General features: G+C 35.9%; 1 protein-coding gene and 1 pseudogene across 2 annotated transcripts; both read left to right on the top strand.

Moving 5' to 3' along the window:
• The first annotated feature begins 13,145 nt into the window (after positions 1-13,145).
• On the top strand, positions 13,146-14,241 carry LOC134758257 (histone-lysine N-methyltransferase SETMAR-like; annotated as a pseudogene).
• A 23,403-nt stretch (positions 14,242-37,644) lies between these two features.
• Positions 37,645-61,884, top strand: CXXC4 (CXXC finger protein 4). Of its 2 annotated transcripts, XM_055384670.2 has the most exons (4): positions 37,645-37,977; positions 38,098-38,173; positions 40,617-41,935; positions 60,282-61,884. In XM_055384670.2, the coding sequence occupies exons 3-4, from the start codon at positions 40,874-40,876 to the stop codon at positions 60,324-60,326; spliced, it is 1,107 nt and encodes a 368-aa protein (XP_055240645.1). In that variant the 5' UTR covers positions 37,645-37,977; positions 38,098-38,173; positions 40,617-40,873; the 3' UTR covers positions 60,327-61,884. The 2 variants fall into 2 exon arrangements, with proteins under 2 accessions (XP_055240645.1, XP_004040271.2); XM_004040223.5 differs by lacking the exon at positions 38,098-38,173.
• Positions 61,885-72,089: the final 10,205 nt, after the last annotated feature.

Raw genomic sequence — 72,089 nt, 5'->3', positions numbered from 1 at the left:
GTAGCGTCTTAGTGATGGGAAGAAAAGCACTGGTGAAAAAAGAGGTGAAGCTGCACTGTTGCACTGATGCATGATGAGGTAAGAACTATTAATGGAAGCTCTAAAGCAATAGAATTATAGGAAATAAATGTAATGAATAAGAGTGTAAGAAACTCTGAACTAGTTCAAAAGTGTGTGTGTGTGTAGAGAGGGAGAGAGAGAAAAAAAAAACTACTGATTTGGAAATTTAAGCACCAATTTGTTTTACAAATGCAAATTCACCACTTAGTTTTATAATGTGCAAATGACCTTAAGTATCCAAAATATAAGTTACCCTGCCAAGATTCTTCCACATGAAATTTTTTTCAAAAGGCACCTTTAAACATTTGTTTCCACATCATCCATTTAAGTTTTTCACCAATGTGCTAAATTATGCAGTACTCCAATTAAAGTCAACTTGGAAAAATCTGAGTGCTTTGTTAAATTAGTACCAGCAGTATTCTTCCAGATAGTTTTCCCTGTGTTCATTTTCCAGAAAGGATTTACAATTTTTTTCTCAGTTCAGACTCAGATTAATCTAAGAAACATAGTTTTATCAAAGTAATTTGCTTTGGACTCAGAAGTTATTCTTCCCTGCTATAATTTTTGTTTATTTTTGAGTAATAAATGTTTAAAATTTAATAAATTTAGAATAATAATTACCTATAACTTATGAGTAATAAAATAAAAGCATGCAGGATGCTAAAACAATTAGGTCTGGTGCTGAAGTTATCTTGTCCCAGTATTTCCTAGAGCATGAAAGATAAATGTGCATATGCATGGTCCTCAACAAAGTAACAGGATGAAACATCACTCACTTCCAAAACAGATAGGATAAATAGAGTGGCAGCTTTAAAGTCCAGAATGCTCAAAAACTCATTGCCAACACCTTATGACCCCACGTTCAGTACAGCATATAAAGACCCTGAGCTTCAGGCCATGCTGAGCAGTAGAAGAGATTTGCTGGAAAAACAGCTTTCTGAAATATGTCTGCAAAGTTAAGCACAAAATCCCTGCTCCACTAGAGAGCACTAATGACCAAACTCTTCTTGCTGAAACTTTGGCAGAGACAATTTCACTTTTTATAAATCTCCTCAATACATTTTCACCACTTCAATTAACTTCCCTAAAGATCTAATAATATATATGGTGATGAATACAGAATCTTTAATAGAGAATGGCTTCAGTGTTTTGTGTCATGATAGTATTTAACAACAACAAAAAAAATAGAGGTAGATTGCAAACTCATTAGTATGACCTGTCTTTTTATTTTAAACTTCAACATAGCACAAAATATTTCAAAGTTACAAACAATGTCAGTACCAAGAGGGAAAGTGATAAATATGACTGTGTGGAATGTGACATCATTTCACTGCTCAAATTCTGGCACAATGTCATCTAGAATTATGCTATGTTCTGTCCTTTACCAAATGGCAATTGTGTGTTCCCTGAGGCTTGTAGTCAATCCTAAAGGGCTGTCCTAGTTTTTAGATGCGAAAGGAATCCAGAAAGCAACACCCAGATTGTTATGTCATTATTATCATAGAACCATGAAACCATTGGGTGGAGGTGATGCTGGTGAGCATTAAATATATAACATTTCAGCAACACAAAACTAAAATACAATAGAAATTAAAAAGTTTATTTTCTAACTAAAATGAAATATTTTTGAAGAATATGTCTTAATTTTGCCATGGAAGCCTTGAGAAATAGTGTTCTTTTGATAAATCTTATATATAAATTTATTTGGTTGCCAGCTTCTTCTGAGTCAAAATCCACAGATAGCAGTTAGGAACTAAAAGTCCTTGTAGATTAAATGAGTATTGGATAAAAAACTTCTCAGACTTGGTTGTAAATATACTGACTCAGGATCTCTTTGTTGTGGTCTCTTTCCCCCTCCTCCATATCTCACACATATTTCATAGTTGGCTCCACACTTCCTTCTCAAATCTGTTCTCTCTCCCATATTTCCATTTTCATTGAGATACATCAATCCATTCAATCCATTCAGCTAGAAAACTGTGTGTCATCACTCTCCTCCCAGCCAACTGGCCAAGTCCTAGTGATTCTGTTTCTTAAACCTCCTTCGATCATTTCCTCTCATTTCCGGGCTCTCTATGACAGCTTTAGGTAGGCCCTCATTTATCTCATTTGGATTTATAAATTATTAGTTATCTCTCTGCTTCTAGTCTCTTCCTTTCAAATGCACCCTCCCCATTAGCACAAGTACTTTTGCTTTCTCACCCCTACTTCAATACTTATATGCCTCTTTATTGCCAGCAAGAGTACTTCGTATACTTTTTAATGTTACAAAACAGTGTAATAAGTGCTGTAGTTGACATATGCGAGATATGTCTGTGTTTCAAAGGAGGGCAAGATCAACACTAATCAATTTTAATGCAAAACCTCCTCCATCTGCCCCACTGCTTATAGGAGGGATCACACTCTCAGACAGGAGATCTTTTACAAAGTGGTATATGTTTAATGAAATTGAGACTAGAACACAAGCTTTGGAGAGAGTAATACATTCAAATTTCTAACCCACCAGGTACGAGATGTGTATCTGGGCAAGTCACTATATCTTTCCAAGTCCAGTTTTTTACCTCTAAAATGGGGATAATTATGCCTACAACACAGAGTTTACGTGATGGTTCATTGAGACAATTGATTTTATGTCTCTAACACAGTGGTTAGTGCATAGTAGGTATTCATAAATATTTGTACTTGTTCCTGTAAAGATACGTAGGAAAACAAGAACATACCTTACTGCGAAAAGTCCCTTCAAGCAGGGAAAAACACAGAAAATAGCTTGTCCAAGTATAACCGTATGGCGTATTTGAGGAACTCTAAGTGATTAAGCAGTTTGAAGGGGAGAACAAACAGGATATAAAAATTGAGGGAAAAAAGCAATGGTTTGTTCATAGAGGATCTTATGTTTTACCTTATATCCCTTCCTCTATACTAATTTATTTAAGCCTTTTCAACTTTCTGGTCACTTCCATTCCCTCTGTAACTAAGTTTATGAACTTAGGAGACCATATTCACTGTTTCTATTTTTCTCAACCAACTTCGGTCTAGTTTCGAGTCCCATCACTCCATTGATGTTATCATCGACATCACTAACAACTTCTTAATAGCCACATCAGGTGGACCCTTGACAGCCCACAATCCTCTTGAACTGTTTGGAGGATTTTGGTATATTACTCGACTTTTGGAAAATCACTTCTTTCTTGAATTCAGTTATTTCTTTCACTTTTATGGTTTTATTTTTATCTATCTGGCCCTTTCCTTACCATCTCTTTCAGGAGATCCTAATTCTTTATCATCTCTTAAATCCGTGATTCTGTCCTTGGATCTTTTCTTTCTTTATTTTTATTGTCTCTTTTAGAACTCATCTTCAAAAGTAGCTTTAGGTTTCTACAGAGTCCTTATAATTCTCAAATCTAATATGTGCTATAAGCCCACACCACTCTACTTATAGTTTTAACCTCCCTACTAGACTGATTTCTATAAGGAGCAAAAACCTTGTCTTTCTTGTTCAATCCTTTGAACTGCCTAACTGTGGTAGACTGCATTTCTGTTTTCAATTCTTTGCTCCTTGCTGCATCCATTTACCATGTGGTTTTATATTCCCTCCTTTATAGGCAATATGCTTTCCTAACACATTGATGTTGGCCTTGGCCATATGACTTGCTTTGGCCAATGCAATGTGGGCAGAATGACAGGAATACAGCACCAAACCCAGTCATAAGAGGTTCTATGTGCTCTACCCTTCCCTCTGGTGTTCTTACCCTCCCTCTGTCATAGAGTTTCTACTGGGAAACTGATGCCCATTCATCATTCCATCACTGGAATGATGGAACCAATTTATTCCAGAGATTCTGTAGGTGTGCATAATGAAGCAGAACAGTCCCAGCCAACCTATAATCTTGTGACTGGGATAATAATTAATATTTCAAGCTGCTGAATTTCTTGTTTATTTTTGATGCAGTATCTTTGTAATATAGCTAAGATATTAGTTAATACCGATGTGCAGTACATTTTGATAAACATTTGTTGATGAATGAAAATGGAGCCTTTAGGTTAAATGTAATCTTAGTCAAAACATAATTATAAACCAAACAAAAATGTAGCAGCTCTTGTGAAATGGGCATGGTGAGAATTGGCGGCCATGGAGTGGGTACTGCTTGGATCTCCTTCTAGAAAACCTGTTGGAGAAGCATGGTTGACTGCGGATCCACCATATTTGTACCGAGGCCATCTTTCTACCAGTCTAGTTACAGCCAGTGAGTAAGCACAGCATGCATACTAGTGCTGTCCCATTCCTGAAAATGCAGTCTCTCTCTTTGGCAACTTTGGCTAAGAGACACTTCATGGGTGAGGTAAGACTTTCTTGCAGTTTTGCAGTTTGGCTCTTCCTATTCTTCTTTCCTCTCTCTTTTCACAAACCAGCATTGTGGTCTAAATATCTCCACCTGCCTGCTCCTGCTGCCTTCCCTTCATCCTTCATAGCTCCCCAAGAACATCTCTTATGTCTAAACTTGTCTTGAAATTTGGTTCTCAGAGGACCAGAACTGACAAGGACCAAGTGCTTAGTCTATTTTGAGCTGCTTTAAAGTGATGTTCCCCCTGAAAGACACCTAATTGCTCATGGGAGCACAGGTTGAAAACCACTGGACTTGTGAGTAATATCCAAACTCCTCATCGCAGCACATGTGATTTTTATACAATGCTCTTTACTTTATTTTCTGCTTCTTCTCCCTAGAAATGGTAGTCTCCACCAACTTGAAGTGTTACATATATCCATATGATCACTCTTAACAAGCAATGTGATGCTTATCACATAGAAATACTATCCGTCAATGAGATACCATCTCATGCCAGTCAGAATGGCAATTATTAAAAAGTCAAAAAACAAACAAACAAACAAACAAACAAAAACAGATGCTGGCGAGGTTGTGGAGTTAAAGGAACACTTACACTATTGGTCGGAGTGTAAATTAGTTCAACCTTTGTGAAAGACAGTGTGGCAATTCCTCAATGACCTAGAGGCAGAAATGCTATTTGACTTCGCAATCCCATTACTGAGTATATACCCAAAGGAATAGAAATCATTCTGTTATGAAGATACATGCACGTGTATGTTCATTGAAGCACCAGCCATGATAGCAAAGACATGGAATCAACCTAAATGCCCATCAATGATAAACTAGATAAAGAAAATGTGGTACATAAACACCATGGAATACTACGCAGGCATAAAAAGCAAGATCATGTCCGTTGCAGGGACACGGATGGAGTTGGAAGCCATTATACTTAGGAAACTAACACAGGCACAGAAAAACCAAACATGGCATATTCTCACTTAGAAGTGGGAGCTGAATGATGAGAACACATGGACACATGGGGGGAAGAACAAACACTAGGGTTTGTCAGAGACAGGATAGGGGGAGAGCATCAGGAACAATAGCAAATGGATGCTGGGCTTAATACCTAGGTGATGGGATGATCTGTGTGGCAAACTACCATGGCACATGTACCCCTGAACTTAAAATAAAAGTTGAAGAAAAGAGAAAAGGAAATACTATCCCTAACAAAGTGTAAGATATATTCTAAAAATATATCTTAATAAATTTGAAAATAAAGAAGGGATTCTACAAAAAAAAAATATTGATTTAATCCAAACTTTTTTCTCTACTTGCAGATCAAGCCACCAGCAAATGCACCAGCAACCTGACCATTCAAGGCAGTTACCCCACATCTTGCAAAAATAGTATAATATGATTGCTGGCTACACTAACTAATGTATTGTCTTTACAATGATAATCAATAGTTTTAAAAGATGTAATTTCCTGGTAGAACTCTATTTGTTTTGTTTTCTACAAATTTGGTGGTAATGACACAAAAGTAATTTGAATATTACTTTAGAAATTATATATATATATATATATACACACATATACATAGAGAGTTTTATCTTTTAGGAAAATTATAATTCTGCTCTTACAGCTTACAGTTAACTTTTCATTTTTCTTTACATACACAATAACAATGACATCCCAAAATATGGCATACAAAATTGTCATTTTTTCTAGATTTCTGTACTATCATAGATTTAACTGGATCCAGTTGAATCTATATAATAGTATAGAAATCTGTACTATTGAACTGGAAAAATTTAGTAATCCTCTTCTCAATACCCTAGTCCATAAATTTATAGAATCCTCCATTTTTTAAGGTTTTACTTTTTTTCTATTAAAATGACACATGGCCAGGTGTAGTGGGTCATGCCTGTAATCCCAGTGCTTTAGGAGGTGAAGGCAGCAGAATAGCTTGAAGCCAGGAGTTCAAGATCAGCCTAGGCAACATAGTGAGACTCTGTCTCTAAAAATGTAAAATAAGACAACTAGCCAGGCATGGTAGCACACACCTGTAGTTGTAGCTACTCAGGAGGCTGAGGTGGGAGGATCGCTTGAACCCAAGAGTTCAAGGCTGTTGTGAGCTATGATTGGGCACTGTACTCCAGCCTAGGGGACAGACAGAGACCCTATATCAAATAAATAAATAAATAAATAAATAAATAAATAAACTAATAAACTTTTTAAAAAATAAGAGATCATAGAAACGAAACAAAATCCTAGGGAAAAAAAAGCAATATAAACACATATTTTTTATACTCTGAAGTATACAAAATTACTCTGAATCCCACATTGCCCAAGGAAATAAAATCATCATGAACACTTTGGTATATTTTATTTAAAATACAGATAGATAGCTGCATATAAATACAGACCCACAAATACATATTCCAGCATATGTAACTTTAATATAATGGGATATACATATGCGTGTGTGTATAATATACATATACAAAAATGTGTTTAATTTCTAGGTTTTATCTCAAGCATCTTAGGGGAGAGGGGGAATTAGGAACTAAATGTATTGGTGGGGAATTAAATAAAAAATTCTGTGTTGAATATGTGGAGTTTGTGTCTACAAGATTCCCAAGTAAAAATACTGAGGAAGCAGTTTGTATGTACATGGAGCTCAGGCGAGAAGTCAGTTATATGATGTTGTAATGCTACATTTAAGGTTTTATGTCAGACTTTCAAATGGTAGCACATTGGCTTCTTCCTGTGCTATCTGAAGTGATTTCAACTCACTAATTTATTCAACAAATATGTATTGCATTATCTGGTAGCTAATATAAAGTGATACACAATACAGTAAATATGTAGCCAATCAGAAGCTTATAATCTAGTAGGAGAGATGACAAACAAGTAAACAAAGAACACTGTAAACAAATATTCCAGATAGTAATGAAGAAAAAATGTTGAAAAACAACTGCTTGATTTGAGAGTCGGGGCATTTTAAATGGGTAGTCTGAGAAGATTCTTTCTGAGGAAATAACTTAGATCCAAAGTCTAAAGAATGAACCACATGTTTGATGCTATGATGGGGGGCCTGTCAGGCAGAGAGGAGCTTAAGAGTAAAGGTCTTGAGAAAGCAACGAAGATGATATTTAGGAAACACAAAGTGTAATTAGCAGGAAAAAGTACTGTGACATAAGGCTAGTATGATAGAAAAGGATGGGTCATATGGAGCCTTGCAGGCCTTAGTGTGGTGGTCAGATCTTATTAGATGTACAACTAGAGGACTTAGGAGAGTTTTAAATGTTATACTTTCTGGCTGTTGGGTTGAGAGTAGAAAAGAGTGGTTCAAGTGACAGTAGAGAGACAAAGTAGAAGACTATAGCTATGCACCTTATGAGACATGATGGTGCTTCTATTTTTTAAATATTTTGAATAAAAAAGCATGTGACTCACTTTGGATTTCCTATGGGGGTTATGGATGCAAAGATGTCAAAGATGACTAATTCCTAGGTTTTGTCTTGAACAGTCTGATGGCTGATGATATTATTTACTGAGATGGGAAAACTATGGAAGAAACAGGCAGTGAGGGACACCAAAATAAGAAGTTTGGATGGAATCTTTTATTTTTGAGGTTCTATGGAATATAAAAGTAAAGATATGAATTGACAGGTAGATAGATGAATTCAGAGACCTTGGAGTTGTCAGCACTTTGATAAAATTCAAAGCCATGAATGAGACTATGTAAGATCATCTAGAGAAGCAGACCAAAAAGAGAAGAGAAGTCTAGGGCAAAACTCTGAGAAACTGTGATATTTAGATCAAGTTAAAAAAGGAGGAGCCAGCACAGGAGACTGAAATTAATCAGACAGTGAGCAGCCTGGAAACTAGATGAATGGGGTATCCCTGATCTAAAAGAAAGAAATTTTTCAGGAGTCATCACTGAGAGGAATGCTGCTGAGAGAGCTAGTAAAATGAGACAGAGAAGTGATTATTAGAATAGTGAACTACATGTGGTCAGTGGAGTTGAAAATAGCAATTTCTGTGGAGATGTGGGTTCAGACACTGACTTGCTGCAAGTGGAAGAATAAACAAGCGAGGAGCAAGGAATACAGCCAGAGCAGATCATTTGTGCATGACATCTGGTGGTTAATAAAGGCAAGAAAATTTGGGCAATAGACTTTCTTTGCTTTTTGGATATGTGATACTATAAGTGAGTTTTATTTATTTATTTTTTTTAGGATATTGGAATAATTCTGGAGAGAAAGATCTTGATTACACAGGAATGAGAAGGGGTATCTTGTAGATGCCCTTGAAAAGATAAGGGTATGTGGGATTCAGAAAACAAGTACAGGGTTTGTCTGGCTCTTGCAACAGCTACAGTTTAACTCTTGTAATAGGAGGATAGAAAATACAGGAACAAATGCAAGTAGATGTATAGATTTTCTGCTGTTTGGGAAGAATTTTTGCCTGATTATTTCTATTTCTCAATAGAGAATGAAGAGACATAATTAAGAATTGGACTGCGTGCAGAAGAAAGGGTGGTCAGTTGTGATGAGAAGAAATTAAAGTTACAAAAGAAAGGTTTCAAGATATGGGGAAGTAGAGTATGGGAAAGAAAAATGGTAGGCTTTTCAGGCAGTCTAGTGCATTTATTCATAAGTTTATTCGTGATTTAAAATTTGACCTTAGTAAATCACTTTTTTGTCTTATTTACCTGTTTTTTTTTTTTAACGGTGTGAGTGTTTCTTTTGAATTTGTGTGAATTTTTTATATATGAAGATATTACACTCTGGAATGTTTCTTATAATTTTTTTTTTCCGTTTGGGAGGTTGCTCTTGTACTTTTGCTCATAATTTTTGGCATAGAAAATATTTCATGCTATTTATGTAGCATAGAGAATGTTTTATTTTATGTAGGTTATTAAAACTGCAAGTGTTTTCTATTGTTTTATTTTCCAGGCTTCCATTGCAACTTCTACAGAAAGTTCAGGAAAATAACGACTTTCAGCATTATAGAATTTCAAGTTAGAAGTGATCATTTTCAACTGATGAATCTCATTGAGGAAGACGAGGCATCAAGAGGTAGAAGATTAACTCAGCAGGTGGTACAGCTTAGGTTAGAGAGCAGGTCTGCCCAACTCCTGAGCAAACTAGTTTGTGACATTAATGTTCCCAATCTCATCTCTTTTAATAGTATCTAATATTCCAAAGCTAGGGAACCTCGGATTTTACCTATGCATCATAGAGTACTAGTTACCATACGGAGATGATATAAATGGAAAGATATCTTGCTCTACAGGTAGTCTAGAGGATTAGAGTCTCTGGGCCAGTACCTCTCCCCTGGTACTGCTGGACTACAATTTCTATGACATCTGTACTTTGTTACTTTCTGTGTCTCTGCAAAAGTGTCTTCTGGATTCTTTTTAAGTGGAATCTCAAACTGGACCAAAGATATTAGATGTTTGTTTAGGCATGGGATAGAATATGGAGAAATAGGAACACTTTTACACTGTTGGTGGGACTGTAAACTAGTTCAACCATTGTGGAAGTCGGTGTGGCAATTCCTCAGGGATCTAGAACTAGAAATACCATTTGACCCAGCCATCCCATTACTGGGTATATACCCAAAGGATTATAAATCATGCTGCTATAAAGACACATGCACATGTATGTTTATTGCGGCACAATTCACAATAGCAAAGACTTGGAACCAACCCAAATGTCCAACAATGATAGACTGGATTAAGAAAATGTGGTGCATATACACCATGGAATACTATGCAGCCATAAAAAATGATGAGTTCATGTCCTTTGCAGGGACATGGATGAAGCTGGAAACCATCATTCTCAGCAAACTATCTCAAGGACAAAAAAACCAAACACCGCATGTTCTCACTCATAGGTGGGAATTGGACAATGAGAACACATGGACACAGGAAGGGGAACATCACACACTGAGGACTGTTGTGGGGTGGGGGTCTGGGGGAGGGATAGCATTAGGAGATATACCTAATGTAAATGAGGAGTTAACGGGTGCAGCACACCAACATGGCACATGTATACATATGTAACAAACCTGTACGTTGTGCACATGTACCCTAAAACTTAAAGTACAATAATAATAGTAAAAAAAAAAAGAATTCAAACATTACTAAAAATCTAAAGCATAAAAATAAGAGTGGGGTTACATGCTTTAAATCTAATTTTAGTATTTTGAGCTGTATTAAAGAAATTCTGTGCAGTTTGTACTTTTGAATGGAATCTCCTCTATATGATAGGGTTTTCCTTCAGTTGCTAGTGCAAAGAGGGAAAAGGGGGAGGGGAGAATTTTTGAGAATTTTTTGCATGTAAAAACTAGCATATAGAGGTTAGAATATGATCCTAGAAGCAAAAGAAGCACTTTTATTTATTTAACACAATTTTCAAAATAAGTATTGCCCTTCAAAATCTTCCTTGATGAAAACTATTCAAATACTAAGTACATTTTCTAATTAACTTGTTACTGATCATCTTGTTTCAAATATCTTGAAACTAAATCTTTAAGAGAACTGTTGAATCAAAGATTGTAAAGAAAAATTTTTGTACCCTTAATAAAATATGCACATCAAAAGGAAGATAAGGTCATTCTGCTTGCCTAGATTGTTATATTCTACACAATGCTAATCAGAAAAATTATGTTGCAGCTGTTAGTCCAGTCAGGTATAACTTTCTCCACATGATGATATAAATGTCTAAACCTCTGTCCCACTATCACAGAGCACATTAGCACTTTTACAAATAATTAGAAACATTTTCAACTGAATAAAGGGAAGTTTTTAGCAACTTGGGAAATTTTCACTAGTCTTTCTATTTACACTGTGGTAATGATAATTCATCTCTTAGCCATCAGTATCTTGAGGATGTTCAATAACATTCCTGTGAATTCTCCTCAGAGAAGTTTTTTTTAAATAAACAGCATAGTATAACTGTCTTAGTCCTTGCTGATTTGAATAACAAGTTGTATGTGGCTATCTGTGTGTTTGTATGCACAGATATATCTGTGTAATACTTAAAAACCTTTTGGCCTAGGTGGGGCTTGGTTCTCTGAGTCTGGCTAGTTTGTTTTCTCGGTTGCACGTATTGTGTTGAAAACAAGCATGCTCAGCTGATGAGGCAGTAGAAATGGCAGATTCTTTCTGCCAGGCATTTTTATTTTTTTTTGATTTCTCATTGCAAGGGACCATTTTGACTTTCTAGCCTTGATACTGAATAGATCATTTTGAAAACTGTAGACGTCATTTACATAGAATCAGAGGTGGTGGGTGCAGGAGTAACTGCTGCATTATAGACTGAGTTATACTAGGTAACATGTAAAGTAGTGTGGTTATGATTAGCCTGGCAGTATAATTATATCCAGGTCACTGTGTTTCTTGGAGTATTAATGACATTTTATGTAAAGCAGTTCTTTATTGGCTGGATTTCCGGGAGTACCCACAAGACACTTATAGTTTTGGTCATTGCCAACAATATGCAAGTAGTGCCACTCAGACATTCTGGTAATCGAAAATGTCCCTTCGTATTTCTAAATACTCCAAAGAGGAATAGGTAAAACCCCAGGTTGTGGACTACTAAATAAAAGATTTCATAAAGGTCACACTAATAAAATTTTCCAAGTGAACCCTTGTTTTACTCTTAGATCTTGTTTTACACTTAGATCTTCTAAAGCCCATCCTGAAATGCTACTTTTTAAATACTACCTAAAATCTGGTACGGCTCTGCTCTGTAAGATTTCACAAAGGGCAACATCAAAATGAGGTTTGGTTTTTTTCTCAGTGCTAGTCCCATCTTGGGTTCACTCTCTCCTGCCACAAACTTTGGGTAAAAATTTAGAGAGATTTCTCTGAAAGATAATACATTGCCCCTTTTGTGTTTTCTTTTGGAGGCTCTTCCACTCTATTTGCTGCTTTCCAACTCATGGTTTAAGGATCTAATCTCCAACAGGTGAGAGATTCTGGGATGAGTTGAATCACTGTTCACCTAGAGAAGAGATGAAAGATCATAAACAATGTTTGTGTATGTACCTGGGTTAGTAGAGTTGCTAGACAGAGTGGAAGAAATATTCCAAAAAGAAAGCTAGGAGATCAAGGGGGTTAAAAAAAAGAACAGTAAAATGTTGCCAAATTAAGAATACATCGTGAAATCAAGGGGAAAATAAAAATTTGAACCACTGGAACTGTATAACATGTTGCATATTCCCTATAAGGTAAATCAGAATCATCTGAAAACAAAAAGCAGCTTCTGGTTGTTTCCACAGAAAGAAAGAAGACTTGTAGTTACCAGGAGTTGAGGAAACCAGCTTCAGGCCCAGGGAATGGAGATGAGAAATGATACCACTTGACTCCACATGACATTTCTGCAACAGTTATAATTTAGATCTGACCTAGCTCCTTAAAACTGTAATATTTTTGTTTGTTTTGCTTTTGTTTTTGTTTCTTTCTGTTTTGAAGCTGAAAGTCTGGCTTAATTTATCAGGTTCACAAGGTTTTTCTATCTACTTTTGCTTTTTCATGCAGGTGAAGTATTGTATACTCTGTCGACTTGGGAAATTTTATAAGGAGGTAAATGCATCTAATTAGGTATCACAAAGCCCACATAAGATAAGATAAAAGATAAGACAAGGTTGGTGCAAAAGTAATTGCGGTTTTTGCATTGTTGAAATTTGCCTTTTGATATTAGAATAAGTTCTTAAATAAGTGTGGTTGTGTTATACATCATTTTAATGTACATTTCTCACTTTATGTCTTTTTGCTAATGACGTATTACTTGCTGTTTATTTTATGTTTATTTTAGACTATGGAAATGATGTCAGACAAAAAGCAAATTCGAGTGATTTTCTTATTCAATTTAAAAATGGGTCATAAAGCAGCAGAGACAACTCGCAATATCAACAACGCATTTGGCCGAGGAACTGCTAACAAACGTACAGTGGTAGCTCAAGAAGTTTTGCAGAGGAGATGAGAGCCTTGAAGATGAGGAGCATAGTGACCAGCCATCGGAAGTTAACAACTGCCAACTGAGAGCAATTATTGAAGCTGATCCTCTTACAACCACACAAGAAGTTGCCAAAGAACTTGACGTCGACCATTCCAGGGTTGCTTGGCATTTGAAGCAAATTGGAAAGGTGAAAAAGCTCAATAAGTGGGTGCTTCATGAGCTGAGTGAAAATTTAAAAAAATCATCATTTTGAAGTGTTGTCTTCCCTTATTCTATGCAACAACGATGGACCATGTCTTGATAGGATTGTGACATGTGACGAAAAGTGGGTTTTATATGACAACCAGTGATGACCAGCTCTGTGGCTGGACCGGGAAGAAGCTCCAAAGCACTTCCCAAATCCAAACTTGCACCAAAAAAAAGGTCATGGTCACTGTTTGGTAGTCTGCTGATGGTCTGATCCGCTACAGCTTTCTGAATCCCGGTGAAACCATTATATCTGAGGACTATGCTCAGCAAATCTATGAGATGCACCAAAAACTGCCACACCTGCAACTGGCATTGGTCAATAGAAAGGGCCCAATTCTTCTCCATGACAACGCCCAACCACACGTCGCACAACCAATGCTTCAAAAGTTCAATGCATTGGGCTACCAAGTTTTGGCTCATCCTTCATATTCACCTGACCTCTCATCAACCGACTACCACTTCTTCAAGCATCTCCACAACTTTTTGCAGGTAAAACGCTTCCACAACCAGCAGGATGCAGAAAATTCTTTCCAAGAGTTTGTCAAATCCTGAAGCATGGATCTTTATGCTATAGGAATAAGCAAACTTATTTATCATTGGCAAAAATGTGTGATCATAATGGTTTTTATTTTGATGAATAAGGATGTGTTTGAGCCTAGTCATAAGAATTTAAATTTCACGGTCCAAAAATGCAATTACTTTTGCACCAACCTAAGTACCTAAAGTATGCTTTACTTTCATAAAGCAGAACAAATGTGGATTTCTTTAAGAAGAAAAAAAACTATTAGAAAAAAATGTGAGTATAGCATTGATACATATACACACATACATGCACACACACACCCGTGTATGAAAATCCAAGAATATGAAAAAAAATTATAATGACTTATAGACGACCTTCTCTATGCAAAGCACTTTCCCTGGCAATGAACCTACAAAATCTTTAGTTCTCACTAAAACCCGGCAAGGCATTCACATTTTACAAATGAGAAAACTGAAATTGAGTGAGTGTTAGTAAGTTGAATATTGCACATGTAATTTTTTGTATAGCCAGGATTCCAACCTAGTGTTTGTGATTTAAAAATTTACAGTTTTTAATATTTTTTTCATTGCATGTAAATTAGATTAAGAGAGGATTAAATGCAGCCTCGTTACCTTTGTGTGAGCGATTTATCCCAGCTAAAGGATACTGATAGTACCTTTTTCATATATTTCACAAAATTAGGAAAAGAGGAATGAGCAAAAATTGTGGAAGACTTTAATTCTATAGATATTAGCCATGGATTTTAAAAATTATTGACTTGTGTTGATAATATTGGAACTCTCAGAAAGTGCATAAAGTAATAAGTGGAGTAATGTGAACTTCATTTAAAAAAAAAGAACTGACTAGTGAAAAAAAAGTAACAGGAACTTTGGAAGTAAGTAATCATGTAATTTTGAGTTTAAATTGATCTGTGACAGGGACATTTATTTCAGAACTTTTTGTATGTTTAAAAATAAAATTTGGAAACTACTAGAATGTTCCCTAGTATGGAAAGTTGAACAAATTGTGGTGCATGAAAATGCTGGAAAATTACATAGTCATTCAAAAGAAAGCCTTAGTTCTATGTCAATCGTCTGGGTCAGAGTCTGATTATAGTGAGAGAGAAAAGAAAAAAGCAGAGATGAATACGTAGTATGATCCCTTACACAGGTTAGATTTTCCAGGAAGCAGAATCTGAGATGAAGTTTAAGATATTTATCTGTAAGTGTCTTGCAATTAACATGTACAAACAGGCGAGAAAAAAAGCAAAATTGGGCAGAGGGTGAAATTGAGTTGTGAAGCAAGCCTGATGAGAATCTTGGCTGACCCAATGGGGAGGTCTAGAGCTAAAATTGCCATCAGAGTGTCCCTGTATCAGGTCCAAATGGCCAGTAAGTCATACTCTTAACTAGATTAGTCATTTGATGTGGGCTGCTCAGGAAATAGTGTGACCATGGGTGAGGCAGTTCTCTGAAGCTAGTAATCACTGAAGGAACGAACTGAGGCATCTACTCATAGCACCCCCACCCCCAAGCTTTTAGTTCTTCATTGAGGAACAATCTGGGTGGTGCCTCTGTCCCTCACAATACCTAAAACAAAGTATACCAAAACCCAAAAGGTATAAACATATTTGTAAATGATTACATATGCATGGATAAAAGTAGAATATAATCTTGGTCATGGGGAAAGCAGTTGGGCTGGAGGTAGTATAAGTAACCAAACAAAACAAAAGGGAAATTTATTAATAACAAAAGTCCATAATATTTTATACAGGTAAACTTTAAAATGCATCAATATAATACTTAGAAGTATTAAGCAATGGTCATCCAATAGTATTTAACTCTAAGTTGTGACTACCTTTCCATTATGTGTCTCTATGTTCTTTGAGTAAAAATAAACATGTATTGTTTAGATAATTTGAAAAATTACAAAACTATTAATTTTTTTTTTGAAACAGAGCCTCACTCTGTCATTCAGGCACTTGATCTCTGCTCAATGCAACCTCCACCTTCTGGGTTCAAGCGATTCTCCAGCCTCAGACTCACGAGTACCTGGGATTACAGGCGTCCGCCACCACGCTGAGCTAATTTTTCTATTTTCAGTAGAGATGGGGTTTCACCATGTTGCCCAGACTGGTCTCAAACTCCTGAGCTCAGGCAATCTACACCTCTTGGCCTCCCAAAGTGCTAGGATTACAGGCGTGAGCCACCACACCCAGCCAAAACTAAAAATTAATAGCAAATGACATGATCACTTGATTAAAACAAAGCCTTAAGTTTTCAAAGAGCAGATTTCCAAAGGTTTAAATCATGTAGGAAGATGCTCTAAAAGACAAATGGTTTTCAGAGGCATGAGTTGTGACACCAGTCATAATATCCAAAAGTTAATGTTAATAAATTAAGCTTTTTTATGAAATATACATTTAGTCAAATGTTTCTTGAGCGTGTTTAATGTGGTGGAATCTGTTGTAGGTGTTGGGTTACATCCAGATGGAAAGCAAACAAAAATTCTCACCCTCATGGATCTCACATTCTACAGGAAGGAAAGAGAAGATAAACAATAAGAACACTCATTATTTGGCTCTCTGTTTGTCTGTTATTGGTGTATAAGAATGCTTGTGATTTTTGCACATTGATTTTGTATCCTGAGACTTTGTCAAAGTCGCTTATCAGCTTAAGGAGATTTTGGGCTGCAACGATGGGGTTTTCTAGATATACAATCATGTCATCTGCAAACAGGGACAATTTGACTTCCTCCCATTCACAATTGCTTCAAAGAGAATAAAATACCTAGGAATCCAACTTACAATGGATGTGAAGGACCTCTTCAAGGAGAACTACAAACCACTGCTTAACGAAATAAAAGAGGACACAAACAAATGGAAGAACATTCCATGCTCATGGGTAGGAAGAATCAATATCGTGAAAATGGCCATACTGCCCAAGGTAATTTATAGATTCAATGCCATCCCCATCAAGCTACCAATGACTTTCTTCACAGACTTTCTTCACAGAAAAAACTACTTTAAAGTTCATATGGAACCAAAAAAGAGCTCGCATTGCTGAGTCAATCCTAAGCCAAAAGAACAAAGCTGGAGGCATCACGCTACCTGACTTCAAACTATACTACAAGGCTACAGTAACCAAAACAGCATGGTACTGGTACCAAAACAGAGATATAGATCAATGGAACAGAACAGAGCCCTCAGAAATAACGCCACATATCTACAACTATCTGATCTTTGACAAACCTGAGAAAAACAAGCATTGGGGAAAGGATTCCCTATTTAATAAATGGTGCTGGGAAAATTGGCTAGCCATATGTAGAAAGCTGAAACTGGATCCCTTCCTTACACCTTATACAAAAATCAGTTCAAGATGGATTAAAGACTTAAATGTTAGACCTAAAACCATAAAAACCCTAGAAGAAAACCTAGGCATTACCATTCAGGACATAGGCATGGGCAAGGACTTCATGTCTAAAACACCAAAAGCAATGGCAACAAAAGCCAAAATTGACAAATGGGATCTAATTAAACTAAAGAGCTTCTGCACAGCAAAGGGAACTACCATCAGAGTGAACAGGCAACCTACAGAATGGGAGAAAATTTTTGCAGTCTACTCATCTGACAAAGGGCTAATATCAGAATCTACAAAGAACTCAAACAAATTTACAAGAAAAAAACAAGAACCCCAGTAAAAAGTGGGTGAAGGATATGAACAGACACTTCTCAAAAGAAGACATTTATGCAGCCAACAAACACATGAAAAAATGCTCATCATCACTGGCCATCAGAGAAATGCAAATCAAAACCACGATGAGATATCATCTCACACCAGTTAGAATGGCACCATTAAAAAGTCAGGAAACAACAGGTGCTGGAGAGGATGTCGAAAAATAGGAACACTTTTACACTGTTGGTGGGACTGTAAACTAGTTCAGCCATTGTGGAAGTCAGTGTGGCGATTCCTCAGGGATCTAGAACTAGAAATACCATTTGACCCAGCCATCCCATTACTGGGTATATACCCAAAGGATTACGAAACATGCTGCTATAAAGACACATGCACACATATGTTTATTGCGGCACTATTCACAATAGCAAAGACTTGGAACCAAGCCAAATGTCCAACAATAATAGACTGGATTAAGAAAATGTGGCACATATACACCATGGAATACTATGCAGCCATAAAAAATGATGAGTTCATGTCCTTTGTAGAGACATGGATGAAGCTGGAAACCATCATTCTCAGCAAACTATCGCAAAGACAGAAAACCAAACACCACGTATTCTCACTCATAGGTGGGAATTGAACAATGAGAACACTTGGACACAGGTAGGGAAATATCACACACTGCGGCCTGTTGTGGGGTGGGGGGAGTGGGGAGGGATAGCATTAGGAGATATACCTAATGTAAATGATGAGTTAATGGATACAGCATACCAACATGGCACATGTATACATATGTAACAAACCTGCACGTTGTGCACATGTACCCTAGAACTTAAAGTATAATAAAAAAATTAAAAAAAAAAGAGCAATTAATGTGTTAAATACTACGGTAAGTTAAAAGTTGGTGAAGCCCAGTTCCTGAGAAAACAGGCTGTCAGACTCGGTGATTTGCATTCAGGAGTATTTTGGAGGATGCTCTTGGGAAGAACAACTAAGAGAACAGAAGGAAATAGGTACAAGTAGCCCAAAATGATAGCTTAATGACTAAGTTTAATGACTAAGAGATGCTCATTGTGCCCCCTGTTGCAAGTTTTCTCCCTCTGAGAATAGGACAATTAGACAGATAGAATCTGCATTTGGATACTTTCAGACTAATTCTTGATTCAGGACAGGAGAGTTAAGGTAGTGCTGTATGAAAACTGAAAAGTATACTCTTGTCCATTCAGAGTGAATACAAATGGTTTCTTGCCCTCCTGTCTGAAGAGGTGGAAGAGAATACCCTGGCTAGATCACTTATTACATACCATGGACTGGAAGCATTAACTGGTTCCAGCAGGAATAGCTTATCTAGCAAAGCAACTGCACCTGGGGTTTCCTTTTAATTGAGTTACAGTAAGCCGTAAACCCAGGATCCATCTGAGTTTTCTAGAGACCTGTTTGGAAAATTAAATGGAAATATAATGCAAGTCACTAATCTTGAATCTATTATGTCTTTAACAGTGGCAATAATTTGCTTACTCTCCCCTGGTTTCAATAGCAATTCATCCATGACCACTGTGAGGGGCAAGTTCCAGTGACTTTGACTTTTTGTCTTTCCCACCATGATAGCTCTTAGCCTGTGGCCAAAGAACACATGTGGGGTATTTTCAAAATCTAATTATGTCTATTTCAATTGTTCATTCAGAGACCAAGTGAGTCTGCAAACCCAGTGGTCCCAGTGAATCCACCGTGAGCCACACCTGGGGCTTGACTCCATTTAATAAGTACCATCCTCTCCCAAGCAGGAGAGTGTTGCTGCTTTCGGCCTCCCAGGTATCTATGTCAGCTTGGACCTTGTGTCTAGCAAGTCTTGAAGTATGTTTTTCTTTCTCTCTTACTTCACTGTACAATTACCCAAGTAAATGGCAAGGTCTGATTGGGAGGGACTGGGAGAATCATTACTGTGTACTTTCTGTGGTGTGGCAGGTTTCTTCCTTCTGAGGCAAAAGTCTAGCCTACAAGCAGCAATTTCGAGGTCTGCAAAACTGGCTCAGACTTGGAATCTGGAAAAGGGATTGAAACATTTTATTTGGATGACTTCCCTCAGCCTCCTCATCTTCCATCCTTTATTTTGGCTGTATACATTGTGCCTTTGTTGGCTGCACATATGTCTTACTGTACCTAGACATGCTGTATTCTGTTAACCACCTCTATAGCTCTCCACAGGTTCTCTCTCCTGGCTGCCACTCTGATGTTGCTGCTCATTATAATAATTGCCCCAACTGGTGTCTGACAGTTCAGCACTGCCACCTGGTCTCTATTAATTAGGGATCCTATGAGTCCCATTGCTATCAGTGAGCCCAGTTATTAACAGCATCTCTTACCCTCATCCCTGGCTGATAGAAGACAGCCACCACTGAGCTTCTCAGTAATGCCCATGCCCTTCTCACCAGCATATGCCTTTTTCCTTTGGTAAATGAAATTTCCTCTCATGGATCATAGTGGTCTGGTAGGTTTTCTGACCTAGTTAGTGTATCCACTCTAGCATGCCCACTTCTGTGAGCCCTTTGATCCCTCTACAACTGTAAGATAAAGTAGTTCTGGCACTTCAACCTCACAGAGTGTAGTCCATTACTTTCTCTAAGCTTCTAGGAGTCATCCTAGTACCTTGTTTGCTCCACATCCCAGAGACCTTGCGTAGGTTTTAAATCGTGTAACCTGGAGAGTGTTCTCACATCAATAAACTCTCTTTTATCCAGCATCCTCAGAATCCAGTCCCATGTACACTCTCCTGGATGCTGCCATTATACACTGGCTAGTTTTTGCTTCAGGTTACAATCCCTTTGCTACTTCAGCATGTCCCCTGATGGGTTAGGTTGTGACTTAACCCAGTTATTGGTTTACTGTTTGGGGCATGGGGGATGGAGAGTGGTGGTATATCCTAAAGAGAGCACAACTGGTCTCGCAAGGAAGACATCTCAAGCAAAGGTAGGCCAGCCCATTAATTAGCAAAGAGGAGTGTATCACTGTGACAGTCTAAAAGAGTTGAAGAGAATCTGGAGATTCAAAGTTTGGAAGTGCTTCAATCCAGATATCCACATCCCAGTTTTCAAAGTTCTACTCTTTTCAAATCAGGGACCTAATCTTGGCATAGCAGATCCTGAAGTTGAGGATTCCACTTTTTAAAGAGTGTGCTGCTCTTTAATTAAATGTTGAATCTCTAGCTTTTGCTCTCCACTGGCCACAGCAGGCTCTTTTTTATATTAGCTGTTAATAACATTCACACTTTTCTTGCCATTCTCCATGTATCATTGGCCTGAAGAAATAGCCATCTAATTCCAAATTTCTTAAAATTACTATTATCCCTGAAAAATTCAAACTCCTGGGATAGCTTACCTGCCAGTGAGTTCCCCTTAATGCCTATCTGTTTCCAGTTCCACATCACTGAAAATTTTAATAATTTCACTGCAACCAAATATCTGGACCTAACAATGTTCCATCTACCCCCATTGAAGGAGTTTTTATTGGCAGCTGGCCAAATAAAATCATGAACCTACAAACATCCCATTTTAGACTCTGCTTTCTAGGATTAGCTCTAGTACAAACGTCATAGGTCAATCTTCATAGAACTCTGATAACAAAAAAGGTGTGTACACAAGGAATACTGGATGGAGATCTCAGAAACAATTGTGAGGTATGACAGGAGAAGAACTGGTCAGAAGGAGAAGCTGAACAGTGATGCAGTTGCAACAGAAGATTCAGCTGATCCTACAGGAAGTTCTAGAGTTTGGCTGGCCCATTGCAGTTATTCCAACGTTAAGCATGAGGGACAGACCATCAAGCCTCTTGCAAAGGCTAATCATTGTATGTGGGCTGCCCCTTAGGAGGGACATAACCTTCAGTGAGGCTGCTCTCTTAGGGCAATTGTTGGAGGGGAACTCAGTTTAGCTTTATAAGTCACCACCAGCAATAGGGGAATGAGTGACTCTACGAGAATAAAGGAAAAATCTAGGCAGTGCAGCACATTTTAACTGAAATGTTGATAAAATCTATAGGGAAAAATAATTATGTGCGGAGGATCACAATGCCTGAACTAGGGTGAGAAGAGGAGAAGTGGTGGGTTGGACTTTCAATAAAGAGTGGTAAAATGTAGGTCTCATTGAAAAAATAACATCTGAGAAAAGACTTGAAGTTAGCCATGTTGAAACCTGAAGGAAATATGCTCCTGGAAAAGGGAATAACCAATGTAAATCTCAAGAAAGGAACCTGTTATGTGTGTTGGAAAATTTGAAGATGGAAAAACCCTAAAACCGCAAGTTGCAGAATTATGGTCACCATATAATAGTATTGCTACATATATGTAAAGAATATGTACAGAATTATGTACCCAACCAGAGAGAGAGTGTGTGAGTATAAATAGGCTTTCAAATCTACCTGTAGCTTTTGTTTCACTTACTTTTGAAAATTCTGAAGAAATGGAAAAAAATATTGATGTTTTAAAATCTATGTAAAGATTATGTGGTATTAATTATATTACTCCCTATTATTTTTAATATACATGTTATATTTCATAACAAAAAGGAGAAAAATCAATACGGGTGCTAGAAACAGACATGAACATTATACATTATTAGATGAATGAAATAAGATATCCTGGCTGACCAAGAATTATTTATATGTAGACTGTGCTAAGCCTAGTGATAATTTGTGTAATTAAACTTCGTCTTTTTTATCATCAATTTTGGCCCTACTCTACCCTGTTCTTCTGAGCTACCAGCCACATCCTGGCTTATATATATTTTCAAATACATTCTTTGTAAAATTTTCTTAAAAGATAATAACAGATTATTATGGAACATAATTCATTTTATATTTATAAAACTTCAAAATGTTAAAAAATATATGTTGTGAAAATTAAATAAGTTATATTTTAAATGCCCAAATTACCACCAAAGAAACTTAAGAATTTGAACCCAAAGCCTATAGCTAACATGAATAAAGGGAATTTTGATTCATCTCCTTGAAGTTCAGAACCAGAAAAGCACACCAAATGTCAACAGAGTTTAAAACACTAGAGAGTCTCAGCTACACTTGAGGGAGTTATTTAATCTTATTTTCCTTATCTGGAAAATGGGGGTTGTTAAGGTATGCATCAAGTAAGGCCATTGTGAACATGAAGAGATGGGTACAGATGAAATCTTTGCCCAAGAGCTCACTAAGCATTTGCTGTTACTGTTAGCAGCAGATTAACATATACTAATTCTATCGTCTTCATGAAGTTTGACCACACTCACAATGCCTATCATCTACTCTGCATGAATCCAAGAACACATTTCTTAGCATTCTGCTCCTGAGTGGCTAAAAATCCACTGCAAAGGTGTACATTCATTTCTTTCAGATTGAACTATCAATATTGCTTTCAACCAGCTTACCCTTTCTCTTGCCTACTTAATTGAATTCAAGCCAACACATACTCATTGAGCATTTAATACATTACATATATTATATTAACTCCTAGACTTCCCTCCTTGCTTTCCAAAGCTAATGCTTCAGATATTTACCACTGATTTTATGCCTTGAATCTGCCCTCACTTTTACCAGATACTCCTCACCTCTTGCTTCAATGAAACAATACAAGTAATCAGAATTGAAGTCTGTTTTTCATCCCTCCACCTCAGAATTTGCCTTTTTATTCCCTCATTTTCTCTCTGCTGCTTTAGCTTCCCTTTTTGTTCCCTTTTTGGAGAGAGAGGAGAGAGAAAGATTTATTATGGGAAATTGTCTCTTGAGATTCTGGAGGCTGAGAAGTCCCATGATCTGCCATCTGCAAGCTGGAGGCCCAGGAAAGCTGATGGTATTGTTCCAGTCCAGGCCCCAAAGTCTGAGAACTAGGAAAGCCAATGATGTAAGTCCCAGTCCAAGTCCAGAAAACCAGGAACCAGGAGCACAGATGTCTGAGGGCAGGAGAAAGTGTATGTCCCAGGTCCCAGTTCAAGAAGAAAGAGACGGAATTCTCCTTCTGCCGCTTTTTTGTTCAATTCAGCAGTGGATTGGATGATGCCTTCTTGCACTGGTGAGAGCGATCTTTACTCAGCTTACTGATTCAAATGCGAATCTCTTCCAGAAACACTCTCAAAGACACACCCAGATATAATGTTTTACCAGCTATCTGTTAGCTCAGTCATTCCGACACATAAAATTAACCATCACAGAGATAAAGAGTAATAAGAATGACCCCAAGATTTTTGATCTGAGCAACTAGAATGATGGAGTTGCCATTAACTGAGAGTACGTTTTAGGGTAGTTAAGGGAGAGAGGTGTTCAATTTTAGATAATTTAACTGGAATTTTAAAGTAATTAGATATAAAAGTATTGACTGGAGATTTACATTTTGGAGTGTCTAGGGCACAGATGAAATTTAAAGCCATGAGACTGGATGAGATCAGAAAGATAGTGAGTGTAAACAGACAAGAAAAAGTAGTCTAAAGTCTAAACTCTGGGTCACTTCAGTGTTAGGAGGATAGCAAGGTAGAAGATAAATCAGGGGACTGGTTTTCTGAAAGCCCTGGAAAGAGAACATCAAATGTTGCTAATGGGTAAAATAAGAGGAAGACTGAAGTTCATCTTTGAATTTAACAAGATACAGTCACTGGAAATCTTGAAAAGAGATGGACTAATGCCAATTCAACAGATAAGGGAAAAAGGCAAATTATGACATTGGTATATACCATTCTTTTAAGAAATGTAACTGTCTAAGGAGTGAATGGGGTGATTGATAGAGGGAAAAATGTGGTTTAAATGGTTAAAAAATGTATTCTAATGGTAATACTACAGTTGAGAGGAATAGTTTGATGATGACAAGGAGGGGAGAATTGCTGGAGTGAGACTCTATGTGTGATCCAGTGAGAATGGGAGAGGGTGTCTTTAAATAGAAACATGCAGAATGTATTCCAGTGGGAGGAAAGGAAGAATGTCTGTATACAGATACTAGAAGGTAAGTAGATATGATAGCAGGAGCTCATGGAAACTGCTATTCTAGTAGTTTCTATGAACACAGTGAAGTAGAAACTTGCATAAAGAACAGGGAGATGGTGTTAGAGGTTTGAAAAGAGAAGATATAAAACAGAAAGAAAAAGGAAGAGTAAATGTAATATAATTGCTCTGCAACATTAAAGGCCCACTTGAGTAACTACCATGAAGCTAACATGAGACTTAGATTTGTAAATATTTTTCCAGCCATATGTGGCTATTCAGGTAAGGGAATGGAGCAGGCATTCCTTTACTGTGTTTACTTTGGTTAAACACAGCTTACAAATCCCAAAGTAAGGGTTTAGCCAAGAGATAGCTAAATGAATTGAAGTTTAGGAAAGGGAGTGTTCAAAATGATTGATCATGGAAAATTTAGAGTGTTTGAAAGGGAATGTTTATAATGATTGACCAAGCTGAGTATGTAGGGAAACAGAGGCATGGGAAGATGAGGGTAACAGTGGCAGGATCAGTGGATTGTAGGTTCAGTGGAAGGGACAATTGAAGGATATTTGAGAGCCAAGGATTTGAGGAAGTGATCTAGAAATATAGGAAGTGATGAGTAGACAGTGGGTCTAGAGTGTGACCACAGAGTTTAATGACAGAAGGGAGGCGGGAGAAAAAAAGAATCAAAGGGAGGTCAAGGAGGAAAGAGGACTTGAAGAATTATACGGCTAAATACGGAAAACACTCTGAATCAAGGAAAGAGTTGTGGTGGTGTGAGCCAAGAGTTACAGCTAAAGTTTTCATAGACTGAGGAGAGCCCTTCAATCCTTTAGATGACTTAAACAAGGAACAGAAGTAGGGAGCGTAGTCTTATGGCATTACTGTTACAGCAGTGGAGAATGGGGCTTGAATAGCATGGAACAGTCTGGAAATGACAATGAAGAGCAAGAAGGAACCTTCCCCATGATCACCATTTGAGAGCACTACAGAGCATGCAAGTGCTTCCCAAAGAACCACATTTCAACAAGAGCAAGATGAAGGGAATTTTCAGAGAAGTTATTGAGAACACGGGGGCTTTGCTGATGGCAGACACTCATTCTCAAGAATCAACGGTGTCAGGAGATGGCTACTAAAAGGTGGATATACAGAGCTATATATAGAAACTGGAATGTGAAAATCAACAATGCTCTAGGAAGCCAGGGTTTATGGCTGTGACTGACACAATAGTGAAAAAGTGTATAAAGAGATGAGTCCTAATGGTCTTTGGCCAGTATTGGAGGAGGTAAGTGTTGGGGAGTATGCAAAGGTTAGAATTTATGGGATTCTCTTCTCCCATAAATCATCCTGATGACAGTGTGAAGACCAGGAAAGGGATGATCTTGACTGCACAGTTATCCATGTAACCATTAGTTCTTTGAAACTGTTTACTGACAAGTTTTTCTTATTGCCATATTTATTGGTTTCAATCTGGGGCAAGCTCAAATATGTAGCAAAACCCTCTAGTTTTTCTGTTTTTTGACATAAAATAAATAATAATTTCCCATAAAATAAATCATGAAATAACCATAGTTTCGGCACACAAATGAGCAGAAGCCAATCCCCTTGGCGTTGTACTCCAAGCAACAGTAGAAATAGGAGTTTCCCATCTCTTCCCAAACCAACTAGTGGTTAAAAACTGCTCTGAGCACAACTCTAGAATTGCCCCTAGAAGCTTCTTTCAAGCCTTTGTAGATCTTTCAGCATCAATGGTTCACTCAATTTAGGAATATCCTTTCTTTGGGATTTTTTTTTTTTTTTTTGGTTAACATCTCCCTTCCAGATGACTTTTTGTGAATCACCCTTCTTGTCCTCTGAAGTTCATCTTTCCTTCAAATAAACTCTAGGTTTTCCTCAAATTGTCTACATGTCTCCCTCCTATTCCATCCTGTTGCTGGGATCTTTATCTAAAACACTGCTAAGGGACAAAATGTTTCACCTCCTCTAAACCATCTTCCCCAGTGTAAGTCAGAAGGATACTTGAAAACAAAAATAAACAAAAAAACACAAGTGAGCATAGACATCCTGACATAAACAACATTTATTGGCCTCTTTTTACCCCTAAGCAAGTCTTTTTCCTCAGCATAACCTTAAAGGCTATATGCAATTTAACAGTATTCTTTCTGGGTCTCATTTCCCATCACTTGTCTCTTCTTGATGTCTCATTACTGCAGCCGCAATAAACAACGTACCATTTCTGGGCTCTGCTATGCACTTGTGTTCCCCCAGCTTTTGCTTACACCCTGTCCTTTATGCCAAATATTCTTTCTCCTCTGTTTGTTAGTCATTCCACTTCAAATACTTCTTTTGTGAGGTTTTCCTCAGGAGCATCCCAGACGTCCAAATTATCCAGTCCTTCCTTGTTGCTTTTAATGCACTACATTGATACTTACAATATAGAAATTTTCAGGATCTGGTTTTTATTACACTCTACTTACTTAAATTCTTCTTTTTATAGAAGACGTGAGATAAGTGTAATATTAGAACTGTGTGTGTTTCCTGTCTGAGTACCCTCTATTAAATTATTAGTTTTTCAAAGAAGTTTCTCATTCCTTCAGTACTTGACATTATGTCATGCATATAACGTGTTCAAAAAATACTTACTCAATTAAAATATGATAAAGAATAATCCAGGCTGGAAAGAAAGAGTAAATGCCTATTAGTTGAATTAAGATGACAGTAGAATATAAGTTCTATAAGGATAGGGATTTTAACATGTTTTGTCTTTTAAGAATGCTATAAAAATATATTGAATAAAAAAGATTAATTTAGGAGATTTCATACTTAATATTTAACACAATCTGGAGCAACATACAGGTATTACATGAATATTGGGGTTTGCTATATCCCAATTAAAATGCACTTTTGAATAAAATGCTGGCTATTTTTCTCACAGTCAATGTTTAAAAAAATCTGAACAGACATAAAGGAGAAAAATGTTTTCCCAAGTATAATACTAGAAAAAATAGCCATTCTTTCTTTTACAGAACTTTAAATTTTAAAGAATGCCTATGTTTCTTAATTCTATTCAATTTTTAAAATCAATCACTCTCGTGCTGAATATTTTTAAATGAATATGACACTTTGCATAGATCCCATAAATAAACAAAACGTGCACAGCTTTGTTTATGTTAGGAACCTTCTGCTAAGTGTTGCTTCTATTTATTTACTTTTAAATTATGCCAGATTTTTGCAAATTTGAGTCAGTTTGGGGATCAACTTGAAATTTTAAGGACTGGCTATTTACTTTGCTTCTGATTACTTGCAAATATGTTAAGGTAATAGTTGTAACGGCCAGTAGAATGTATAAGATGAAAATATACAAGATGTACTTAATTATGGAAATAGATGTACCTTGCCATTTTTTAAATTGTTTCTCTTAATTTCTTTTAACTTCCTCATTCTCTTTGCTTTCTCCTCACATCCTATAGCCCTATACCTTGTAGATCAAGCTCAGATACTCCCTGATTTATCTAACATAGTATAAAAGGTCCGTAATGATGAACATGAGATAAGTTTCAATAAAGATAGGTCAGTAAATCAAAACTTTGCCAGGAAAGCCATGTTGCTAAAAATAAATCCTGCTTATAGGCATTCATGGCTGAAATTATAATTCATTAATTAACTCATAATAAAGAGCCGGCATCCATAAACTGACTTTCTCTTATTATATGTAATCTGGCGTGCTTCATGAGATTTAGGGCTGGTTAGTTTTTCTAAGACAATAAAAATCAAGTGATAATAGACTTATATAAGACAATGGACACTGATACTGGACTCACCAACAACCATCCAATCCCCTATCTTCTTCTTCCTTCTTAAACAAATCATGGCTATGTTCAGGTATTTCCTATCCTTCACACCGTCGTGTGTTTCAGAATGATTAGACCTCTAGTTCCAGGGCTGGTAGATACTTATTAAGAATAAGACAATTTCATTCTCTTTGAAAATAGTTGGTTTATGTGTCATCAGGTAACTCAATTTTGGGTAATTGGATCTTAGCGGAAGTCAGTGATGGTGCTTCTAGGAAAGTTCCTCACTCTAAAGACAAAAACCCATAAAAAAAAGAAAGTCCTTTTCTTTTCCCAAATGCTTTTTTATGCATAGATTATGATGTTGGAGCAGTAACTGTGAGGGTACTGCTTGAAGGAAAAAATAAGATAATAGGAATGATGAGCAAAGAGATGGAAGAAGCCTATATTATGTGTGACATCTATAAGCCACACAGGTTGTTCCTTGCCTGGAGTCTGCCCTACAAGAGACCTCATCATTTAAGCCAGTTTGAGTAATTTTCTCTTACATGTACTCAGAATTCTCAAAACCTTCTTTCTATCTACTCTTTATTAAAGAATAAAGTTATTTTGTTTTCTATAACGAATGAATATACCTGTCTGGATTTCCTCTGCAAGGAGATTAGCATGCAGTAAAATATCTAGAGGCTAGCTTTTGTTGGACATTCTTCAAATTTTGGACTCTTGATACTTGCTAAAGAAAGGTATGTAAATCAATCAGTGTTCCCATTAGGTAACAGAGTTGTTTCTTTTTCACTAATATAAAGTAGCCAAGAATTACAGGAATAGGATATGTTTTAAAATAGAAACATTTTAAAGGAAGTGCCATCGTATCATCATGCATTTTAAAAGAGCCAAGTTACAAATAGGTAAAAACAACTGCTCTTTCAAGCAGTGCTACCATTATAAAATGTTAGCAGATAACAGAAAGAACTGGGGTCTGAACAGTGTCTCCCTCTTTTTAAAGAGTAGTTGTTCCCAAAGAAAGAAATACAATGTTATTACGACGATCCAATTCACATTACTAGTCATTTTGTTGATATTCAATGAAACATAACTCCTGACTCAGTGGTAATGAGTTCATACAATTGAAAATTTCATATTATTTACATCCTATTTGAAAATTAGTTCATATTAGAATATGTTTTAGGTGAAATCGGTTCACAAAAAAGGGATAAGGATAAAACTGAATACGATTTTAATATTAATCTAAATATAATCTTGTGGGATATAATTTCAAAGATGAGATGCTAACTTTTTAATATGAATAAAGGTGGCTGCAATGTTCATTGCTTTACTTAATTGGCCTATAATGGGGATACTGATAAGGCCATTTCTAGCCCCTAGAATGCCTTTTTGCAAATTAGACCCACCAGAACATGGCTTGGCAAGCAAAGCAATGGGCTGGATTCCAGCTCCTACTTGCCCATTTGGCTAGGCATTGTTGTGCAGTGAACAGCTAGCACAAGCGTACTTAGATGCCTTGAGTTACAAATTCCAATGCTTAGGTGGGCAAGTGTCAGACAGCAGGGAATGCTAAAAGTGCCAGCAAACTAGAGACTCCATCACTAATAATAGCTATAGCTACTATTTCCAGGATGGAATGTAGACACAATACTTTCAGAACTCCAACTTATGAAAAAAACTGGAAGTCTAATTGAGTTTGTTTAACACCATGGTTCCAAACAAAAGGTATTTGAGAACCAAACTCAAATTGTTAACTGGCAGTTTATAACTGGACTTAAAGGAAGTATGTAGCCACAGCTACTTGCTCAGATACTACTGTTAATCCCAATCCAGTTAGATTCAGAAATGTTGAGCTCCTGGAGGTGATCGTGCAATCTAACAAAAGTGGGACAGAGGCTACGTTTTACATCCAAAGTAAGTCTCAAGTAGCAAAGACCATAGATGTAGATATGGAGTGAACAGAAAAAAAAAAAGCAATAAATGTTAAATTAACTCTGAAGGAAAAAGGAAAGGATTGTGTAAAATTAAGTACTATGTGGGGAGAACATAGTTGTGATTTGCAGGTAGTTTGCTTTTTATAGTACTGCTCTACTAAATAGCTACAACACTTTGCTAACACTAATTAAACCTCACAAACCCTGTGAGATAGGTAATTACTATAATTAAACTGATATTCCAGATCGGTAAAATGAGAGGTAGAATGCCCAAGGTCATAATGATTGTATGACCCAGGTTGGCAGAAAAACTAGGTGTTCTTACACCATGTTACTCCCCTAGAAGGGGCTCTCTCTCTCTTTTTGCTTTCTTTCTGTTTCGATTAGAAGATATAATGATAGGATAAATAAACTTCATCATTGAGAAGTTAAACTGCAAGTTGGTCAGGGAAGCTCAAAGACAATCTAGAAAAATGCCTAAATGAATGATCTGTATTCCATAAATAACATATACAATGTGCAAATTCCATTTCAATTAATTGCATTTATTTAAAAAATTTCCATTCAAATTGCTGGTTTAGCTAAATGCATCAGTAAATCAAGAAATCAATGCACGTAAAGCATTCCCCATACTACACAACAGCATATAAAAGACTGTCATTAGTTTGGAAAGAGAACACAACAGACAGACAGAAGGAACTCTTCTTGTTGCTATAACTACGGCATAACAAAGGTCAGCACTGGGAAGGAAAAAAACCTTTCTGGACTGAACGTTAACAACTCAGGGATATTATCTTGAATTCTTCCTCTCAACAAAGAAAAATAGAATTCCTTTTTTAAAAAGGGAGTTAATTGAAGATAAACTAAATGGAAACACACTTTAAAAAAAACAAGCATGAAGAGTGGCTTTGATTTCAAATAAAATATTGAGACTAATATTAAGAAACCTGAACTTTTGCAAATGGAGATATCTAGGTTACACTGGAAGTCTAAAATCTCCAGGGAAAAAAAATATAATTTTTGTGTTCACAACCATTTTGTAAAAATTTCTTTATTCTACTTAAAAATGGCAAATTCAAAAATGGTGATATTATATAATAGGAAATGGTTTAAGACAGATTTAATTTTGGAGTTTCACAGAGCTTAACAATATGACTTTTATAAACCTAATTTTATGTCTTTACAAGGTACATTCTTGAAGTAACTCTATTATTAAAAATTGAAGATTTTTTTTTTCTAACTGGCTAAGTCCTGTCTAGCAATTTGAAGATTCAGAGGCCTCTTAATAAAATGTCCAGTGTCTGCATGTAAGCTTGGTTTAAATAAAAGGTCCACTTCTTCCTGTTGAGCGAAGTATTAATAGAACATTGGTTTCCTAAGTTACTGAGTTTGGAGTTTTGATAGAGAATTGGAAGAATTGAGATAGGGGACTATGTTACTTGATTTCCAGTGTCCTATAAATTCTGTCTAAGAAGACTTGTGTGCAGAAGAGAATGGCCGACAGCAGAAGGAAGTGACACCGCCACATTCTGGACTGCTGTCAGGGGAACACGGACTACTGGCACACTGAGCACTGTGGACAAAGTGTTTCCTGGTTAGCTCTTAACTACAAATTTCACCACAGGATTTCCTCACTTTATATTACTTTACCATTACTTATCTATCTGAAGAGATTTATCTTTCCAGAAGGCACACAGGTAGTTGCATGATTAAGGAGAATTTTCCTGGGACAAAGGCCAGCATGGAATGCTTTGATTCTGCCAGGCAAAGGAAAAGGGAGACCCCAAAGAACAGCTTGGGGCCCATGTTACAAATCTGAGTTTAGATTTGTCAGTGCCTGGAAGCTATTTACCATCACTTGGTGTTTCGTAGCAAAAGTGACCCATTGTTTCCTTCATGAGTAAATACTTTGACAAAATCTGGAATGTTATTTTTTGTATTTTCTAATAATCCAATGAACAAAGGATACCAAATATTTTTGGGAAAGTACAAGGAAAACAATAGCTAATAAAAATCAAGCTATGTCAGTGAGCCTATGGAAGAAAAAACATTCTTCTGGAGTTTTCCCTTTCTAGCCTACCAGAGAAAGTTTGGATTTCTGTGTTTGGGTATAGCACTTTCCATGGAGTGTTAGAGCTGTAGTTTTCTAGAAATGAGAATTTATATGATGAGAACAAATATCATGAGTAAATTAAAATGGGGCTAGACCAAATTTGGTCTTGCAAAGAACAATTCTAAAAATTAATGCCCAAAATAATACTTGGTACATATTTGTCTAGTGTCCAAACTGTATATGAAAATATGTGAATGTGATAAGCTTGATTAGCTTAGTTGATTTGAATATGGTGTTAATGAGGCCAACGTAATGGGTTTAACCCTGTGAACCCATTATTTTCATTATCCTCAATTGTCACAGTTTTTGTCCTTAACAGTGGTCAGCCATTCCATAAGTGCCTCCTGTTAGTCATTAGAAAGACAAGGTAAAAGAGTAAAGATAGCTGGAAAAACAGCTCAAAGCATGTGACCTACTGTGTTGGCAGGTTAAAAGTACCAGCTTTGAATATGAAGGTCAGCATTGTGATAACAACGTATCAATATTTAATTAGAAGTGAAAGAAAACAACAGGTATGCAGAATATTGATTTTAAGAAGTAGCTTCATCAAATCCCAATTGTTAAGTCACCAAGACAACTTCTGAAAACATTCTGAAAATGTTAAATTAAGGGATTTAAAAATATTATTTCATTATGCTATAATAATTTTTTATATGCAAAGATTTCTTTTATGGAAATAATAGTACTTCATTTTGGCTCACAGTTCATTATTAAAGATTTTCTCCCCCTCTGGTCATAAGGCAAATGGAGTTTTCTGAGCTAAGTGGATCTGCTGGAGTAGTGGGTTCTTGGAAGGAATACTAGTAGAGTAGATTCAAAAGATGGAACCAATTGGAGAAGGGCTTCATAAAATTAATTTTATAAATTTTGCACTTTCATCCTATAGGCAATGGGGAATTTACTTCCATACATTTTGTGTATACTACATTATTTCAATATGCATGACTCAGAATGTTTGGAACCTGCCATGTGGTAGGCATAGTAGGTATGAGGTGGGACACAAAGCTGAATAAGACACAATTCCCAATGTCAACCAACTCAAATTCTGGGAAAGGAGCCAGGTAAATAAAAATCCTAGGTAGATTTTTGGCCAGTCAAAAGAGTTAAAGAAATTATTCCCTATTTGTTTTAAGGGAATATTCCTTCTATAAAGGGTGTGGTTATTTACTATATCCACAGTGAATTACTGTGGCAAAAGAGGTGGTCCTCAGAGCCCATGAACATAAGTTGAGATGTGAGTCCTTGGATATTAGGTAAGAAAGCTCCACACACCTTTTCTGACCTCCATGTTGTATATTTTCTTATGACTAATAGGAAACATCTCATTTGTGGGAGGTTAAAAATTACCTCTTGGTTTGAAAACACCAGCAGACAAGCTGCAGGTCCCCAGGATTTATCTCGGTTAGTTTATTTTTTATTTATGCTATTTTCTCTGATTGTATTACTTCTGCTTTCTTTATTCTTCAGTAAATTCTTGTTCAAATCTTCTAACCTTGTCTTGGCTATCCTACAAGTATTTAAGAAAGCTTAGTTCTTTCACAGTTGCCAAACTTTCCCTAAAGTCATTAAGACTGTTTTCAGTGGTAATCAGCAAAATAACTTCCAGGGAGCAGAGGAATTTCAAGGTTAGATTCAGGGCTGTGTGGTCTACTTAATCACTTCATCAGATTATTCTCCTTCTGTGTTACTCTGCGTGGAAGATAGCTAGCTGTCCCTCAGAATTGTTTCTCTACCCCATAGTAATAAAGCTGCATCTTGGAGTTGGCTTCCCAGTAATCTTTGCAGCTAGGTGTGGCATGTAACAAGTTTTTGACAATTGCATGTGAGCTACAGTGCTATGTTCCACTTCAAGACCAAGACCTTTAACAAGCCATCATAGCTCCTTCATGCCCTTCTGCCAGCTTGATGTAGTTGAGCAGTCCTTTGGAGATAAAATGTCCCAAGATAAAAGGAATCTTAATCTATGGATCACTCATAGAGAAGAATGGTCTCTGATCTGAAATTCCCACCCTGGACTGTGACATGAGAAAACACATACTTCTGTGGATTTTGCATTGGTAAATTTTGAGGTCTATTTATTTCAACAGAATATGCTACCTTTTTGGAGATTCTGGATAACAATGATGATCATGATTACATTGGAAAGTAGCAGTACTTTAAAGATATTTGAGAGGAGTACATACAATTTGTGCTGAGTGGGGATACTTTTTTTGGGTGATGCTCAAGTTGGGATTAAAAAAAAAATTCCCATCAGGATATCTATGAAACCTTTGAACTCTCTCCTAGCTAAGATTTTAAAAAATCATAAAGCAGGGTAAAGGCACAAACCACTTCCAGGTAATTGGAAGCTGTAATGGGCATTTTGCAGAGAAAACAATCTCACTTTTTGGTATATCATATAAAACTGTGGACTTAAAGAGAGTTAACAGAGAACTGAGTGTTCTCAGGTATTATTATCAAAACCCTGATATATCATTTTAAAGAAGACCAACATAGACTAATGTGAGACATGGTGCATATATGTATCTACCCTAGTATAAAAAATTAATGGATATGAGATAGATGAGAAAAAAGATTTCCCTTGATCATATTTGGCTAAGTATGCGATCAATTCCCTAGTGGAAAGGCAACAGAATGCTATATCAGAGCCATGAGGTATATTGTTTATAATTTCTTTTATAAATTTAATTGATCCCATATCAACTAGGGGCCTACAATCATAATTAAATCTGAGGTTCCAGTATCCAGAGAAGGTTTATTGATTGATTAATTATTGATAGTGAGACTAGGGTAGAGGTTATAAACATAAGGCTTTGGAATAGACCAGATTGGGTACAAATTTCAAACTTTTTACATACTAACTTTGTGACCTAATCTAGGTTACCTAATTTCTCTGGGCCTCAATTTCCTTGTTTGTAAAATGGAAATAATAGCCACTTCACAGGATTATTGCAAGGACAAAATAGAATATCTGCAAATTACTTAGTGCAGGATCTGACACTAATGGGTCATTAATAGGGGCTATTATTATTAATTATTAAGACCAAGAATTCTGTAGTTTTCCTTGGAATTTAGAACATATTTTCTCTCATGTGTTTAAGATTTCATTTTGAAAGTAAGCTTGAAGAGTCCCAAAAAGGAAAGCATGAGAAAAGGAATTTCCAAAAAGGAAAATTTCCAGAAAAGAAAATTTGGCAAAAGAAAGCATGATGTCTTTATTTGATTAGAAACATTGCTTATTTATAAACTTCAAAATTTCTAACATTGGACTGATATTTTAAATATTGTGAAAAGATGTTTAAGAATCTATCATTTTTCTAGCATGTTTTCACTCATTAAAAAGTGACTACATTTTCCTGATAAATTTCCTATGAAGCTGAGCTAAAACAAAATAATCAAATGGAAAATTTCCTTTTTTGCTTTTATAATGCATTAGCACAAGAATAAAAATATCGTATTAACTTGAATAATTATTAACCCTCCAGTTATTTTGTCTATAGATGTCAAATAACCGGTAATAATCAAACAGCTTATGCTTTAAAAAAATTACAAAACATGTATATTAATCAATGAGTCACAAAATACACCTGTTTCCTATTGCAATAGTAGCCCACTCTTGAAATAACACCTTCATTTAGGCATACACACACCACAGTTTTAAACTTGTTACCAACAATTTATCCTCCATAGTTGGTAATGTCTTGATATGGTCAAAGTCTATCTTTTGAAAATTCAAATACAAAATGGTTTAAAATGTCTTTTCAGCATTTTTTTCTTATTAAAAAAGCAAAACATTATATTTTCCTCACTTATCTGAAAAATTAACATTGCATTACTCTAGAATAAACACTTAATTTTAATACAAAACTTGTACTCTGCTTGATAACACCAATTTAAATTATCTTAAGTTTTTTCTTTCCTACTCTATAACTTACCTTAGCCACTGTTTTTCTCTTAGAAAAAAAATTATTCAAAAGTATTCATAATTCTGTATCTTATAACTATTTCCACTAGAGTATACTTTAATAGTAGGATAGCATGTGTCCACAAATATTTTATTTGAGGCAGCAGTGAAGAGGTTAATTTACAGCTGCATTTATGAACGAGTTTTATTTATATTTGACGTGCCGTACAATATTTATGTTTCAATTCATAAACTATGTTTTCCCAAGTGGCAAGAAGTGAAATGTTAATTACATACTATTCTAAAATAGACTGAAAGACAAAAGTTTTTGTTTAAGTAAAGTTTGAAATTAAAAAATAGGGCAGTGAGTTAAAAATCTGATTTATTCTTTGGAACTAGCAGATGGAATAGTAAAAGAGGATTTTGGGAGGAGAGAGAGAAGAGTACAGAAGAGAGCAGAGATTGAGATGGAATTTGGAATTGGCCAAGCATCGTATCACCGATTTTTTACATTCTGGCATAATAGTATTTCGAGGGTCTGAAGAACCACACCGGTCCGTTTTCCCTTACTTTAAAGATCTAAATGGTATTTTTTTTTTTTAAAGTCTTCCTGGGTACACCAGGAAATTTATTTAAAACCATGCCATTGGGTACGAACTAAGAGCATTCTTCAAACAAACATGACCTTTTCTCTGTTTCTTGTATTGCTCTTCTCAACCCAGCCAGAAATCCCAGACAAGTTTATTTACACACACACCCGCACACGCACGCACACACACACCCCACACGCAGAGTGGCGGAAACGCCCTCTTTCCAACCCTTGCAAACAATTATCTCCGAGAGCAAAAGAAAATAATCAACAGCCCTGTGTGCTGGGCTGAGCCGGAGAGCCGGGCGCGAGGAGGGAGGGCGATCCGCAGGCGAGCAGGGAAAACGTGGCTCCTCTGCCGAGGAGAGGATTTGTGAAAAGGAGCGCTGGCCCGCGTGCGCCTCTTGTTCCCCGTGTAATTTGCAGCCAATCATCAGTAGGTGTCCACGTCCCTGCGTCCTCCTCACCTCGGCGCCAATCACCCCCACCCCCGCGCCCCCGCCCCCAGCCTCCACACCTCCTCCCTCGCCTTTCTCTGTGGCTCCCCTCCCCCAGCAACCGCACACTCGCACACACACAAACAGAGAGAGAAGGGGGGAGGGTGAGAGAGAGGGGAAGAGAGAGAGAGAGAGAGAGAGAGAGGGGAGAGAGAGAGAGGAGAGACTCCCCGGCTCCCTCCCTCCCTCGCACACAGCGACTGGAGACGGACGGAGAGCAACGCGCTGGGAGAGGAGAGACCACCGACAACAGACCCGCGCTCTCACACATACACTCACACTCGACTCTTTCCTCTCCCCCCACCTCCTCCTCCTTCCACCCCCACCACTAACACCATCTCCTCCTCCTTCTCTCTGCAACAAGAAAAAAAAGCCATTTACAGGTATTTTTTTTTGATCCGCATATTTATTTATCCCCCCCTCCCCAACAGTTTGTTTACAAGTATTAAAGTTGTAATTGGGAGCTGCCAAGACACATCTGGATTTGTGTTTCTTTGTGTTAGGGGGTGATGTGCAACTAATTAAAGGCAGACTGGCAGCGTCTGCAAATTCTAAGGCTCCCCAAATAAAAAGAGACTGGTAAGTGATTGTTCTTTCTCTTTCTCTGGCTTTTTTTTCTCTTAAATGTTTGCTGTCCGTTGGGATTGTGAAAGTAGATTATTAATGCTGGACTCCAGCAAGAAAAAGCGTCGCTGTATTAATTTATTAATTAGTCTGCACCCGCCCCTCCTCCTGAATGTTAAATATGACCTTTGATCTCTATGTCTCTGGTAGACCAGACATACAGTATTAGGCATGTAAAGTCACATTGTTTAAAGGCAAAACAGGATCATGAAGTATGGATCTCTAATTTAGCTTTGGCATAGAACTATAGTTATTTGTGTGTGTTTTAGTTTGTTTTTAAATAAAATCCAAACAATAGCTGTGGCTTAGATACCTTTTTCATGCTCCAGAGATGCATTGATTAAACAATAATGACCTGGATACTGGGCATAATCATTTTCTACAGTTTCTGGTGGTATTAAACCTTGAGGTAGGAAGAGGGATGGTGATGGCAATCAGGAAAGCTTGTGTTTGGAAACACCACTCTAAGACTCTAAAAAAGGGACATTAAATTATTTATTTATTTGGAACAAGGTCAAAAGACTAAAACGTTGAAAATTTTCCCTCCACTCAATGTGATGATATCTAATGCATGGTTGACATAACTAGTTTTTACTGAGTAGCAGTTATTATGGTCTTGCAGTTACAATGTGATTCGCAGAAACTGAAGCTATATGCATATTCTTGCTGTGTCTTCCCCCACCCCTTCCAAGCATCAAGAATATTTAGCCAAGAGCATTTTGGGGGCACCTTTTGTATTGCCCTCAGACCTGAGAAGGGAGCAGTTTTCCCTAATGCGAAACCACAGAGGTGGTTCCTGAGTGATTAGGGACTTGCTGTGATTGAAAGATGCCTGCAAGCTTCTAATCCAGCCTGGGGTGAGGTTCCTTATCTTGATTTACTTTGCCTAATAGGGATTTGTTTACATAAACCCCTCTTTTTAGAGCACCTCATCAGTAGGTCTTGAAGTTTTTGCACTTGGAGTTTGGGCATAACTGGTTCATTAACCTAATTATAAGCATAATTACTATAATTGATAACCATTTTGAACTCTGAATATTTGAGACGGAGACTATTGGGCCCCCATGTAGAATTCCCTGAACTCTGCATTCTAGACCAATCTATGGGCTTCAAAAGATGTCACAAAAAGATATTCTGGCCAAAAAATCTGGAAACAAAGAAACTGGTTTTTTAAGTGAATATACACTTTATGCCTTTGCTTTACTTCTTAAAAGGCTGTGATGTACTTCTCCCTCTGTAATAAACAACTAAAATACCTCTTCCTAAAGCATAATAATGGCCTGTAAGCAAGGAGATGAATGCAAATACCCAGTTAACATTAAACTTTCCTCTTAAAAAGAGCAAAATTAAAAAATAATTTTAATTGTTATTTTTCTCTGGCAAAGAACACATTAAAGCCCCCCCCCCTTTTACTCAATGTAAAAATCAGTGATTGTGAGAGATCCTTTTCAAATAGTCCCATGCTTTCCTCTTGTCTTCGGAAGAGACAGCAATCTCCATTAGGAATGATTAGGAATATTCTTAACAGAGGCTGCAGGCACTTGGTTTAAAACCTGAGACATTGCTGATATAAATAAATATGTATATATGTAATTATCTGGCTTATCTTTATTTTCTACCTTAAAAAAAAAATCAAGTAGAACACCACCCTCTTACCCCCACCAAGACCCACCACCAAATGGCTTGTACAATTGAGACCTGTCCTTGGTCCATTGAATTAAGACCCTAACAGAGCCAGCTGTGCTGGGATTCAAACTAATGACCGCAGACACAGAAGGACACTGTGGCAGCTGGTAGTTCTTTTTTCCCTGCCTCTTTAGTTCAGATTGTATGTGGGCAGTCTCTTAGCTCTCAGTTGTATTGTGTTTGCTTACAGTTTATACTCGGATGTATTGTAGACTTTCTCAGTACTTCATTTGCTAATTTCCTGTTCATTTTCCTCATAGGGCCATTGCTGTTTTCTACTTTACAGCATTTGCATGCCCAGGCAGCACTTGTTCACACATTTCATAATGTTTAAATGCCCTCTGCTTATAGGTAGTATCGCCCTCCCACCCATGATTTGCATGTCTTTAGCACTCCAATTGCCCTTTTCCTTAGGCGTTTGTCACCCCCGTCTTCCCTCTTTCCCTGGGTATCCTGGCTATTAATACATTTTCTCAGGAGGTTTATAAGAATAGGGGGGAGGAGCTGTGGTTTGCTGTGGGGAGGGAGGGAGCGGGGGTTGGGAGAGTTGGGGGGGATGGGCTGGGGGGGTCACGTCTTGATGATTCTTATGCAAACGACCTGATGGAAGAATGTGGGAGCTTTCGGTGTCTGCGGTGGGTTAGTGAGGGAGGTTGTTTATTTTTAATCTTTTTCCTCGTGCAGCTCGTTGGAATGACTTTCTTTATTTTAGTTGTAACAGTTGGAGGATAATGCAAAGGAAGACGCTGCCTGGGAATTCACCGTCTGTGGAAATGAGCCCCAGAGAGGAATAAAGCAGCCCTCACCTTGCTCTCCCCACCCGAACCCACTTTCCCCACCCGCCTCGGCCCCCACCCCAACACCACCATCACTCCCTTCCCTCCCCCCCACCTTTCCCCCTTTTCCACCCAGGTGTCGGACCAGGCGGTCCCCACTTCCACCCTGCACCCCTTCTTCCCCCCCTGCACCATGAACACCAATGTCTGCGTGGAGCCCGGGCCGAGCCCGGAGGCCCCGGGCTTGCCCAAGGAAAGCCACTTGCCCGAGGGGGCTCTGAACAGCCTTGTGGATTACAACTCGGAAATGGAGCGCTACCGCTCCTTTGCCACCTCCTTCTACAAGACCAACGGGGGCGCCTTCCCACAGGCGGCCAAGATCGCGCGCATCACCACCCCCATCTTCCCCAGCAGCGCCGCCGCCGCCGCGGCCGCCGCGCGCATCGGCATGTCCCCCTGGAACTGCGACAACGCGGCCACCGCCGCCGCCGCCACCGCCATGCTCTGGGGCAGCGGCGGGGGCGGGGGCGGCGGCGGGGGTGGTGGCGGCGGCGGCGGCGGCGGCGGCGGGGGCGGGGGCGGGGGTGGTGGGGGCGGCAGGAAATCCTCCTCCGCCGCCGCCTCCTCCTCCGCCTCCTCCTCCTCGGCGATCCTCCCCGCCGGCGGTGGCGGCGGCGGCGGCGGCGGCGGCAGCAGGACCAGCATGCACCACCGAAACGACTCCCAGAGGCTGGGGAAAGCTGGCTGCCCGCCAGAGCCGTCGTTGCAAATGGCAAATACTAATTTCCTCTCCACCTTATCCCCTGAACACTGCAGACCTTTGGCGGGGGAATGCATGAACAAGCTCAAATGCGGCGCTGCTGAAGCAGAGATAATGAATCTCCCCGAGCGCGTGGGGACTTTTTCCGCTATCCCGGCTTTAGGGGGCATCTCATTACCTCCAGGGGTCATCGTCATGACAGCCCTTCACTCCCCCGCAGCAGCCTCAGCAGCCGTCACAGACAGTGCGTTTCAAATTGCCAATCTGGCAGACTGCCCGCAGAATCATTCCTCCTCCTCCTCGTCCTCCTCAGGGGGAGCTGGCGGAGCCAACCCAGCCAAGAAGAAGAGGAAAAGGTGTGGGGTCTGCGTGCCCTGCAAGAGGCTCATCAACTGTGGCGTCTGCAGCAGTTGCAGGAACCGCAAAACGGGACACCAGATCTGCAAATTTAGAAAATGTGAAGAGCTAAAGAAAAAACCTGGCACTTCACTAGAGGTCAGAGGAGATGATTTCTTGTTTCCCAGTCTCCCCCCTTCCCTCCTCACTCCCTCTCCCCTTCAGGGATTCTTGTCTGGCTTCAAGATGCAGTACCCCTTCTCAGAAGCTTCATTCAGGTGGTAAGAGTTGTAGGTGGTTTGCGAAAGGCTTGGCCTCTCCACCACCCGCCCCAGCTGCACTTCACGTGACACCGCCCTTCTGATAGAGTGCCCTCTTTTTTTATCCGTGGGGGAAAAATAATGTAATTGAAGAATCAGAAGTTTCACATTCAATATGCTCAATGTTTTCCCTTGGTGGTTTAAAATGCCCCCTCCTCCTCATTAAAAAGGGTGGGGCATCTTGCCCAAAGGACTGGACACATCACATCCTATACAAGTTTACTGGCTAAGTTAGTGGCCCATTTATAACAGTGAGGACACAGTTTGTGGCACACAAGCCTGTTCTCATTAAAAAACCGGTAACAAACCACACAACAGTATTCAATGAAGTTGAAACACCTGGATTCAGAAGGGGATTTCCTACCCTCTTCTAGAATCGTTTTTCTACTCATCAAGGCAGAATGTTTGTTTTCTGTTTTATTTTCTGCATATCTGATATTTTTGGAGAAAGCTGAAACTGTGTAGGAAGCGGATTTCCACCTGCAAATTTTGAGGAGATGTGACTTAGAATAAAGGGATACAATTAGTTAATTTCAGGGCAGATAAGAGTGATTTTGTTTAAAAATTATTTTATATGGCTTTAGAATGAATAATTTCTAAAACTCAGTTACAAAAAAAGTATTTCCCTTGGGCTCTGCATTGGACAAAGTAACCAATCTGTGGTTACAAAGTTGGTGTGTACACCAAGCACAGTTTTGGTTGATACCTTATATGGTCAATAATAGTTTCTTTTACCTATAGGTCTTTAAAACAGATATTGTACAGATGCTCCCTAAAGTAATTGTTAAATTAGGTTATGAATTATGCTAAATACAGAGATTGATACCTTTGATGAAAATTTTGTATTGTGTCCTGATCAAAACAAAAATGGGGAAAAATGAAAAATCACAGGTAAATGACTTTGGTGGTAATATTAAACAAAGAAATCTGGACAAGTAGTTATAGTTAGTCTCTTGATAAAATTTACAGGGTAGATAATTAGATGTTCATATATACATGAGACTGTAGGTGGTGGGTTTAGCATTCTGTGCTTTAACATTTTAATATTCTGTGGAGTGAATTGCAGGATGAGAGTGGCTCTCAGAAGTTATCTTAGGGTTATCTGTACATTCTTTTAAAAATTGTGAGTACTGCTTAGAGGAGTTTGCTTTATGAACTGGGAAGCAGTCTTTAAAAGAATAAAGAGAAGGGTTAAAGATCTTTGGTACAGGTTTGAACACAAAGAAGATACAGTTTTTTTTTAACCTTTAATTGTGTAAATCAAATGAGATAGCCCTCTAGGATTCTAAAAATATCAGAATTATGTTGATGTCATTATTGGGTATGATCAGTTTCATCAAAATATTGCATTTATTCTTCTTTATAAGATAAATCAGCTCTTTCTGGAAAGTTTAACTTTACTCCTGGATGGTTTATTACATTTTCTTTGGCAACTTTCTTTGTGCAAATATAATAGCAACTATAATGCAGGTCCATGTATTTTCTTAGGTGGCAAAAAATAGCTTTTGAATCTTCTTTGCCGGATTAATTTATTGTAACTTCTAAGGACTATGGGAAATTAAAATTCAGTTCATACTGAAATTCTCTATTCCCAGTTGATAAGGACGACATGGCTTTTATTTTTCCTCTTGAAATGTAGTATCTAGAATTATAAATTTGGTTCTGCTGTTAGGCCTCATCTTTAGCTAGACTCGTGGCACTACTTGCATCCCAATTTAAGATATGTAGTAACTGAATAATTCTGATTTATTTAGTAAATAATTACCCTGGAGGGGTTTGATATGAGTACCAATAGGTTTTCTGCACAAGTTTGTATGCTGGTGTAATTTTTTAATTTGATGCTTTTCCTACAAGCTTGTTGTGATATTTAAATTCCTCAGGCATTTTGATGACAAAATCCCATAAAACTACATTTTCTTCTTTTTAAAAATTCTCATGCACAAAAATTCTGTTACTCTTCACGAGGTGGGGTATGGGTAGAATAAGAAGCTGATTTTTTCCTTTGAACTCTCAAGGTGATCTTCTAACTTCAGACCCCTTCTATCAGAGCATGGGCTGTGTTTCAAGGCTAAGATTATTCGCGGAATGCTATTTGGCTAAAAGAAATAAAAAGTTTTTTTTCAAAATTGTAGAAGATCCTATCTAGATCATTAAAAAAGACAGTGCCATCATGACTGCCTTAGACCTATGTGCAAATACACAGTTATGGTTGTAGGAAACCAGCTGAGCACATGTCAGAGTGACAGGGCTTACATGACTGAACCAAAGCTGGAAGAGGAATTGCAGGAAGGTGAAAAGTCCCCCTGCTGACCTGGTTTCTCTCTTAAATTTGGTCCATCCTCATCTGGGAAAATGTTTTAGAGATTGGATGGGTTCCTGGCTGAGGGCAGTGATCTGGGGACTCATTGTGGATATCACCTGTGGGTTCCAGATGTAAACTCCATAGCTAATATTTGTTGGCTTTGAATTATGGGTGCCAATTAACATCTGGATCATAATAATAACATATATTCTTCTTTATCACTTCAAGCCTCATGTGCCACTCTTCCCTTTGACTTGTTCTCATCCCAAAGACTGGAGACATAGTCAGATTTTTTTTCAGGGTGAGAAAACTGAAATTTAGACAGACTCACATGGATATGTTGGGACTCTCATCCAGATTTTTTTCAAAGCCTCCTCCCTAGTGTTCCTTTTAAAACTGCCTTCTATTTTTCTGCTTAGTCTCACCTTAAGAGCATCTTATGATGCCCTAGAAATGTGTTTATAAAATCACCTCTTGATCATATTTGATATGACAATGCACACAAAACATTTAGTTTTTCTGTTATACTGCGCACTGTGTATTTGCATAACCACTGTTCATTAAGTCAATTACTCTGTTAAAAAAATAGCCACTAATTGTTCAAAGCAGTCATTACAAATGCTCTCTGCCCCTTGTGTGACAAAAACTGTTTTAAAAATTTCTATCCTAAATGAAAAATATTAAGTTCCTCGATGTTTTAATTAACGTGATCATATAGGAGATCCTTATGATAAGTTACATGATAACACTTTGTCTCTTGCAAAGATAATCCTTCAGTTTTTATATTCACAACAGTAACATTTCTGATACTGACTTCTAACTTTTAAAAATATCCCAATCTGATATGGCTCAAGGGATAAAATTGTCCCATGGGCAACCCCAGCCTCTTAGTCTCTGAACATTGTTCAGGTGACATGATTGATCTCTGTGGGACAGCATTAGAGACCACACAGATCTGGTTTCTCTCCCATTAGTTGATTTATGGAGTTACATTAGTAAGCAGTGCCTCAGGAGGTTTCCCTTCCCCCGCTCTTGGCTCTCTTTGCAGTAAGTTTCATACTGCCACCACCGAGACTTTCCTTGAGCTGGAGAAGAAACTAGAGAGGGCAGGTTATAGTGAAGACATTGAGAGACTGGAAAGTCAGGAAGAAGGGTGGTTCCATTTTTTTTCTTTACTTTCTTTTATCTCTTAAAAATCTATCTGCTGAATGTACAGGCCAACAGTAATTTTTCCACAAGTTAGGTTGAGTTTCTAAGGGGGTTGGCAGAAAAAAATTCAAATACTGTCTCAAACTTGATAGCTTACTTCAGAAGAGTGTAATAGGGGAGGAGGGACATATTGTTTACGCTGTTAAGTTCTAAGAGCCCCAACCATAAATGGCAATTGTAAAACTCTGGACAAAGCACCATCTGTAATGAGTACAGGAAGGTGGCACCTGCCTCCTGGGGAAATTAACTTGTAGACCAGATGTAAAAAAAAATAGGTGTGTCACTCAAACTAAGAGCTTTTAGTTAATAAAATAAGTCAATAATTGAACATATACATTTCTGAGGTTTGGTGACAAAAAAATCTATGGATAAAATGCAAATGTTTTGTGTCTTAAATGGAAACATCCACCAGTTTTTTTATGTCATAATTTTTAAGAAATGAGTTTTCAATTTTTCATCTCAAGAATAAGAAACTTACCAACAGAAAAATATTTTTATTTTGACCAAAAAATGCAAATATATAAGTGAGTATGAAAGGGAAAGAGGAAATTTTTCAATAAAATTTAAACAAAATGATAGTATATTAACATTAGAATGTAACATATAAATAATGTAGGAAAAAACACCTCAATTTTATAAATAATAAGGAAAAAGCTTGGAACATTTTACCTTAGACTAAAGCCACAAATGAATTTGTGGCCAAGGCATCAAACTGCAAAACAAGTTCAATGAGATTATTTTTCCATCACTGGATTTAATACCAGGGAGTTACAGTTGTTTTTTATATACTTCAAAATATCATGTTGTACCCACAGTAAATACATGTAATTTTAACTGTCAGTTTAAAAACTTACAAAGCGTACATACATTTTTAATACTTCCTAAATGAAAACAGTACCCTTGCCCATCTAACCATCATGTAAATTCTAAGCCATGTTTTAGATGGCAATTAGGAATAATAAAATAAAGTAATTAAAATTCATTTGTAAATTATGCTATAAGAATGTTTGAAATTCAACCATCATCAAACAAAATATAAGTAAGCAAACACAAGGCATATAAGAGCAAATTAAAAAAATAAACTTTAGGTTTCTGAAAAGTGTATCTAGTGATGAAAGAAATAAAAGTTGTGTGGCTTTTTAAGTTCTTAAATAATTGATTACTGAAGTATTTCTCTATATTTAGTCTCAGTCATCTACTTTTCTGAATTAATAGTTAAGCTTTGCATAGTCAGACTTATAGATTGATAAGTACAGAACAATTTAATAAAATAGCCTGTAAGATTGAAAATTGAAAGGCATGCAAAAAGAACAGGCATTTGATCCATATTTGCTCCAGTTGGAACATTGTTTAACAGGTTCCAGGCTGAAGATCCATGGTGGGGTGGAAACATTGTTGGAATATTCTGAATACAAAATGTCTTTCTGGATACAAAGTTAAACATTATACTATTTGAGTATCTCTCAGGCATAGGTTGAAAGTGTGCTTTTAAGAAAGTCTTCTAAAGTTGTTGGTGCTCTTAGAATTTACTGCTCGACCTCAACTGGTCAGATTGTCTGAATATGCAGAAAACATTTCACTTTAATTTACTCTGAAAAAGCTTGACATAATGTCCTACTATTCAATATGAGTGGATATGCTTTAATTTCTTAAATTTATTTTACTCCCATTATGCAAAATACCAAAAATAAACTCTTGCATTTGTCATATAGAAATATCTAGTTAAAGTCATAAGTTAAATTCAAGATTTATTTAAAAGCCCATGTAAATATACAAATTGGAGAAAGGACTAATTCTTTTATAGTTTCTCTCATATTCCCAGATTAGTTTGTAAAAAAGCAAAAATGAACTGAATATAAAATCTAAATTTTATTAGTAATGTGACTTTTAGTCACTGATCAAAATGTCAGATGATCTTAGCTGGGGAAGTAGGGCATTCTAGGAAGCATCATCTTTTATAAAAACTTGTTTTCAAGAAAGTATGTATTTTTTGTAATCCATGTAAATTTTGAGAATTTTGTGCATGTGTAATTTTGTTCCTTCATTTGTGCATCAGTGTTTCTGACCATTTTTAACATACTTTTAAATCTAGCATTTTGCTGCTATTATTAGGATTTTCAAAATATTGGGGGAGGGGCATAAGGGTGATTTTATCCTTGAGTCATATCTTGTTCCATCACATGCAAACACCTGTCCTGAAATTGAATTATTCTGCAGGGTAATCGAAAAGCCTCCCTCCATTCAGCATCATATGTTTTCTGTTGTTTATTGAGTTCTGTTGTACCATACTTCAGATGCGACAGCCATTTAATAATGTTGAAGACTTAGCTCTGCAGGGGCTAAAAGGATCCCGGCAGGCTTGTTAACTTCTACTCTAAAACATTATGAGAAATATTTTTTCCTCTGTGAAACTTCTGGGCTTTCTCTTAATTTATTTTAAGAGCGTAAGAATCCATAGCTAGGTATGAAATCAAGCCTGCTGAATTTTTTGGTTTCCTCTTTCTTAATCTTTAACCCATTTATTTCCCACTACGTTTTTTGCTAAAGAGATTGTGGCAAAGCAAGCAATTACTTTTTCAAAGACCTCATATTCAAGATGTATTTCTTTGGTTTATATAAAATGATATAAATTATATTCAGGAAATATACTACTAAGTTCCTAGATTTTAATTTCTTTTTATTTAAAATTATATGTGGTCCATGTGGCCACATAGGTAAGAAATTGTGAAAAGAGCCACTAGTATCAAGTAACTTAATAGTTGAACAATGTTAGGTACATCAGCATAACTTCTCTGAACTTTATTTCCTCATCAATAAGATGAAAGTAATATCAACCTACCTTATAACGTTTTAACATTATATGTAGTTTAATGTTGTTGGCAAACTGAAAGATGCTATATAATTTCTCAGTCCAATTTTAAAACCTCAATGAAAATGGAGAATAAGGCAACCGTATTTATAGATAAGAAACCAATAGGTTACTTATAGTTTTCAGACATTAAAGCCCTGATGTCTATTAGTGGTATGTGGTTTTTGAATATTTGTTTTAATTACCCAGTTGGCAAAGATATGACTTGAGTTTACTTGGAAAGAGATAAATCTAATTAAACATGTTTCCTTGTTCCTATACTTGCACTGTCAAATGTCTTAGGAAACTGAGCATATTACCCAGTGAAGTCAGTCAATATGGTGAGCCAATTTCAATTATTTAGTGCTCTTTCTCATTCCTTAACCACAGACATATCACCACTATTAATTTTTATATATTTTGATAGATGTGTGTGTGTGTTTATGTTTCACGTTACTAACCCAATACTTTTATTTGACTTTTTTTTCCAAGACACAGAGATATTCTAAATGTGAATTTGTGAGGTCAAGAGAATAATTGTAAGAAAGAAATGAATTCCAGTTGGAAAACATATGTAACAAATATTGGAAAGTGAACATATTTAACAAATTTGGAAAATTCGAGAATATATATATATGAGTGTACATAGGAAATAAAACAGGTAGATATGCATTTTTACCTAAAAAGTGAAGTAGCTACATGAAGTTTTTCTGTTTTTTACTAAAAACAGAATATTTTTTAAAATGAAGACAGTTATTAAGCACTAATCGGAATAGCTGGTGTTTTTCTGGGGAAAAAGAGTGATAAGCCCTAAAAGATTTATAATGCTGACCAAGAAAGATGAGAAACAAAGGAGAAAGGAATATTTAAGCCAGAATCCAATGCAGTGTATAGAAAGAACTTTGACAAGATGGAATTATGGATGTATGCTTTGCTTCAGCTGTTATAAAAGCTTTTTAGATGATAGAAAATATTTTTTAAAAAGAAAGATAATTTTTTTTTAATGACTAGACTCAATACTTTTGGTTTGAGAGTCAGAACTGAGGCTTGAGTGGAGTGGCAGATGAATTAGAGATAAGGAAAAACAGATTGTGTTATAGCTGATGTTATTATTTTTACTTATGCATTTGAAACATTTGGTAGAATAATTCCAAAGTGTAACTAAAAGAGAATACTTCCAAGATGGGTGGAAAATGGTATCCCATTTGTGTCTCTTCTGCATTAAAATTCATATTTTAGAAAACATTCTTGAGAAAGTAAAGTGTCAGACTATGGGAAAGACGGTGCTGAAAGTGCTGCTTCTTGCCCAAAGACTAAAAGACAAGAACAAAAAACCCCACACCATACCACAACTGGATTATTGATAATACTATAATGATAGGGATCAAGTAGGATGAAAAGAGAAAGGGATATATGTTTGTAGATTAGGAAAAATTTGGACATTTCTGTCTATTTCAGCAAATCTGGCAAATGCCAGAGAAGACAGATATATTTTCTCCAAAGTTTAGAGAATGAAACAAGATTAAATACATTTTTAAGTGAACAGAAGACAATATAAATTTAATCGTGTGGAAATGGCGAGAACTAGTGTTGGTGAATCAGTGGTAGAAAAATAACTATGCTTGGGAATAACTTCTCTATTGGCAATGCTTTTTTAAAATAGATTAAATTAGATAAGTGGTGATCTTAATGAAGTGAAGATAAGAAAAAAGGATAAAATTAACAGTCATATGTAGGTGTATAAGAAGTGAAAAGTTGTGGAGTCTTCCATTAAACATGAAATATTTTGTGTGCTCTACCTTTAGTCCATGAAAAAGAAGAGAGAACTTTGGCTTATTTCCATCGAAAGAGAAATACATTAGCTCTTCTTTGTAATGCTGCTATATGTAGAGTTAAATTCTTTATGAAGTGGAGTGGTTTTAGATTTTCCTCATGTGATTCTTTTCACATGAATTCATTTTTGTGCAGTATGGAGGTGTGTTTATCAAACTGCAGGTGACAATATGTTGGTGGTCCATGAAACCAATGTTTTAGCTTACCATCATGATTTTTTAGAAAGTAGGTTAGAATAAAATGGAGCAGAAAATATATGAGTTTATCACATGTAGTAATAGCAAGTATTGTTCAACTTCTGTTTCAGTTATGTACACTTAAAGAAATGTATGTGTATGTATGTGCTGAGTTGCTGTGTAAAATGTATTTATAACTTTTAGTTACAGTCAAATTTGAAAAACATTAATCTAGCAACAGCAATATCACTATTGAACAAGTCTGTAGTGAGGAAAGAAATTATATTTGAACAATGTTAACAAGATAAAGAGTAAAATTGAAATGTTTTTACAAATAGCGTATTTTTACTTATTCCAGGCAGGTCTATACCTTTGCTGTCTATTCATGAATATATAGTATTAATTAGCACATAGTAAACCCTTGATAAATTCAATTCAATTTAACAGATGTATAGGTGGAACTATTATCTTCCAAGACTTAAGTTCCATGTATACATACATATGCATGTACCAATATATATGTACATGCATATATACACACACACAAATCCTGGCTTAAAGAACCCTAAATGTTCTTTATTCCTGCTCTTTTTTACAATATGCATGTAATTCTCTAGCTCTGGGTCTTAGTCTTTCATCCAAGGTACTTAGTTCCATATATATATATATATATATTTTTTTTTTTTTTCTTTTTTCCCTTGAGACAGGGTCTTGGTCTGTTGGCCAGTCTGGAGTGCAGTGGCATGATCTCAGCTCATTGCAACCTCTACTTCCTGCATTCAAGCTATTCTCATGCCTCAGCCTCCCAAGCAGCTGTGATTACAGGCATACGCCATGATGCCTGGCTAATTTTTGTATTTTCTTTAGTAGAGATGGGGTCTCACCATGTTGGCCAGGCTGGTCTAGAACTCCTGACCTCATGTAATCCACCCACCCCAGCCTCCTACAGTGCTGGGATTATAGGCGTGAGCCACAACACCCGGCCTCCCTATTTATATTTTTAATTTTCAGCCCACGAAATGGACAAATGGCCACATTTAAACTAACATTGAAATTTTAGAAAATTCTGGAATCAATCTCACACCTATTTAAAAGCCTTAGGATTCCTTGACTCATCCTTGGTTTAGTTCTCCACATCTAGATAAGTAACACAGACTAATATGATCTCTGCCTTGCTACCTCATGTGATTCTGTGGTATTATATTTTCTGTTTTATTTCAAGGCATATTTTACAGACTGCTGGAAACCTTTGTTTTACCTGAATAAGAGAAAAGATTATATTGGAAGAAAGTAAGAAGGGAAGGAAGGAAGAAAGGTTGGAAGGAAGGAAGAAAGGGAGGGAGGGAGGGAAGATAAAGGCAAGGAAGAGAGGAAGGAAATACAGGAAGGTTACAGAATTGCTGCTGTTTAAGGGAAATCAGAAAGGGGCATATTGGCAAAAAGAAATGGCATACTTAAGGTCATCTTGATCTGGTTTCAATAAGAAATGGGAAGCAATAGTTAATGTCTCAGAATTTAGGGAAAGGTGTCATGGGTCTGGGTTTAGATCCACTAGAACCACTAAGCATTTTTTTTTTCCATTTACCATGGTGGAAAAACTAGTTTCAGGAAAACTAAGTATGTTTATGGTTTTTTAAAAAAATATTTTTAAAAGTAATTCTTAAGTCTGCAATCTGCAATTAGAAACATAGAAAGGCCAAGATGGGAAAACCAATGCTCGAAACTAATGATAGTGTTTAGGGAGCTCAAGGCTATCCAACCCCTATAATGAACTGATGGTACAAAATGTCAGTGTACTTTTTAAGTAATCACAAGGAGAATTTCTGAGAAAATACAGAATCGTGCATATAAAAAAGGCTACTAAAGAATGATGATGAGAAGGATACCAATCACTACATGTTATAAATCCTATGGTGGAAAACTTATTAATTTACTTTGCTAGTTAGTTGACTATCTGAATGTGGCTATGTTCTACTGAGTATATAGATTTATATACTCTGGATGGAGCACATGATACTTATAGAAAAAGAGGTAGTTCATGAAAACTTCCTGAGGAGAAATTAGAATCTAAATACTTGAGAATTTGTTCCAGCACAAGAACAAATGCCTACCGTGATGTTATGGTAGTGGAAAATGCTTAATAGTATTTATCTTCTTGATGAAAGTAGATGAACCAAAGTGTATTTCTAAACAGTTAAGAAACATGTAAAGACTTGATAAAAATTAAATTAATTATTGACTGTATACTTTTCAATTTTATTATTTTAAAAGAGAATTAAGAGAAAAGACCAAAAGTCGAAGTCAGAGTGATTGTTAATTTGAGCATTCCATATGATGGCAATTGAAAGGAAGGAATAAAGGGAGAGAGGGAGGGAGGGAAGGAAGGAAGGACGGAAGGATGGAGGGACGGAAGGAGTGAGGGAGGGAAGGAAGGGAGGGAGGGAGGGAGGGGAAAAAGAAGGAGGGAGAGAGGGAGGGACAACAAAGGCTACATTTTATTATTAGAACTATAGTTTTAATCAAAGTAAATTATTTTGGTGATAGCATCTAGTTGACTGAAATATTTAGAATTAATGTTTTCTAAATTCCTCTCAGTAGTTCATAAACAGAAAACATGCTGTGAATTTTAGGCTGAGTCTCTCCCAGTGGTTGGATAGTTCATAACAGATTCTGAGCCACATGAAGTTCAGTGACTACATCCAAAATGCTACTTGACTTAGCCTAACAGGAAATTTTCTATTAAACTTTTTTTCACTTTTATGTAATTAAGAAATAAATATTTATCAGATCTCAGAACTATAATAATAAAAGAGATACGCCATATTGATTTGCTTATGGAGGCTAAATGTAACTACTTTACTTTCGTATAAATTAGAGGGTGTCCAAATCATAGTTTTGATAATCAGGTTAAACATCACCTCTTAAGATTTTTTTAAGTGACTTCTCATTTTCTAGTATTTTATATGAATATTTATGTTTCTCTTCAATAAAAAAGGGATGAAGTTAATACAGTTTCACTGACTGCTTTAAAATTAACCAGATCTTCAAAATTGTCCAACCACTTGGTCTGGAAAAGGCTGCTCATTGTTTTTCAATGGCTAATTACCAATGAACTCACCTAATGCTGTGCTGTTGCATTCAACGGGAATTACTTGAGAAGAAGTTGAATTGTTGAACTTTTATACACACATATATATTCATATATATATATATACACACATATTTATTTAGAGTCTATAACCATATATATTTATACATATATATACATGCAAATGAAATATGAACATATGACTATATAAATAAAATAATTTCAATCATTCTTGAAAGTATAGTATTGATTTTATTAACCCAATTTTTACTTTTTAAATCTTAATTTTACTTCTAATTTTCTTTCACATTCTCTCTTAACACATAAGGTTAAATATATAACATTGTTTTGATAAATACCTTTTAAATTTGTGAATTATTGAAAGATTTTCCTCTTTCTGCTTCCCATGGTACCACCGTACTATGTTTTATTTTTATATGGGTAAGAACATTTTAACCACTAAAGTACCCACTTATAATACACTAAATTTACTTATTTGTTAGAATGGTGTGGTTTGAAGTATTTTTACGAAATTTAACTGAAATATATACGCATAGCATTATCAAGAGACTTGCTTAACTAAAGTAGTTACATTAGACCTATGGCCAAAGTGGGTACATTTTTTGGTCACTTCTGGACCGGTGTGAATCGTGGTGTTAATCTGTCTGTCATTTTACCTCCCAGCAACCCACTCCCACCGTGTACACACATTCTCCTTTGGACAGCTGTTTTCATGACAGGCTTTATCACCATATGGACTTGACTTAGTGCCTTTACAACATAATGTATAAAGTCATCTTTCCATTTGCAGAAGTTAGCTAGGTTTACCTTCTAAAGTCACACCGTCACAGTCTAAAATCATGCTGTCACAGTGGTGATGGTAACTGTGGTGGTTGCAGTGTAGGAGTGCAAGGCAAAGAGAGCAACAGGAGCAACCGCCAAGGGAGAATCAATTATCAATGAAAAGGCCATCTCTAGTTCTCCATCATTAATCGGAGAAATCTTGGTCACAAACGTCAATTTGGAAACCAAAATATGGAATGTTTCTTAAAATCATATTTAAAGCCTCCAAAAGTTATGTCATAAAAATTATCTAGTTATTTGGTGCTTTCCCCTTTTTAAATAGGGGTCTAATATTCCAGTTAGTGGATGATGTTGAAAGTTGTTTTTAATTTATATTTGGATAAAGACCAAAATAAGGTGTGATTATACCAAAGACATAACAGTTATGTAATAAATGAATCTAGATTATTAGAAAAATTAATCTGCTATACATTACAGTCATAATATGGATTTATTACAACAGAGCAGAAGAAAAAGTGAGGTGTAATTTAAAAAATGGAAACAAGTATATACTTATATTACTCCAAATATTTTTAAATTTAGATATTATTAATAAAATGTTTTGTTTATAATAGCAATAAATTATTGGACTGTGTGATAATCATTAATAGTTCTCTTATATTATTAGCCTGTACTTTACTAGTGTTTTCTAATAACTCTATTATAGTTACTAGACTGTGATTTCTAAAACCTATCATTTACAAAAGGAATATAGAAAAATCTTTCTGCTAAAAACTTGTGGGGGAGGTGTTCACCTTTGCTAGGTATTATTTTATATCATAATTATTAATTATTCAAAGATTCATATTACTATGTATTAATTTGTGTCAATCAGTTTGTTCACATTCACAATACTGTATATGTAATACAGTTTCCAATTTCTCCAAGTAGATTTTGAAAGTTTGTTAGTAACATAATCAAGAACCTATATAACAATGTTTTAGCATTCTTCGTGAATCAAATCAGAAAAAAAGGTAGTTTTTTCACCATAAGTAACCTGCTTGCATTTGTTAATCTGGAAATTTCTAAAGTTTGAAAGTTTTATATGTAGCCACAAACAAAATCTATATAATTGAATAACTAAAGGCAAACAGTGGGGTCCATTATTATGTTTTGTCATATTTATTCACTTACTTTCTACTGCAAATTTTCAGTGATTCATTAAGATCTTTGCATTCTAGTGTGAAATGATAGACTTGAATGCAGTGGATGTTTCCAGTATCAAGGCCTTAGATGCCGAGGAGTCTAAGAAACTTACAGTGGGACTCCTCATAGTGAAAACAGTATTTCAAAAGGTTATACAATAGGTGGTATTGGCTAACTACAGCCTGAAATTGCCTTAAGTTTGGTTGGGAAAAAAGCATGCTTCACGATTATATGGGAATCATAAAATGATTTCATGACTTTTGTTTCTTTAATAATAAATGGGAAAACAGGAAATTATTTTTGATTAGTATAGAAATAATGGTATCCCCAAATAGTGACCTTCAGTTGGAAATCATGAGAGCCATTTTGTTTCACAGTAGAATTTTGAAGGCCTAGGTGAGTCACTGAAATTTTTAGATTCGAAAGTATATGAATAAATATTGGAAAGATAGGTTTAACTTTAGTTATAGACATTTCTAGTATCATAATCATGATCTCAATTTAAAATTGTATTTAAGGTGAATTTCAGCATCAAAAGTTATCATTAATTTCCTCTTTGAAACCTCAGGTCTAATATTATTAAAAGTTTTAAGTGCAGTTTTGTAAATATTGCTACATTTTACACACTGTACTTAGATATGAATGGCCAATCCACATATCCTCATATGTACAGAGTTAGAGATGCCCCATTTTCAGCTTTTAGGAGCTGATGTTTTATTAGACTTGACATATTTCTAACAAGAATATGTAGATGCATTCTTCACCTGAAGATACCACTTTCCGTGTGACTGCTTCGCAGGTATGAGAAGAGAAACATGCTAAAATCCTTAAGGTGAAAGCTTTTCGTATTCTTTATGATTTTAGGTTGTTTAATTATTTCATCACTGCAGATTTAATGAAAATCAAACTGAAATATATATATATATCTGCCAGGAACATTATTAATTTTTAAATTTTTTTAAAAAGTAAATATAAAATGTACTTGGACTTAGGTTTTATCATTCTTTTATTCAAGGAAATTCCCTTATTTTTAATGTAATTTAGGGAGAAACAGAAGACTCCTTTAGGCTTGAAGATATTGTTGTACCTGGTTTGTGTAGAGGTGAATTCTCTGGAACACTATGCTTTACAGCAGTACCAGAAAGAGAAATGGGGCTGCAGGTTTCTCCACAGGCCTCCTGGGAGCAAGACGGCTGTTTGTCAGTGTTTGCACCTGCATGAACAGTGAAGGCTGCCTTAAACAATGCCGATCAACTCAATTCTATTCTTTACCTCCCCACCCCCTTTTCTTCAGGGGAATCTGGCTTTCCTGTCACTCAGGATAAAGATCCCCTGCAAGCATCACTGAGATCCAGAAAGTCACTGTAATCTCATCAAGAGTGTGAATCCCTAGCTGGGACTTTGAATTTATATAACCCGAAGGTGGCTGGTCAGGGTATTTAATCCCGCACATTGGTGTGCTGAGCCCCCGCACCATTTAAAAAGAAGTCTTCTTACAAGGATAACCTCATTAGTTGACAGAATGAAAAAATATGTGTCCTCAAATTAGTACAAACTTAGTTAGAAACCTGTAGTTTAACTCAATATTTTATCTATTAAAACATTGTTGCTTCACCCAGCTTGGCTGAAACAAACTCAATCAGTCCTAAAGTACATTTCCATTGTTCCTGATGAAAATTGGGCAGGAGATTAGATATATATCTATTTTGGGTAGGCTACAGGACCCTAAAGAGTTTTGACACTTTTAAAATCCTGAAATACAAATTTCTGGTGTGTGCCTTGATTATTTTCTAATTACTGCACCAGTAGTTTTCGTAATTTTTCTCACATATTTTATTTGGTGATTTCCCAACTAATCATTTTTAGGCTTCTTGACCTCAAGGATCTTAATATAAGGAAGAAATAATTTTTAAAAGAGGCTTCCCTGCTTACCTTCTCACTTCTGCAATAAATTGTCCATATTCTTACATCTGGGGATGCATACTGGTCTCAATGTATGCATAGTAAAATCACGATGCACAGTAATATCAAGTAAGTGTAGAAAACCTTTGTTCTGCTTTTCTCGTGTTTGCATTGTTTAATTAATTTTTACTGCTAACAGGTATTGAGAAGTGATTATCTTTTTTTCCCACAACAATGACCTTGGACACTAAGTGGCATTTTATAAGCTTGCTTTTTCTAAATGTTGCAAATAAAATTGAGTAGCTGAAAGGGGCACAGGAAGAGCGAGAATTGGAAAAGAGATTTAAAAGTATATCTAAGACATAAGGACTTCATCTCATTTAAAAAATGTACTCCATATATTTTTGCTGTTTATCTTCGTAAACATATATGTTTATCAAGATACAAGATTACATAAGTATATATTTATAATCTTGTTTCCAGTTGGCATCTGAGAGTAAGTTGGCATCTCTGTGTCATACATATACACATAAATGTGAATATATATGAATATATATGCACATGTTTATTTTTCGTATGTGAATCTGTAACCATAGATCTATAATTGCATGAATATGCTTGGATCTAACTTATCTCGTTAGAAGTGACTACATTTATATAAGTGTGCATACTTATATAAAATTTATTCTTAGTTGGCATCAGCCAGTAAGTTAGCATCTGGTATAAACTTTTAAGTTTTCATTTATTGCTTTTGTGTGTGTATAAAGCATGAATATTAGAATGGGCATGTTCTATTTCTTATTACATCATATAGCTTCTTAATAATGATTAAATTAATGTAATCAAAGCGTATAATTATTACATTTATCGAAAAGTTAATTTTAGAAAGTGGTAAAGGAGTTTTTCTCACCAATTAAATCAAATGATAGAGATTCAGGTATGCATAGTGAGCTGGAAAGGAGAAAACCAATGAAACCATCTTATAACATGTTAATAAGATCAGTACAATTTCCATGAGAATAGTGAACTTTTTTGTTTGTGCTTTTAGAAAGCGCCGCTCAGGCAGATTTTGTTCTGTATACCTATATGCACACTTGGAGTAGGAAGATAGTCATTTATCAATGATTTGTTCTCAACACAGTCATTTTGAAATTTATTGTGTTTGTGATGAGGACAGTCTTTTAAAAAATTATTTTAGTACAGATAGTGAAAAGCAGGTTTGCTTTCCAAAATATTTATTTTATTGTTTTCTAATTGACATCCTAATCAATTAATACTTTTATTATTAGATGACATAATTACAATAGGACAATGTCAACCAAATAACACATGTGAGAAAGTAAATAAAAGCTAACCTCAATTATTAGAGGGTTTTTAGCAGAATTTTGTGTTTATTTTCTGAAATCCAAAAATCAAGTGCTATTAACAGTGTTTTAAGATGCATTATAAGTAATGTGTGTGTATGTATGTGCTCTTGTGTTTTTGTTTACCTAGTAAATATATTGGCACTTACATTCAACACATCAATTTATATACTTATTTATCCTTAGCAGCCATCTTACGATTTATACAGGCTTGTTGGGCTAGTCTAAGGAATAAAGTCAACTTTCTTTTACAGGAGAATGTATTCTTAGCTTGTTGTTTCTTGCATACCTTCACTGTATATTCATGTGATTGTTTTATGTATATCATTAGAATACATTTTAAGGAAGGATATGGCATGAGGAATTATTGGATGTTAATGTACGTAGAAAATTCAAGCTTAACTACCATTTACCTAACAAGAAAACCTCATAGTAACTATAAGCTTTTTGTTAAAATGATTGCTTATACTTTGGTGATAGCTTGATACTTCTTTGCAGAAACCATTTATAGTATGTTTACAATTCAATAGGGTAGTTATGCTTCATTGAATATCATTGGTTAGTAATCAATTTATATATATATTTGTTGAAAATACAAACTCACTTTGAAACAGTGATTTATGAGTATGGTTCTCACTGGACTATAAAATGTGTTTAGAATTTAATGATAAGTGTTGCAGGTAATATTGATATTTGTTATTATTCTGTCATTTAAGAAAATCTTCAGAATAAATTACTTAACTGAATTTTGAACATCAGCTTTACATAATTGGATATGTATGTATATATTGTGATTTCTATACATAAAACAGTGGCCTAAATTTCAGTTTCAGTTTTTGATTGCATTTTTGGTAGGGTGGTTAGAGGCAGAATAATTCAATCGTAGTCATTTTAACCGCGTAGAATGCTTATATATCTCACTCATGTTTAAGACCATGTGCATAGCTGATTGTATCTTTAGAAATACAAAAATACAAAATAAATATCTATCATGAGAAAGGACTAATGTAGAAAGCTAACCAGCAAAAGTGAATCCTTTCTTTCTTCATTATGTGATTGTGCCTTCTGTGTGTATGTTATCCTGATGGTAAGATGATCCACTCAAAATGATGTAGGCATTCTGCAAGGCAGATATAGATTTTAAGTACCTGTGCTGACTGGTCTTCCTAATATTGGTTAAGAGGTTGAACTTTACCTTTATTCTGCTTCCTATACGTGTTTCAGGCTGCATTTCCTATATTTTTAAACCAATGTGTTTTAATCAGTGTATTCAGCAAGTTAGCATTAAATTCAATAATCTAATTATTGTCATGTTCTAAGATTGAGCATTTCTTTTTATTAAATGTTGAAATATACAAGTCATTATGTTGTACATTGGTAACTAAAAATATTGCTGAAGTGTAAAGGAGAAAAATCTAATTTTATATTGGCATAGAAAGAAAGCTTAACTTGTTTTCTTGCTCTTTTTTTATAGAGAACACCTGTTCCCAGCGCTGAAGCATTCCGATGGTTCTTTTAAAGCAGTAGTATATCTTATTTTCAAGGCACTTGGAAATGAAGGGCAAACTAATGTCTTGTTTTAAGAAACTGCTTAGTCCACCACTGAAGAAAATATCCAGAAATTATTTTCATTTTACGTATAGGGGTTTCTTCGAAAAAAAAAAAAAAAAGAGGAAAAGAAAAGAAAAAAGACATAAAAATAATGTGGGAGCTTGGAGAATTGGCCAGTCTATTTACTTTCAATACGCTGATTCTTTCTTTGATGTAATTTAGCTATAGTAGTGAAGTTGTTGTCTATTTTGAAAGTGGCTGTAAAAAATAAGTTTGGGTAAACCCCTGCTGTAAAATCATGTATCTTTGCAAAGTACATATCTATACTTCATTTTCAAATATATGTGTTTCAGTACTGTAAACTGTACAGATAGCAGCTTGTATTTTGTGTGTTTAGACACAAGGAGACAATCATGTCTGAGCATCTATGGAGATTAACAGTTTGTACACAACAGTATGGTTCTGCAAGTTAAATCTGGAGCAATAAATTTTAGCTTTAACTATTTTTTGCCAGTGGTTTAGAAGCAGCAACAGCACTGGCACCATTTTGCCATGCATCTTTCCATAGAGACTTGATGCCAAGTTTTACAAGACTAAAAGATTATGATGCATCCACCAATTACCTTCAGTTTTATTGTTATAAGAGGGGAAGATGTTATGAAAGTTTCAATTAATCTTTTGAGCACTATATTAGAGTAGTGGTTATGCACTTGCATTGCTTACAAACGAGCTGTACAGAAGGGTATACCTCCCAAATACTTAGTGTAGTTGACTTGTCTTGGGTTGCACTGTAAGGCGGAGTACTCAGAGTAGTTGGAAAATGCAGAATCAGTTGTATAATTTTTTTTTATAAAAACAGTGTTTTTTAGGCTAAAGAATAAAGTATCATATCTTAGGAGGGGAAAATTTATAACTCACTTTTTTTCCCCAGCCCAACATGGGCTGTATACGTTTTATTGTTTCTTAATTTTTTTCTTATTTTTTCTGTAGGAAAAAATCTTAATAAAAACGACCCCAATGTTTTAACTTCATGTATGATATTAAATGGGTAGTTTTAACACTTGAATATGTTGAGGGCTTCTGCCTTGAGGCAGGGCTTGATATATTTTTAATTTACAAAGAATTAAACATATTCATAAAAGTGAGGCATTTTCTCTCTTTTTATTTTCTTTTCTCATAGCCACCCAGTTGGACTAGTGGTCTTCCCCTGGTCCTTCAGTAAAATGCTCCATTGCTGCCATTTCCATTGTTGTTACTTGATGCTTTCATTCCTGAGAAGGCAGGGCTACAGTCTCTGGAATTTCATAAATGCATGACATACCCCTCCCCCCACAACCTACACACAAAGGATCTAATGCTTCATAGAACCTGTGCTACCTTTTCATGTTGGAGTTGGTTTTCTTATCACAGTCAGGGTTCTTAAGGCCGTCCCATCAGGACAAATATTTACATTTCATTTTATTTTTGTTTGTCCCAATTATAAAGACTATTTTCAGTTTCAGGAGTAGAACAGGGTTTAGCAAAAATATGTAGAGTATCAAAGTTACCTACTGCAACTTTTTGTTCTTTGTCCACTAGCCAGGTGATTTAACCCACTAAATCCATTAGCTTGCTGAAAAATGTTAGCAAAGTAAATCACGAGAAGAAAGATACTTTGAGAAGAGAAATGGTATGGTACAATGAAAGAAGCTGTAAAGATTAGGAAAGACTAGTAAGTGAATATTTTTAAAAATTTAGTTGTAGATTTCAATGGGATACGATAGGACAGAAAAGATTTTTTAAAAAGCAGAAAGAGTGTTTCATGGTGAAGTACTGGGGGAGGGTGGACAAAGCATGCACACATGCCAATTTGAAAATCAAGTGTGACTTACCTCACGTAGAGTATGAATACATGGTCCACAGTTATGGTCAACAAGCGTTTTCAAGAAAAACTCATGATGTGTTACACCCATCCATATTTAGAGATGAGAATTAAATGATTACAAGCTAAAATGTGCTGTATACTGTATTAATTTTGAGATAGCTTTCTACTTGATGTATATTTCTTTGAGGGTTTCTATCCAGTTAGAATTTCACCTTCTGCTGTGGGACCAATGAGAGATGTATGAGTTTGTTTTTTTTTTCCTTTTCCATTATTTTATTTTTTGTTTACCAATTTGCTAATTAATTACAAGTAAGTGAAAACTTACTTTCACACTTGAATGATAAGCTTGCCTTGCTCTTTGGAAAATGATGATTGTTATTACAGAAGTGAAACAAACTTCTATTCAGGCTACAGTAGGCATACAATAACATAAAGATCTCATAGAAGTATACTGAGAGTCTAAAATACATTCTAGTAGTGCATGTCTTGGTGTGCTTTTGTTTGTTTGCTTTCTAAAAGAACTAATGAATCTGTATATTGTAAACTGTGGTGTTTTACATGTCAATTCATTTTTTTAATGAAAGAAAATTTGTTGATTACTGAAATGAGAAAGTGTAGCTTTTCATTAATTCTCTTATGTTTTTTATTCTTGATATTGTTCTTTTATACCACCCACTTTTTAATGTTTTTGGTTAAACTCCATTTATATAATGTAGGGTGCATATAAAGTTCTCATTGGTGATGTTGAAGAAAGAGATGACTCTTCTGGCCTTTCTCTAGTTTTCTTCCTCATATGTCCCTGTACTGAGAACTTGTAAAGCTTATCATTATAAACCTAAGGCAGTGATTTGAAGGTTTACATTTTTGATGATTTTCAAATACCAATGAAATGTAACTTTTAAATATTCCTCACTGTATGTTTTATATTCACTGTCAAGAAAATTCAGAATGTAGATTGTGTGGACAGCTATACACAACTTAATAATTATATATCAGATAAACTGAATAAAAAACTTTGTAAGAGTGGTCTACGCACACAGGATCTTGTCCTCCCTAGGCGTGGATAGAGAGATGCCATAATCTGCCAGCATTTGGGGAGAGCATGGTAAATACTTGAGGCGTTGATACATAGTGCAGTGAGCCAATTTCCTTTTCAGTTGTCACTCAGCACCATAACATCACGAAGAACATCATTAATGCAAACCTCTCATTAAGCCTTCAGACCAAAGTGGCTTTCTGATGGACTCTGCCTGTCTGTCTACAAGTGAAGTCAGATTCAAAGTAGAAATGTATCCATCCTTGGGAAAGAAAATAGGAAGTCTTCCCCCACTGTAGGAGTATATGAAAATGTCTCCTGGTTGCTTAATTCCCAACACTCAATTTCCTTCTTCTAAACACATTTATAAGGAGCGAGAGATGGTGCACTTATTATGAATTAATATTAAGCAATCACTAAAAGAAAGGAATATTCTCTTCTTTTCAATCAGAAACGCTGATATGTAAGTTGTGCAATTAATGCTAAAGCATATAAAGTCTTTAAGCTGATAAGTATCTGTAATCAAATAATGAAAAAAGGAAAGCAGTTAAATGAACACACTATTCAGGGTCAAATATGTTCAGCAAAAAGCCGTAGCGGGTCTTTGATCATGGTTAGATTCACAGTGATATCAAACAGTTGGTTCTCATGTAACAGCTAAATGTTTCAGTTTTTTTTTTATTAAATTTGGCATTTCACACTGAGATCTGTATTCCTAGTGAATAAAAGACAGCTACTATATTAGGAGGGATTCCATTTTCACAATTGCAAAACAGATATTTCAGGAACATGGGCCACAAAATGTACTCCTTTCACAGTGTTCTCCTCTTCTGAACTGTGCAGTTATCTATTAAATTTTCTAATAGATATTTGTGTAAGGTGTATGTATGCTTGTGCAATTATTTAAAAAATGGTTTTGGAAAACAGTGTATTTATTAAAGAAAATTACTTATGGGGCATGTACAAAACTGTAAAAAAAAAAAAAAAAAAGTAAAAAAAATCACATTCAATTTGCCCAGTAAAGTTGTTTTTGTGAAATTTCTGTGTTGTTGAATAAAGGACTTTAGTATTCAAAATATCTCTATTTTTCCATGATAAATTTTCATTTGTGGGATTTTAAGCAATGAGCATATGATCATAAAAATTTAATTTTGTTTATGATAAAAAAGTTTATAATTCTACACTTGCCCTTATGTCAGCAGAATGAGTGCTTTGTATAAGTCTTTCATAAAATATTCCAGGGATTTTTTTTGTTTCTCCTTATATATTTTTTTCTCATATACTGAAAGAAAAGAAAAGAGAACATGATTCCTTATCCATTTCTAGAGAATATATTTTTGTTGAAAACTCAAAAGGTGTAAATAGAGGAAGAACTGAATGCACCCAAACATCTCTCCTTCCTTCTGCATCATAAGTGTGCCAGGAGAAATCAACTCAGGCATTTTTTTTTTTTTACCATGAATGCAAAGTCTTGGTGATGCTACTTGAAAGCATTAATGTGCATGAAGAAATTTGAAACACTGGAATTCTGTCTTCAGCCACTCTCAGCAATACTCTGAGATGAAATTTTTTATTGTGTTACTTTTTTTATTATGGAATATTGTGGTCCACACGTTACTCATTAGTTGATAGTGAATGTGTTTAACACTTATTTCACTGCTTCTCAGTACAAGGTCCAGTTTTTTTTGATGCCTTATAAACTACAAAAATATGTAGAACATGGTTTTATATCTTGGAAATATTTAATATGGCTACAAACACAGAACTTCATACAATTGAAAGATTTCATGTCTATAGAATATAACACCATATTAGAACATTTTTATATATTTGTGAAACATTAGCATGTGTTCTGTTAGTATAATATCAAAAATATAAAATATCAGGGCTAAGGCAACAGAATTGGAATATATATGGTGAGAAAAGATAATTAGGTAATTTTTATTATGTGAGTTCCTGAATACTCAGTAATTTTCAGGTAAGTCACTATGCTTCTGTATCATATTTTGGTATAAGCAACAACAATATGGCAAGTAGATTTAAATGGATTTTCAAGATAATACTCATTTTTTAATTTAAATCATCATGGATACAAATACTTGGATGTTCATGTGTAATGATAAAAGAGAGTTTGAATAAACCAAAAAGGCAAGCGGGGCAAGAAATATCTATAACTTACTTAGATATTGAGTCTGATAATAATTTCATGTGGACTTTGCACAAACATGTATTTTTTCGAGTGTGTTTATTGGTGGAAGTTGTTTTTGTTTCTGTATTTTCTACAGAAACTTCTTTCCATTTTTTTTCCACTCTTGTCTTTTCTTCTTCTTTTTCTTTTTTAACTTTGAATTTCTGGGGTACATGTGCAGGTTTATCTATTTTACATAGATAAACTTGTGTCATGGGGGTTTGTTGTATAGATTATTTCATCAACCGGGTATTAAGCCTAGTACCCATTAGTTATTTTTCCTGATCCTGTCTCCTCCCACCCTCCATCCTCTGAAAGGTCCCAGTGTGTGTTGTTCCCCTCTATGTGTCCATGTGTTCTCATCATTTAGATCCCACTTATAAATGAGAACATGTGATATTTGGTTTTCTGTTCCTGTTTGTGTTAAGGATACTATGTCTTTTTTTAATGGAGAAGAAAATATTATTTGAAGTAAACAAACACAATGAGCGCAAATTTAAGGTTATATTTGCATACACTACATAAGTAGCATAGTTATACAGAAAATTTTTGTTTATTTCAAAATTTTGTTTTTAATCTTTTATTCTAATATCTTGGCTTGTGATCGATCTTTGTGCCTTTTAAAATTCAGATTTTGGGGGCAAGTTTGTAAGTCAATGTTTCTTAATTTCAATGTATTTATATAAAATGAAGTATCAACCAAATTATCTTTTTAGGTAGGTCTGTGCTTTGTTTACAATATGTTACTTATGACAAAAAAAATCATTCTGGCTAACAGGTGTTATACTTTCACAAATTGGAAGCAATGTGTATATCTCTTTCCAAGAACACTACTTTTAAAACTATTCTTATGTCTAACATAAGTATAAAGTATTTTTAATACTGAACTGAGTTGCATGACTTCTTTAACAGTTAGATGGTAGGAGAATATGTTTGCCTGGTTGGAGGTATGATCTTCTCTTTACAACTTCTCTGAAAGGTAATCTTCTATTTAAAATTCTACAGCTTCCAGAAAACTGCATAGTTGTAAGGGAAATTGGTAAAGAACAACATTTAAATGGTACTAGTTAACCATTGATACTATCCTAAAATAAATGTAACTAAAAATCCTTACTCATTTTATCTTTTAACAACTTTTTTAAAAAGTTGTTTCCATGACTTGCCTTATACTTTTATTTAAAACATTAATATTGAATTAATATGTGTAGGTGCATATATGGACATACACACACACAAATATGTGTGTTTGTGTAGGTAGATCAATCTGTGTATGTATGTGTGTGTTTTATTCAACAGAGTTTAGGCCATGCTCTAGAATAGCTGAGGGCCGGTCTAGGTTATTAAGAATCTCTAGTGGAAAGGATTCCATCACTATTGTACAGCTGAAATTAAATTAGATGATTCAGCATTTTATAATGCTTGACATATTCCCTGGGAATTAGAAAATGTGGTGAGGCCACATAAACTCTTTTGGGCTTGTTAGGTACGCTTCAATGAGTTGCCACTTTAGTTCGCTGTATCCTATTTTTAGCCATTTGAGGAATTTTGTTGAAAATTATGTATATAATTTATTTCCCTAATGCTTTCTTTATCTTCATATAATTTGAACATTTGGGGCATATTTATATTCTGTTAGGCTATTTGTATGGTTGAACATCAAGTGCACATCCAATCACTAATATATAACTTGATCTGGAGGATATATGCTTTGACTATACAGAAAAAGCCTTTATCTCAAAGGAATTCATGATGTCTACAGAGCAGTACTGAGAAGAACATTAGGAACATTTTGTTGTGTTGGCAGACTACCAATTGACGTGATTTCTCATTTATTCAACAAATATTATTGTGTGTCTTCAATGTAGCAGCTACTGAGGATATCAAGATGAACAAATCATGATTCCCAACACTACCATCACCATGGAATTCAACCAAATGACTGAAACAAATATACAAATACATAATAACTGTGGAAAACATTTCTTGTGAAAAGAGCAGGCAACATGTGGTGGAGTGGTAGAAAACAGTACAGTGAAGCTCTTCGATTTCAACATTTTCCAGCTGAGAGAAGGAGGTAAGACTTAAACACTCCTAGAAGTAAAGACAAAGAGATTAAGAATGGCAGGAAAGAAGAGGATAAGTGCAAAGTGCTGAGAAATACTTAGTTCAAGCTGCTATCATGTCTCATGGAGATTACCTTCATAGCTACCACAATATTCTCCCTCCATTTATTGTTATCTGTCTTCAACATATTTTATATGCTTCAGCTTGAGTTAACCTTTTAAAACAAACACAACACACACATGTTTATGTGATTCCATGTTTATCATCAATGACTTCCCATTGTTATTAGAATAAAACCCAAAATGCGGTCTGTAAGGCCATTTGTGGTCTGGCTCTGCAATCTTATTACATATCATGTCACTCCTTTCTCTCTCTAAGCTCCAGCCACTTGGACTTTCTTCCAGTCTCTGCAAGTCCTATTTATACATATAAATAACAACTGGAGTTTCCCACATTTGCGAGATGGGCTTTCCCTCCCACCTCAGAACATTCTGTTCATGGCGCTCTTTATTGTCACCCAGGCTGGAGTGCAGTGATGCAGTATAGCTCACTGCAGTGTCAACTGCTGGTCTCAAGCAATCCTTCTGCCTCAGCCTCCTGAGTAGCTGGGATTACAGACATGAGCCACCATCCCTGGCTACTCATGTTATTCTTAATACCTAGAATCCCCTTTCCTTTTCTCTCCTCCTGGATAATGTCTCTTCATTCTTCAGAACTTTTTGATTCCTTTTTTAGAAGCAATTCCTTCCTAATTATTGTGACTGTCAGAACTCATCTAATTTTTTTTTTTTTTTTTTTTTTTTTTTTTTGTGAGACGGAATCTCGCTTTGTTGCCTAGTCTGGAGTGCAGAGGCAGGATCTCGGCTCGCTGCAAGCTCTGCCTCCTGGATTCACGCCATTCTGCTGCCTCAGCCTTCCAAGTAGCTGGGACTACAGGCGCCCGCCACCACGCCTGGCTAATTTATTTTATTTTATTTATTTATTTATTTATTTATTTTGTATTTTTAGTACAGACGGGGTTTCACTGTGTTAGTGAGGATGGTCTCGATCTCTTGACCTCGTGATCTGCCCACGTCGGCCTCCCAAAGTGCTGGGATTATAGGCATGAGCCACCGTGCCTGGCCAAAACTCGTCTATTGTAGGCTCTCAAAGTACCTATGAGAGGCATATTACCTCTTCATAGCATCAATAATTATTGATGAATTATTTCATTCAATAAATATTTACCATGTGCTCTCCATTTATCTAGGCAACTCATAGTTTCCTTTCTAGTAGAGGAAAAGATGTTATTAACAAGTAAGTAAATATACATGCAGACATATAAATGCATATATATGTATATAAAAATATATATACATACAAATGTCACGTGGTAATATGTGCTATGAATGCAATTTAGGGGAGGAAATGAGATTGATTAGGAATACCTGTAAGGTGAGAAGGTAAGGAAGATTACTGGAATTTTAAAAGAGTAGTTAGGGGAAACCTAGCTGAGAAGATGACATTGGAAATAAGACATGTAAGAAGCAAGGAAGGAAGCCACATGGATACCTTGGAAATAGCCTACCTGGCAAAGGGAATTAACAAATATGAAGACCTCCTGACAAGAATGGGTCTGGAATTTTCAGGGTCCAGAAAGAACCCATTGTATCTGAAGTGCAGTGAGTAACAGAATAGCAAAAAATATGGTTAAAAATGAGGCAAGATTGTGTAGTGCCATGTTAAAGACTTTGACTTATACTCAGTGTGAGAAAGGAAATCTTTGGAGGGTCTGATTAGAAGAAGACATAATCTGATGTACATTATGAAAGGACGGCCTTGGCTACTGTGTTAAGAATAGACTATAGAAGGTCAAGGGGAAAAGAGAGAGACCAGCTTGGGGAAGCTAATTCTGTAATCCAAGTGAAAAAAGATAGTGGAAATAGGGTGTTAGCAGTGGAAGTTTTAGAAAACAAAAAGAGGTTGAGTTCTGCAAATAATTTGAAAAAGAGGCAACAGGATTTGTAGACAAATCAGGATTTACGTATGTAAAGAAGAGAATAATTGATAATGACTTTAGGTTTTTGACACGGATAACTATAAAAACGCAGTTGCCATCTACTGAGATGGGGAAGACTAAATTTTGTTTATGGCCATACACAATTTAAGCTGCTTCTAACACACCCAAGTGAAGATATCAAGTATAAAACTGAATATATGGACTTAGAGTTAAAGGTACATTTATAAACTGGAGATACAGATGGTATTTAAAAATAATGAGCCTAGATGAGATTATTACAGAAGTGATTGTGGATATATACAAGAGAGGAAGGTCAAAGTCAGACCTGGGGCTCACCTACAACGGTTGTACCTTCACCCTCCCTATAATCATTACATGGTTACTGCCCATCTGCCCTATTGAACAAAGTAGAGAATAAGTGGAAACCCAAGGATAAGTTCTGCAAGTGAATTATTTCAGTTCCTCCTTTTCCTGGTAACCCATATTCCTTTAACTATTAGTTACCCCAATCTTTACCCTTTGTCCACAGGTGGTTAACTATTCATCCCCCTCAATTTATCCCCTTTCCACTGCATGTAAAAGCATGTAGTTGTTTATTTATGTTTATCCATACACAACATTCTGATGCAATATTTACACTGTACATGACAATATTTTTCTCCTAACGCATATATAAATACATGAGTTAAAAGTTTGATGCTGACCGTAATTTGCGTATTTAAAAAATTAAGCACAATTCTACTAACATTTGTATAACACAATCTACCTGTCCCTATATTCTTTGTTGGCAATTCCATTAAAGGAGATGAGATTATTATTGCTATTTAACATCTCCGGGCACTGAAATGTTTGAACAGAAAAGTGGGTAGATGTTAAAAACTACAAATTGAGAATTGAGATTAATTTGGGTGTACTCCCAATCACAAGAAAGGGATAATATGATTTTCAGTTTTGCCTAAACTTTCCTTTACAAGGGAAGAAGTTGGTTCATGACTATTGAAATATTCGAATGCAGTGTTTTCACTAATTACTGTTCTTGTTCTTTGACCCTCTAGACTTTACAGAGTTTAGTGTAAACATTTTCACTAATAGCCAAAATGCATTCCAGGGGGAAAGGTTAGTATATAATTATTTCTTTATATTTTATATGGAAAGAGAAAGTATTTTGGATCAGAATTTTCTTAGACCTAAGTTTCATTTTAAAACGTGCTCTCTGACAGAATCTCTACATAGCACAAGATCTCAGTAGAATCCTTACCATTCGAGTTCTGAGGACTAAAGAGTGACTAGCTCCAAATCCCAGAGAACTGAATAGTAATTGTTGCAGCCCATTAAATTCCCAAGGACCTCAATATATCCGGAACAAGAAAATAAGCAATGACTACAACAAAAACAGAAATGGTTGATTTCACAACTTGGTAGAAAATGTTAAGAATGTTACAAAAATATCAAGAATAAAAAAATTTGAGTTGTAAAAGGATTTAGGAATAAGACTACAATCCACACTTTCTTTAGGAGCTTGAGCCACATTGTCACCATGGATGGCTACAGAACTTCTGAGGCTTATCAACAGATCCCATAACTAACAAATACATAAATATCCACAGCAATATATCACTTGTATAAGTAAGGGTTAATTTACAAGCTGAACTATTAAATGCAATTCTCACATTGACATTATAACAAAATTGTGAACCTGAGAAGATATAATATTTCCCAGTTTATGAAGTCTGTCATAGACCAAGTTCTTAAATAGCTAATTTAAAGGAAGCTGGCACACAATTTAAAGATGTAATTTGAGTCATAGTTGATGATATACTTTTACTTGTTTAGCCTTTTATGCAGCTTGTTTGCATTCCTTGAACAGATTTGCTGTTTCTATTCTAACTGCATTGTGTATGGCATGAGAAATGCTGATTAATTCTTGTGGGTAATCATCACACACGCTGCCAATGTTGTACATTTATAGCCTTCATTTCATAATCTATGTATACATTCCTTATGTTATTAGCGGAAGTGGCATATAATAGGTAAATAAACCTGCTCTTGATTTAGATAAAAAATGACTGTCGATCCTTTCTATCTTTAAAAGAAATTCCATTCGATGGGGAAATCTGGCATAGCCGTTATTTGCTTCAAGTAGCTTTAAATAGAATTCTTTAATTGTCTCTACAGCTGCCACCCACAGTAAACTCTAAAATATCAATTGTAATTGAAAGATAAATTTGCATTTTTTAATGACATTAAGTTAACATATCTTACTTTATGAACTCTAAGAAAGTAAAGCTATTCAATGCTACTGGAGTGTCCCTTGAATAGACCTTTTGGATCATTTTGATACTTACATTGTAGGTGAGTATTCCATCTACTTACTTGTAAATAGAGATGTAACACATGACTTCCAGGTGAGCCTAATTTAGTAGAGCACTTAAAGGTTTGTTTAGAGAATAGTGAGTCAGTAAATAAGTTCTTAAATGATGGACTATAGTTTGAAAAGACATTTCACTAGAGGTCCTAAAGTATTTAAAAGGAAATAAAGCGTGCCACCCCTTACTTTGAGGTTTATAGTCAGATTACAAT

This window comes from Gorilla gorilla, chromosome 3, assembly GCF_029281585.2.
Source record: "Gorilla gorilla gorilla isolate KB3781 chromosome 3, NHGRI_mGorGor1-v2.1_pri, whole genome shotgun sequence".
NCBI classification, from domain to species: domain Eukaryota; kingdom Metazoa; phylum Chordata; class Mammalia; order Primates; family Hominidae; genus Gorilla; species Gorilla gorilla.
The sequence above is the reverse complement of the archived record's forward strand: the minus strand, read 5'-3'. Positions and strand labels throughout refer to the sequence as shown.

Coding starts and splice junctions, on each gene's coding strand:
- CXXC4 (XM_004040223.5), top strand. CDS start 40,874: ATGAACACCAATGTCTGCGTGGAGCCCGGGCCGAGCCCGGAGGCCCCG. Junction 41,936..60,281: donor AACCTGGCACTTCACTAGAG/GTCAGAGGAGAT, acceptor CTTTTTTTATAG/AGAACACCTGTTCCCAGCGC.